The following is a 50,695-nucleotide window of genomic DNA, read 5'->3' as shown; positions in this document are numbered from 1 at the left end:
TGCCAGAGAGGCAGTCACAGGATATCGGGGTATGGAGGTGAGGTAAGGGTGAGTGTTTGGGTGGTAGCCTAATTATTGTCTGTCACGGTGTGCCAGTGCTAAAGGGATGAGGAGTGGTGAGGCGTAATATGGAGCAGTGATGCATAGAATAGGAATTGGCCAGTGGTGTCATTCTCAGTCTGTCTGAGTAACAGCAGAGGAGACAAGGACAAGGTGAGGGAACACAACCTAAGTGTCAACATTCCAATAGCCAAGCTGACGTTTATGGAAGGAGACTCCTGAAAGATGTGTATGACTGAAAAACAAATTTCCAGAGACTAAGGCTTTGCACAGCTGAGGCTAAGGCTTTGCACAGCACAACACAGAAACCAAATGTCTTGAAAAGACAAGGAAGTGCCCTGAATGGTGTAGATAAAGTGACAAGAATAGTGCAGAAAAGGGTACAAAGGACAATATGTGACAAATAAGGAACAGTTCATTATGAATGATCAAACCTTCATGAAAGTGTGCCTGTTATCTCTGTGGTGCAGCACAGTGAGGTTCTGGACTGCAGTCAAGCGCAGTGTGGTGGACCACAGTTGACGTATAGCAGAGTAGTAATTGCCCACGGGATGTTCCTTGTTCATATGTATTCAGTATTTATTAAATCCACCCACCCACTGCAGAAAAAATATGCCTTTTTTCTGTTCTGCAATTTTTGTCCGAGTCAATGTAAGTACAGGTCTTACAACGTAAGGTAGCTCCAAGCAGAGCCCACATATTTCTACAGTTAAAAGAGCTGGTGTGCGGGTGTGTAAGAGAGAGGGAGAAAGTGAGAAAGAGAGAGAGTGAGAAAAATAGAGTGAGAATGGGAGAGAAGGCAGAGAGAGAGAGGAGAGAAAGAGAAGTAACGGGGGAGATGGTGAGAAGGAAGAAAGCTGTTGTGTTGGAAGCCATTCCATTTCTGGAAACAACACCCTCTTACAGTCCGCTAGCGAGAGGTGAGAGACAGAGGGAATTCGAAAGACAACGATTGTTTGGATGGTCGTTGCGAGATGTGAATGGTCATTACAACAGAATGAATGAGGGAAATTGACTCAATTGTGATGTGACATCCTGCATTGTCTACCTGTGTGCCACTTTCTTGATGGGCTTCACAAGACTACACACAGACAACAGCACATGTAGAAATATAGAAACAAGTTTCTAGCTGTGCCTATAGAGACCCAAATATACGGGACATCTTATTTACAGTAGAGAAACATTTTGATATATAGGCTAATATGACCTAATCCACAAATAATCTTTTCCATGTCTATTACCATAACTTACTTGCTGTTAGAAGACACAACCATTGAAATAACTGAATGATTATTGATTGTATCAGCATCAGTAATAAAATATGTTTATATGGTGCATTCTTGTTAGAAGTCCACCCTCATAGTGAGTATATTTTAAATCTAAAGCTAACAGACCTTTATTGAATTGCAAATGTGATTAAGTCACTTGCCTGGTTAAACAATATAATGTATTGATGAGGATCTCTAAAAGGGATTGATAGATCAATGCTCTACACACACTGAGCTATTTGTGAAATGAATGTAACCATGTGAGTTCTTATAGATCTGTCTGTAACCAAGCACACTGAAGATGAATATTCTACTCAATACTCTCTCCTAAACAATGGAGAACACCCATTGACCTCAGGCAGCCAACTGACACATGAAGACGTCAGCTTGGTTAAGACGTGTCACAGACCACTGTCAACCACAAAACCTTTATGTCTTCCAACAACCTTTCTTTCACAGATTGCTCGAGGTGGAGCTCCTGATCATCTGCATGAACACCACTTAACTGGGATGGTTATGGTCTGGACCAGAATCTCCGGGTCATTTTGCGGAAGATCTGCCATGTGCAGCCCAATTAGTGATTCAGTGACACAGCCAATCTGGAGATCATGCCCCATGGCAAGCACTGTGCTAGCACGTAGCCCCTGCTCAGGAGAGAGGGACAGAGAGAGAAGGAGAGAGGCCGAGAGAGAGGGAAAGAGGAAAGAGACAGACCCAGCGCTGATCTGCTGCTGAAAAAAAGCTCTCGAGCAGAGGAGCGCACGTTTTATCCCCCCTCCGCGATAGATACACGCTCCCCCAAGGAGGTGTTTAAGGCGCATCAGAGCACCGAAAACCCCGAGCACGAGCTTGCTCCCGTGACTGGAGGCTACCGCACCACCTGTCAAAGCCCTGGGGAGAATCGAAGGGCACAGAAGAGGGTTCCTGTGTATTTTTTGTTGTACTTTGAGCAACACAGATTCCCTACTTCTTGGGGAGGGGGATAGAAGAACGTCTGATGATAAAAAAACGTGTATTCATTTGATCGATCACCGGGTCTACAGTAAACCACGCGTCAGTAGTAATGGAAAGGAATGAATTAGAGATTTGAATTGGATCGTCGTTGGATTTTGCATTGCATTCGTCTCATATCAAGCTCTGCTGGTGATTGGGAGATTGAACAGAAAAACTGCAGATATAATTTTAAAAGAGAGAGCAGAATAGACCAGACTCTTAGTGATATTGCCTTTCTGATTTTGGTCATGTTTTTAGGTGAAAGCTAACCACAACGTCTCCCTTCACCACACAGTTATCACTATCCATGCTGCACTGCACCCTTCCTGGTGTAATGCTCCTTTGGCCTGGGGCCATCACTGAAGAACAATCAGGGGTAGACAAAGATTTCCATATAAAAGAAACCAAGCTTACGGAAAGCCTTGAGCTGGTTCACTTTAATTTGATGAGCGGAAAACAAGGGTTTGACTGTAATCAGGGGGTGACTGACAGTGCAGGTGCCTAATAACCATTCAGTGACGCACTCACAGCCCCGTTTTAGAAGTCATGGCCTCCTCCTCAGCTCTGATTGGTGGTTAGGCACACACAGGCTGTGACAGTAATTCATGACTTGCTAACCTGCGTCCTAATCATTGTAATTAATTTAATTAGTTTGGACACAGGCCACAAGGTCCTGTGAGCAACGATGAAGAAAATATTTATCTTTGGTTGTTGTTGAACACAAAAAATGAGAGTGAGTCTTTAAATTACAGTTTGGCTTCTTCTGTGGTGGTTTTTGGTTGCCATGGTATTAGGAGGCTAAACTAGTCAGCATCTCAGAGAAATTCGAATTTAAGTCGTAAACAAAAAAAGAAAACTACTGCAACTAAAAGGTCACACACAAATTTACCAACAGTAACTCAGAGGAAAACCTATTTCCACTTTTTTTTGTAGATGTATTTTAGATATAGATTTTCTGTGGCAGCAAAACCTTGTGTAATGTGATTGGTAGTCAAGTCACACATACATAGGAATTGGTGTACACATTCAGCACAGTCAGCTACACATTGGTGTAGCTGACTGAGAAGGGGCAGAATATCAATGGCTCTCATAATGCATTCTTTTCTACCCACATAAAACCACTTATTTTCTTTCTGTTTTAGTCATTGTTTCTGAAATTGTGGGCTGTGTTATTTTTCGACAGACTACAGTTATGCAACAACCCACAAATGGCAATAAGGGTATTTCTTTGATTGTGTCTGCATGAGTAGTCATGTTAGGACATGTGTAAGACCACCAGCATGCTAATTGGGGAGACAGTGGACATCTTGCACTACTAGATGGTACTGTACTCTTGGTAGTTACCAGAAGCACAGCAGAGGACTAAACTCTACAATACATATAAGTAGAGCATTAGGGCCTCTGTGCATCCATATCAATCTTTGTCTAATGCGAAACTCCTAAAAGAGAGATAGATTGTAAGGGAAATTGTATCTTCCTTACATAGAAAATACTTCCTCTTGGCTCACATAATCTACATTGATCTCCGAACATTCCTCTCGAACAGCATGACAGTGTTTAGAAATGACACACAAATGAAGGTGTTACAAGTTCAACTGTACAGCTGTATACTAAAAACAAAGCAAAAAAGACTAAGGAAGTATACAAGAACACTGAAACAAGATATTCTATATACTTAAAAAGCATTTCAGTTTAGAGATAGAGGCTGACAGCTGCAGTTTATGTCAGCTGAATGCCTCAAGACAACTGTTGTGTTGGCCTACAGTTACAAGGGAATGTTAGTCAGCTCTTCTTACATTTACAATTATTCATTAAGCAGATGCTTTCATCCAAAGTGCTGCACATGTGGTTTCTATGGTAAGTGCAACCAAGGACAATCAAGGACCAAACATGCACATTTCTAACAGTACTGCGAAATGTTCATCTGTTAGCCTCCAACATGGTGGAAGTAGATGTTTTGTCTTTCCATAGATTAGAGCAATATAACACACTCCTCTGGGCCCCAGACAGCAGCCCCCCACATGAGCCTTGTCTCTATCTTCCCCTTGCATTTGCAGCTCCAGTGTCTTTTTCTGTTTGTCCAGGGTCCCAGTATTGTTATCTTGTGATTTACAATCTGTCTCTCACCCCAAAGTAGCCCCCCACAATGCTGAGATATGATAAAGCCATTTGAAGACAGAAAATGTGTCCAATATTTATCCTTCACAATATTATCGTAAAGCATGAGGTGAAGGGTTGATTTCAGTGTGAGTCTGATGACCATATTGATTTTGTTATTGTCCAGAGTGATACTGATATAGTAACTTTATCCACTGGAGTGCATGTTACACTGAAATCAAGCATTGCCTGAAGCCTGTGTCTGAATAATTGATGAACCAAACCAAGCTATTTTGTATCCATTAGATTAGAAAACGGTTTTAGTAAATTACTGGGAAAATAAGCCACAAGTAGTTAAAGATGCATCTGACATCGACCACTGGACAGAATGTATGTATATATTAAAAGGCTTTGTCTCTCCTGTGACTGTAAACTCCATTAGAGGCATAATGGTAAAAAACAGGAAATACCAAAAAGATCTTTTTTTATTCCACGTGATCCAATTAAATGATAGGAGAAGCTTTTTAATCCAATCAGTGAATGAACAACGCCACAGATTCAGTTACCGTACTGTTGTCTCTCCCAAGAAACACACAGAAGTAAAATGATGTATTCAAATTATCTCTATTTGTCTCTCTTCATGAGAGTGTGTCCAATTGAATTTGAGACACGTTGTGTTAGGTTTGTAGTCTTAAAATGAGGAATTAACTTGATGTTTCAGATCATTCCATACAGGCTGAATGAACAGTTTTGTTCTTCTATCAAGTTTATGCCAATGTGTGTTTGTTCTCTGCTGTGCTTCAGAAGGTGAAGGAGGAAGGCCTGGCGACAGACCTACACTAGAGATGTGAGGTCAGGCTGGAGCAGACCAGGTAGGAAGGGCTGTAAAGATGACCCTGCTAGCAGGAGATGGCTCGGACTACGACTACAGCGCTCTGAGCTGCACGTCCGACACCTCCTTCAACCCACCTCCTCTCTACGAGAAGGAAGCCCTCAAGGGGGCCTTCTACAAGCGGGCGCAGCTCGCTCCCGAGGGCCCAACCAATGGCGAGACCTCCTTGTCTGGCGCCCGTAGGCACCACGCCATCATCAACGTGGGGGGGCTGCGCTACCAGCTCCCCTGGACCACCCTGGAGGACTTCCCCCTCTCCCGGCTGGGCCAGCTGCGCCTGTGCAGCAGCTTCGACGAGATCATGCGCGTCTGCGACGATTACGACGTGGCCCACAACGAGTTCTTCTTCGACCGCAGCCCCTGCGCCTTCCGCACCATCCTGACCTTCCTGCGGGCCGGGAAGCTGCGCTCGCTCAAGGAAATGTGCGCCCTCTCCTTCCGGGAGGAAATGCTGTACTGGGGCGTGCCAGAGGAGAGCCTGGAGTGGTGCTGCCACCGGCGTCTGCTCCAGAGGGTGGAGGAGTGCGAGGAGATGGAGAGGGCGGACGAGGAGGACGAGGAGGACCTGCTGGACACGGAGAGCGGGCGGCGGGACGCGGCCCTGGCCACCGAGTCCAGGGTGGGCCGCTGCATGGGCAGGCTAAGGGACATGGTGGAGAGGCCCCACTCAGGCCTGCCGGGGAAGATCTTCGCCTGCCTGTCCGTGCTGTTTGTCACCATCACAGCCATCAACCTCTCCATCAGCACCATGCCAGCCATGAGGGAAGAGGAGGAGGCGGTGAGTAGACACCTGTACTGAAGGAGACCTCAGCACTCTGCCTGTCTGGTTAGCATTCTCTCCAGAACTCCCTGAAATAGGTGGGAGGAATTTCACTTGTATATTCCAATTATTTTGTTGGTTCTGGAGTATTTTGGTTGTGTTTCTTTTGAATGTGTTTTATTTGAATGTGTTTTCACTTCTGTATGTGTTCAGGGTGTGTGTGTTTCGGAGTAAGCCTTGGTATCGTAAGTTCTCCTCTGCATTAGGATGAATGATACATAAGTCAAGGTGAGGAAAAGGATACGAGAAGCAGAAGTCACTGCAATTTAAATGTGCATTCTAAATTATTCAACATCTTCTACTAACCATTCACAACCACAGAGGGCGTCGACCCGAAAGACATGCAAAATTGCATAATACAGAATTGGAGATGAGCATTTATCAAGTAAAGAAATGTACTCAGCTGGTAATGAGAACTGGTACCAATTGGGCAGTTTAATTAGAAAAATAACTCCGCCAGAACATTGGGTGAAGTCTCCTTCTAATCTAATTTACTTTCTCATTATTGTGGCTAACTTCAATCCCTGCAGTATTTAACTTTCAGTGGCCAGATAAAAAGAGGATAGTTTCAGTTATAAAACATTTTAGTCCTGGAGCTGCACATGCTACATTTCACTGTTATCTTCTTAGATCTCTGCATGCAGGTTTATCAAAGTAATGAATGTATTCCAATTCATTATTTTGTGTTAGTATTATGAAGAGTAACAGTAATAGAATTTGTGACTCAAAACGTCACAAATAATCAGAGATGATTGTTTCACAAATTGTGGTTATTGCCTGAGTAATGCATTTCAATTATACATACGTCCTAATCCTAATCGTGTTGTTCTGATATGTGGGGGCAGTAGTGTGTTGGTCATTCCATCACAGTAGATTTCCAGACAGAATTCTCATGTTGTGTTTGTTGACTCAATCAGTACATTTGAGTTGGATGTTTTAATCTAATTGCTCTAAGTTGATTTCATTTAAACACTAAACTTTTGTGGGGTGTAACTGACTCTGTCAGACAACCTAGTCTATTTCAATAGACTCTTAAGTGCTTCTCTGTCTTAGAGCAAATGTAATGTACTTTCTTCATTCAGACATTATGAAGTCTGTTAGATCTACTCTGTGGGAGTGTGTTTCACAACTACACTTTCCTGGAATAGAGTTGGTTCAAAGACATCCCACAGTCTGCACTTGGACCGGTTAATGCTCCTCTTAGAAAATATAATCTTTCCTTGAAGGTTTTCATCATCTTTTACCCTTCATAAAAAAAAAAAGAACATGCTCATAACACTTTGTACAATCACTACATGTCTGAGATGCTTACAGAGGGTGATCTTCAAACACTCGATGAGATCAAGCTATTATTCAAAAATAATTGGGCCGTTGTAAATAGTAAAATTAGGTTCATGTGGAGCATTGCTACATTTCTCTCGCTCAACACAAAGCACCTCACGGCCTGATGGCTCCCTCTAGTGGTTTGAAGCCAGACGACAGAAGAGGAAATGTTGAGGAACTTGAACAGTGTTTGAGGTCTGTTTAACCAGAACCAGATTAAACATGATATACAACTAAAAGGCTTTTCATCCTTTCTGGACATGAAAACCAACAATACTTTGATATTTCCAATAGTGCCAAGATGAACTCCTTTATATCTTGAACACTAACAAGTTTGGTAGAGTTTTCAGGGTCTATGTATTTAATTGAAGTTCAGTGTCAAGTGGGTATGTTGACAACCCCAGCATTTTAACACACACTGCAACTCAACTCTCTCTTATTGTAGTGAAAGCGCACGCATGGTTAACCCGGTGTTTCCTGTATTTCAGGGTAAGTGCTCCCAGATGTGCTACAACATCTTCATTGTGGAGACAGTGTGTGTGGCCTGGTTCTCCCTCGAGTTCACCCTGCGCTTCATCCAGGACCGCAGCAAGCTGGCCTTCCTCCGCCGCCCCCTCAACCTGATCGACGTGGTGGCCATCCTGCCCTACTACATCACCCTGGTGGTGGACAGCACTTCCACGGGGGAGAAGCGCCTAGGCTCCGGCAGCAGCTACCTGGACAAGGTGGGTCTGGTGCTGAGGGTGTTGCGGGCCCTGCGGATCCTCTACGTGATGCGTCTGGCCCGACACTCGCTGGGGCTGCAGACTCTGGGCCTGACGGCCCGCCGGTGCACCCGGGAGTTTGGCCTGCTCCTGCTGTTCCTGTGCGTGGCCATCGCCCTGTTCTCCCCGCTGCTCTACCTGATCGAGAACGAGATGGCCGCCACCCACGAGTTCAGCAGCATCCCAGCCACGTACTGGTGGGCCGTCATCACCATGACTACGGTGGGCTACGGGGACATGGTGCCGAGGAGCATTCCCGGCCAGGTGGTGGCGCTGTCCAGCATCCTGAGTGGCATCCTGCTCATGGCGTTCCCCGTCACCTCCATCTTCCACACCTTCTCCCGCTCCTACGTGGAGCTGAAGCAGGAGCAGCAGAGGCTGCTGCAGAGGCGGACACACTTCCTGCTGCGCAGCAGGATGGCAGGACTGGGCAGCAACCTCTCCCTGGACAGTGATGGGCTCTTTCCCATGAGGTCTTCAGATCACAGGGACCTGCAGGACTAGGGAGGAGAGAGAGAGGGAGAGAAAGAGAGAGGAGAGAGAGAGAGAGAGAGAGAGAGAGAGAGAGAGAGAGAGAGAGAGAGAGAGAGAGAGAGAGAGAGAGAGAGAGAGAGAGAGAGAGAGAGAGATAGGGAGACTGTATTATTGCTTCCATTTTTTGGCCGTGTGTGTGTCTACTCTTGATTACTTCATCAGTGTTTGTTATTATGATTCATAAAATATTTTTATAAACTGTGTATTTATTCATTTTTGCTGAAGAATACAGGATATTTAACAAAGCCATACACGTCTTATGTCTCAGTATTCACTATCAATATTCTCTCCATTAAAAGCACAAATAAACATGGCAACAAAGGAAATGCAAGGATGTCTCTGTCTATAAAACATATTGAATGTATAATTGAAATTAATGCTGTTTTGTGCTCATATAGTCATTGGACCAATACATTTTATTATGTGATGCTCTCATGGAGTTTAACAAGTTATCTTTCAAAAAAGTCAGTGTGCTGTCTATCAGAGCCAATGCAGTGTTACCTCACTGTGACCAGTCTCACAAAATAATGCCAACAATTCAGTCTCTGTTGTGTTGATGTACTGTATACTAACCCAGCAATTTATTTTCTTCATACCTTTTTGCCTCAAAAGTCATTTTCTAATTTGCTAAACATTGATTGTGCTGTGTGACTTATTGTACCCTGCAGGCTGCATATGCAATTTAAATGGAAAATTGTAAGTAGTTGTGCCTGTTATGGTGAATTATGTCTAAAACAGCTATTATTTAAACAAATATATTTCCCTGTACATAATTATTGCATATGAAATGTATTATTAGCGTAATTATTTTTTTGCTGCTGTTTGGTTGCTGTTTACAACTATTTTCTTAATTTTAAGTAAATTTGAATTCACCTGTCTAGTGTTTGCTTGATAATTACTTGTGTCTGTATGTAAATTACATACCTAAGTGATCATTATTGCAACCACCCATGTCCATTCTCTCATCTTAAAATCTAGGTTTATATTTAAACAATAGATGGCAGCATTGGGCCACAGATAATGGTATTTCGACCATGGACGTACTATTCACTTTCTCCAATATTTAATAAAATTGTACATTGAATTGAAAGGTAGGAGACCTAAATAATCACAAATATTAATCCAAATAGTAGGCCTATGTCACTTTTACGCTTCCCTTAGAATTAGGCTATACCACGCAATCATATACCAACCAAAATGTAATGTATTGTGTATTATTGTATAACTAGAGCTGTATAAATATTTTATTTAACTATGTTAAGTGTAACTATTTCCCTAATTAAATTAATTGGGAAATACAGCCTATGAAACTATAGGATCACACAGTCTCCTCCCCTTTAGCCTACGACTACCGCCTCCCCTCGGAACCCCCAATGTTTTGATTCTGATCTTCCTGCGCATAGCAGTGAACTGTACACAATGTAGAGGGTACGAAAACTACATGCGGCTATAATTTTTGACCATAGCCGTTTAACTAATAGATGGATTCTTCAAAAATAGGCTTGTTGTTTATTTGATGACCGCGATTGCCGCAATCAGATTTCTTACTGCCGCTGCGCTTCGGAGGCAATCCCTGTGATGACTTTACTAGACCGCCCCTCCGGTTAAATGGGATCCCATCAGTACTGGGATTGATTGTCTGCTGTGAGCATAGACATCGTTTGAGCATCGTTATCATTCGTTTTTACTTCGATGTCGAAGTCCTTGATAATTTGCTAACCTCGTGGTCGACAAAAAATTTACGCAAAATCATTGGAAGCCTGCGCGTCAGGGTAAGTAACCAAACTTGTTATTTTGAAGCAAAGCTGTGTTCCAAAAGACATTGAAGAATGAACGGATGCCTTGGTGTATGTAGTCAATAGCCGGGTAGCCTAGTGAGAATGTTACATGAAGCAGATACTTCAACAATATGCCGCAAAGATCAGTTTGACAAAGTTGAGATGATTTCTAAGTAAGGTTATATATTGCCCGCGGTTGGCTGCTGAAGCAAATGTGTATTTCAGCATTGTAATGTATGAGTCCAACGCTTCCCTTACCAACACCTTAAATGTGATTGTGGCACAGTTTTTCGTGATGTTAGGCTACTTTGAAATGTGGGTATCTATACTATATCACTAGTTAGTCATTATTTTGTCATTGTTTGTTCAAACCATTAGTTCATTAGCTGTTATGTTGTTGTTTGAGGAGTCATGAGTTTCCTAACTCCTCAAGGAGTTTGTGTTTTGTCACAATCACCAGAATGTTTGTCTTGCATCGATTCCAAAAACACTTAAAACATCTCATTCATTTACATTTACATTTAGTCATTTAGCATACGCTTTTATCCAGAGCGACTTACAGTAAGTACAGGGACATTCCCCCGAGGCAAGTAGGGTGAAGTGCCTTGCCCAAGGACACAACGTCAGTTGGCATGACCGGGAATCGAACTGGCAACCTTCGGATTACTAGCCCGACTCCCCCACCGCTCAGCCAACTGACTCCAATTGACTCCCATTCAGTTCCATGGACTTGAAGTACACCTCTTTGTATGTATTTGTGTGTGTAGTGTGTGTTCACGCAAGAGTGTGGGTCAGTGTGTGCTGTCATGTTAGTGAGTTGAGAGAGAGAAAGATATATTGGAACCAGGATTGATGTGTTCTCTGTACATTTTTTTCAGTGCATTCTTCTCCCCACCCACTCACTCCCCAGCTGTGACCTAAGCTCAGGTTTAGTACTCACCCACTCCAGATGACTCAAGGAGGCAAACACTCCTGGGGAGGCGTTAGACTAGCATGACCATTTCCTTCTTTGACCATATGAGTTTTTGTAAATAGGAGTTCTCTTTCCTCTCGCTCGCTCTCTCTCTCTCGCCCTCTCTCTCTCGCCCTCTCTCTCTCGCCCTCTCTCTCTCTCGCCCTCTCTCTCGCCCTCTCTCTCTTTCTCGCCCTATCTCTCTTTCTCGCCCTCTCTCTCTTTCTCGCCCTATCTCTCTCTCTCTCTCAGACACACAAACACATACTGTTTTGTAAAACCCTGCCGTCCTGGCACTGTTATTGTACTTTTTTATCTGCCTAAAGGCAAGATATTGTTGTATTAGACAAAGGCAGTCAGGTTTCAGTCACCTTGAGTCAAAAAGTCAAGGTTTATTTGTCCAGGATTGCAATTTTTGGATTGTAATATTCTACTCAGAAATACAGTTGCTTGGTATTTGCCTTTAGTGATCATGGATTAGGATTATATATCAGCATACATCAACTAATGATCTATGTACAAATGTGTATTCTTGTTATTGAATGGGATAGTTTCATTGGTCTTCTTGTGACAGTCATTTGACCCATGTTTTTTTTGTGTACTATAATCTGTACTATTGAGATAGTTTGCCAACCAATACAATCATATTATCTTTTCAGTATGCCAAAAAACATGTTTTTAAGGCCTCTGGGCAGTGACATGCAAACTGCAGATTTTGTTTTATGTAATACCAAAATGCATGCAATAGAAACTTCATAAAGGTCAAATATTTTTCACTAATTCCAGTCCAGTTCAAATGTTATCTACTCAACCATCCCTTTCAGTTCATTCTCAGATTATTTAAACAATTATTTTTATCAAACAAGTGGATATCTTAATTGATTGCGTCAGTGTTTTATCGCCCCTGTATTTCTTGCAGTCTGTCAGAAGGGTTTCTCTATGCCTAACTGGACCCCCATTGTACTCTCTAGCTGGCACATTTCAGGCCCCACAGAGGGTACCCTAATGCTCCTTGGAATCCTGTGAATGCCTCACAGTGAAAGCTGTAGAAGTTTATGTCGGCTCCAATGAGATCACTGGAAAGGGGCTCTTGAGGCAGGAATTCCTTTTAATTGGTAATGTGTCTATGGACTGGGTCTTTTGTTGACCATGGACTGAAGTGGGCTCTATCTGGCTGATACTCTGATCCTGGCATCAATGAGAAGCTTGTTTCCTCTGTCACCCAGGCCTTGACAACCAGCCTCTGAAACAAGTTGTTTCTTCTTTGTCTGAAATATCTTCATGTGCTTAAAAAAAAGCTAGATGTAAAGTCAGTTAAAGGCTCTCTTTAGAGCTGCTCGAAGGGTCTCCAAGTATTTCAGTCAAGCAATGCAAGATAATGTGTGTTTTAATCCGGTAATGTTATCTCTTGTTGAGAGAGTGGTGTTTTCTATGGTGAACCATTAGAATAAAGCCTGGATGACTGGGACACAAGTTAGAAAAGACCATTACAATAGTGTCCTAGTTTCCTTCAGGTGAGGATTAATTGACATACGTAGTTCTGAGCAGGTAATTGCTTAAACTATTATGAACAGGACCTAGTAAAATATGGCATGAGGAATGGGTTCACTGACAAACTGCAAGATGAAACAATAATGAAGGTGTGTGGAGCTAGACTGCCTTGTTGGAACAACACAGTGTTCCCCAATGGCTTGATGAGCACTTTATGAAACAAAACTTTTGTCTGGTGCCAGTATACTTCCACTCCTCAGTTTGATTCTGGCCGTGACATGTACGACCATCAGTCTGGTTGTATAGGTTTGGGCGGCTGGCGTGAGATTTGTGACAGCCTCCCGCTGAAGAACTCATTGAATTTTTCATGTGGCAGACACCAAACTTCTGTTGCTCTGGCCCAGTTTTCCTGCTAATTAGTGCCCATCGATGTTCAAGGGCACCCATTTGTGAGGGATAGTGCCACCTGTTCTCCCTCTCTGTAAAGGCTCTTTATTAGATGGCTTACATTTATTACGAACATTGAAAGCAGACAAAGAGCTTGTCTGTGTTGAATAAAGCATTCTGTTCTTATCTACTTACCTTTTACTCAGGAGGAACTGTATATTAGACATTGAAACCGTGGCATAAAAGCGACGTTTCACTTCAATATAAATGTCTCCCATGTTATCAATTGTCTACCTTTGCTGTGCTGCAGGACAGTTTCCTCTCAGTCTCAGTCAAGTGGAATATGCAAAAACCACAAGGGATGTTTAAATCCCTCTTGTTAAAGGCCGGGACCCAGTAGAGGAATGGTAAAGACAGGAAATGGAGTAGAACACAGCAGATCTATCACCCAGGCCTGACTGCAGCTCTCTATCTATCTGCGGTCATGCCGCTGCCAGCACATTTGAATGGAGTATCTGATTGTGGCTGATTGAGAGGAACAGAGCAGGGACTGTATCCCTTTCGGGGTTCTCAAACCACTTCCTGTTGGTCTGCGCTGGGAACAGTCCAGGGTGACAGAGGCCACACATCCTCCCTCAATCCCTCCTCTGTTGGTCAGGAGGGCCATCAGTCTGGGAGTCGTCTCTCCTTCAGCTCACCTGGCTCTTCACTGGCAGGAAAAGACTCCTTGGCATGCATGGAGATGGTTCTCTGGATCTTTTGTGTAGCCACAGCTGTGCTGCTAGGCCTGGGTGAGATGCTGGGATCTGCATACTCTCCTCGGAGACCCTGGACCAGCCTGCTGTCTGTTATGTCCAAAGCCCCTTACCCCCACCCCAGCCCCCAGATAAATCTGTATATTGACATGAGCTTTATGCAAATGTGTTACTGACCGAATTACCCTGTGACATTGTGGCATCCACCCCTAGCTTGGCTGCTGGGATAATCTGACTACAGATGGAAAAGTATAGATTTTGGTGTATTCATTTTCTAAATGAAGCATCTTTGCTAATGTTAGCTAAGTCAAGAGGATGTGAGTAAACAATATAATCTTAGATCCTCTTTAGTGGGGGTATCTGAGGTATTGAAAATAATGTGTCAGAATTCACCTCATTGTTCAGGAACTGAGGAGAGTGAGATCACATTACAAATTTAAAATTAACCCTTTCATCCCTATTGCTTCTTCTTGTAAAACACAGTATTGAACATCTTTCTTAGACAATGCACATTTTCAAGCTAAATAGTGGGAGAGTTTCTCTCTATGTCTGCCCGGTTCTGGACCATTAGGAGAACAGAGAATAGACATTCACCCAGAGCTACTTGACAGAAAACAACAGGTGAAAGGGAATACCACGAGGGGAGACTGGGAATGTAATCAGTCACGCCTGAGGACTAGTCTGTCCTCCGTTCCCAGAGCCAGCTCCTCCCCCATGAGAACCAGCTCCTCCCCCATGAGAACAAGCCGGACTAGGCACGGAGACAGGAACAAGCCCCCAGGGGCCGTGGCCTCTGGTCTTCCCTCCGTGTCCTGCTGCCCTAACACGGATGATCAGGCCACCATGGTGATGGATCAGCTGGAGCCAGCCTTCCAGTCCCAGGGGTGTGGTCAGAGAGTTGTGCAGCCACACCTACAAGGCCACAGCTGCCTGCTACCAAGGAGACTGCAGCCATCCTGCTCCTTGTCCAGTGGCAAGCAACTATACCCATTTGAATATTCAAATCATGGCATGGGGGAACAAAGGGCTGCTATAAAACCCATGGAGGAAATTGCTCCAAAGTCAGAGAGTCTAGCCCCAGCCCTGGGATGTGTGCTACGAAAATCCCCAAGCGGACAGAGGGTTATGTTTGATGATCATGCGTGAAGAGGGCATGTTTAAATTTTAATGGAGAGCACTGTCTGTTGTTTTATGTGCTTCTTATTTATCAGGCTCCGCTGGAGAGAGAGAGGCCCCTCTCTCTACTGTCTGGGACCAGGTGCTGATTAATGCACGCTGTGAATTACCGGAAGCAACGCCGTGTAAGCTGTCACGTTGTTATTTGTTCCCAGAGGCCCTAGATTTGCACTCGCCTACCAGATGACACGAATGCAGTTATCTTACGTAGCGATATATGCTAACATGCGTCGGCCTGGATGCATGAACCAGGCTGCTCCATAGCCAGTGGTTTTTCGCTTGAACCGTTGTATGGGCCGGTCAGTTTGGTTTGCTTCTTCATACTTCTGCTTTATGCGGGCCGTCTGCTCTCTGGGGAAGTGTTCCTCCAGGTCCTGACCCCCACGCAGGCCCAGGAGGCTGCTTGAGTCAAGGACTAAGCCGCATGTTGAAGCATCAGATGATCTGATCACATGATCACACCAATATAAATGAAGTAATCCGTTTTTTGAGGAAGCATGTTTATTGACCAAACTAAATGTTGTTTTGCCCTTCCTCTTGGTCAAGCACAGGTCCTGAGGAGAATCTGTAAGGTAACTAAGTTTTTACCTTACAAGAGGGGCTTGTGTAGACCGTGTGGCCTGGTTGTGCCTTGTTCCTCTGACTGGGAGCGATGTGGGGAATGTTCCGGGACGGCATCTCCCGGGGCCGTGTTTGCCACTGTACATCTTGGGTGGATGGAAAGCTGTGTCTGTCTCTACCTGCTTCCAGAACATTCCTGCTGTGGGGTGTGGAAGAAGGAGCGCAGTCAGAACTCGCCTCAACCTCCAATCTACATTCCACAGTCATGACTGGGCACACTAACACTGCTCTAACAAACCGCTGTGTGTACCTAGAGCACACACACAAACACAAACAATCCTGGCCTCCACACACCTGGTTGTTTCATTTTTGCCTCAAACCTAACCAGCGCTAAAAAGCCCTCAGGTTTGAGCACGAATTATGTTAAGAGGCACAATGCTGCGAATTGACATTGTACATTTCATTAGCTTTCTTGAGTTCTGCCATGTATAATAGATGTGTCTCCACTGAGGCCTGAAGTTACCCGGCAACATGGATTTATCTTAACTGCTGCTGCCCGGCTGACTAGATCACAAGTTAAGCGGTCAAGGGCCTGGATTGATGAGGCGTGCTGCGCTCTGGGTCTCCCCGGATCTCAGATGGTTTCTCTTTTGAAATAAGATGCAAAGGAAATCACTTGGAACTTGACATTGCAGGGTGTCTGTTTCCTGGGGATGGACTGTTTATCCACATGGCTAGTTCGACCGAAATAGTCACCGGAGTGGTTATTTGTGATTTTTGGTCACGCTGAGGCCCCTGTTACTTTTCACCATGTGTATGTAGGATCTTCATTCAGTTTGGTCTGGTGTCAGTTCCATTTCACAGCAGGGTTGAGGGCTGGTGACAGGCTTCGCTGGTGGAGTAAGGGTTGCCCCTTCATGAGATGGACTAATTCATTTTGTTTTGGGAGCTGGGAGAGATGATGTTTTTTGCTGCTCATGTGATGTTTGTCTGACATAGCCTCGGCTGTGACAGGAATTGAATTCCTTTATTTTCCTAATTTCCCTCTGGAAATCTCCTGAAAGGATTGGAGAGAAAGAGTTACAGAGTGAGAGAGTGTCTATGTGTATTAGGGGGAGAGAGAGGGAGAGAGAGGGAGAGAGAGGGAGAGAGAGGGAGCGTAAGAATGAGAAAGCCCTTGAGGATTATCTTCTTTTTTTTTCTCCCTCTCTGCATCCTTCCATCTCTCTCCCTGTACTTTGAGCACATGACCACAGATCATTGGTCTCAGTGCACATAATGACCATATTTAGATGGAGGGAAGAAGGAGTGAAGGAAACAGAGAGAGGGAGAAATCCCCAGCAATAACCAAGCCTGTGAATGATGTCTCCACAAGGCACAGTTCAACAATACTGTAGTAAATAAGTCTTTCTATTGTTAGTGTTCCCTACTATACCCTACACTGAGGACCAATACATGCTCTATCCACACAATACAAGCAGCCCCCACAGCTCTGCAGTCACAGTGTTGTGAAAACACAGATGCTGCAGATCAGGAGAGAGTGGCCTGGAGGCGGGCATTGCTTCAGTCTCTTTCCTATATTTATCTTGAGATTCAAGGCCAAGACAGCAACTGAGAATTCTGAGGGGCATTGTAACAGCAAACACGTTTTTGTGTACATATGACTTGGGCCGTTGAATGTAGCCTACCTCCCTATTTGTTGATTGCTTTACTAACTGCTATTTTCACTGATGACCTTCCAGACTGGGTTTTTTTCTGTATGAACTGTACTGTAATAATAGCTTTTGGGTACAGTTTTGTAGCTATTATTTCAGCAGCTCATGGGTAGTACTTTTGTTAGCTTCCCCACAACTTTTTTTGATGAAATAATGAGCTCTTAAGGGTCTATTACAGGCCTGAGCTAGCACTGGCTAGCTGCTAGCAGGTTGAGTTGTGTGGAAACGTCCCTATCCATGATAGAGCTAGCCCCCAGAGACCTAGACTTAATAGAATGATGAACAGAGTGCTGTGTAAAGTAATGTTGTTGTGTTTGTTATCCTTGATAATCATTGTTCAATGTGAAATGTAGCCTGTTACCTTGTTTAAATATTGTATGGGGATGGGGGAAATACAGAAATTAAAACAGTGGGAGTTTTATTAAAAGATCCAAGATGGAAAAAAAAAAATACAGATAATATACTATTTTAAATATACAGTAAGGTACATTTTTCACCGGCTTAAAATTGCATTTCTTGACACTCGACTCCAGAGGCGGTTATGGAAAGATTTCTCTCCGGACATGTTTCCTGTCTCTGGCAGCACCTCACAGGGGGTTGATCCGAGAGGATCGCCTCATCCAAAATGGCCCAGATATTTTCTTGCTGAGCCTCAATTCCAAAATGATTTCATATGTGTCATTCTGAGATTAGGAGCTGGGGATAACAGGCCTTTAGAAAATCCATCAACCTGGGAACTCAGCCAGTGGCTTGTTTGTTATTTTGCTGTTGAAATGAACTGTGTGTGTGTGTTGCAGTGAAAGGGCGTGAACTTGTGTGTTTAAGTGGCCACTTACAGTAAAATACTGTTGTCACGAGCTCTCATGGTCACACTAGGTGTTTAAAAAAAAAAAAATGTAATAAAGACAAAGATTGAATTAAGTATAAATAACAAAGTTCAACCTTAGGCTTACACAGACACACAAGCAGTGAAATATATAAAGGATCACACCGTCTGATCTTCTAAAGTCCAGAAGGCTGGGAGAATGGGTAAACGGTTCTTTATGGGAATCTCCTGAGACTCCCAAAAGAGAGATGATTTTACAGGAGATGAATCCCTTTCAGTGGCTGTCAGGACATGAAAGACATCTCGCATAGCTCACCGACAGACAATCCTCTCGCCTTTCATTCTTGATATCTGATAAGCTTATCTTTTTCTCCGAATTTTTGAAAAGAACTTGTGCATCTGCTTTTGCTTGTGGAATGCTAGGAATTACTACCATGGCAACGGCAGGGCTGTGTGGCGGGGTAAATATTGACTCCAGAACCTCCTATGCCACTGTCTCACCCTGATTGGCCAGTAGGGGTTCAAACACCCACACACACACACACACAGAGCAGACAGTGTTGGACTGGTGTCAGCAGCAGCCATCATTGTGGGTGGATGTTTACTTTTAGTCCTCCAGACATGGAAGAGCTTGCTGGCTTTGACTGGCTCCTGGTTTGCCAGTGTATTGACTTGCTATGAGCTTCGCAGTAATGATTCCCCTCTTGGGTGACTCGATGGAAAGTATGCGTGAATTCTCGTTGCCCAGGTGGAGGGAGCTTGGAGCCTGCAGGACGAATGGATGTGTAAATCCCACGGGTCATTTCCGATTCTCTTGTTTGGGGACAAATATGAAACGATAAAGGACCTTGATAAAGTATCTCAAACTAAAGCAACCATGTAAATGACAAGGAGAAGCCTATTTTGAGTTGCTGCGTTCACACGTGGCTGTTAGAGATGGTCTGTTTGGTTCTACGGAGGGAGATTTTCTGCTTGTCTGGTATCTAGTCCCCTGTAGCAGAGGGATTTGTCAAGGCAGGATGAGCTAAAAGACTACACGCAGTGTTGCTATGGTTGGTCAGACCTGTATATCCTGTCTCTCAATCCACTCACTGCCTTGTTCACAGGCCCCAGAAGGAATGTCCCTCCAGGGTTAGCTGAACACGATTACGGAATTGATGTTGATAATCTGAGCAGAACAAGCAGCTGGATTAGGCAGCGACTGGTGGCCGGTGATGAAGGGCTGGGCCTGGAGTGATTACATAGAGGGCATTAAGATGAGGAGAGAAGCATGGAACACATATACAGATGTACACATCTTGCATGCACACACACGCCACTGCTATACTGGGAAACTTGTTTACATGTTTACATGCACACACACACCCTCTTCTTTCTTAAGCTGATCAGTAACTCTCTGGAAATTGTTGGAGTTTTAAGTCTTTCTGATAGTACACCAACTTTTTTGGTGTACTGAAATGAAATTGAAATGTGCTTGTTACACGTAGTAAATCAGTGAAAAATATGTTTCTCAGATACTCTGCACCTAAAGATGATTAGGACGTGGAGGTGGACTGGACTTGCTATGGGAGCCAGGTCATGTGAGGTAAAAGTTGTGATTCGAGACAGGACATTTTGACTGAACCTCCGGGCTTGTGCTGGCTACATGCTGTTAGTCACTAATGGAGGAAGAAGGACGTCTGTGGGGCTTGTTTGTCCTGGCCTGGGAAGCTGGGGACAGGCTGTCCAGCCAGCCTTGCAGAGCCCAGGTCACTTAGCATATGAAACGTTTGATGTCTGCTAATGCAAATGTCATAAAAAACATAGATGGTTATCTCCGAACAGTCAAACACCTGTTGTTCACTGGAGGACAGAACAAGGAGTTGATAGGAGGCAGAGTTAATGAGGCTTAAATGTCAAACATGGCAACCACCATTACAATGGCTTCTCTCAGGATCGTCTTTTCTGAGTGTTGTTCCTCGCTTCTCAGAGAGGCAGGTGTCCGTGCTCACGTGCGGGAACTGGAACGGAACTTCAACACAGCTCTGGGTTGGGTCACACAAGTCACAGGGGCGTTGCAAAAAGGCAGGGTTATCTAGTCAGCCAATAACATTCCAAGGACATTCAGCTTCCAGAGACAAGTCGTTTAGAATTTTTTCAACCTGGACTAGACCTAACTTGCCTTTTTCCGCCACTGCACACGGTATTCTGTTTTCGTTTTTGCTTTTCACTTTTGGTCTGAAAAAGGAGGATCACAATATCTGCTAGCTGATGGGTTTGTTTCCTTACTATCCATGTTAGTGAGCAAATGAGGACTGCTTGATCCTCCCTGAAGATGAAACAGAAACACTAAGCGAATACACCAGGGAGTGTCTTATTGAATGAATAGGACATGCTCAAACAGAGACCATTAATATGCTCCCACAGTAGATGAATGGTATCATAGCTTTCCCATTGTCTGAGTTTGAGGATACAATTCACAGATTATGCTTGTTATCCCTTTTATGGGAGGAATGGAAAAGAAAAACAACTAAAACAGGGAGAGAAAAAGAAAGAAAAAAACAGCAGCAGCAATATTAAAAGACGATGATTCCCTTTCAGCCAAAGCCCGTGAGACTTGAGGGATTTGGAATCCGTTGCCGGATCTTGTGCATAATTAAGCAAATCTCTCCGCCCACCCCCTGTGTGCCAGAGGGATTTTCATGGCGTTTCTCCCTCACAGAGAGCAGGTGCTCAGTGTCTATTCCACCTCAGGCCCTATTAGGCCCACGTGACTCGGTGGCTACCTCGAACTAGACCTCCCTGGATGGTCACGTCACCCAAGCCAGTTGCTAACCATCAGTTGCTAACCGTCGCGTGCTGAGCACTCAGCCTCACGGTCTCCCTCGTACTAAACAGGGTGACTGCGTGATTTGATTCATTTCCATATTTCCTGGTTGACTGTTGATGGGCGCTGGGGGACCTTTTGAACGCACGCGAGGTCTTGAGCTGAAAGTGGTGCCGGCTCACCACAGGCCACCAGCCACGGCACAGTGTCTACTTTACTTCAGTGGGCTGACAGCAGTACAAGCTTCGAGCCGACAATAGAGGCTTTGTTATGAGCCCAGTGTGGAGAGCCCCAGACTCCTCCTTCAGCTCCGTTTAATGCTTACCTCTTCGCCAGGTCTAGAAATACTCGCACATGCACTCTTTTCAATACTCATTTTTTTGTTCTTCCAAATACTAGATTTAATAGAGGGTTTATGTGAAAATAATTGTTCAAATTAATTTGTGGTTTAACATGTATTTGCAGGATATGGGGTTAGCTCGACGGCTCAGCAAATGTTGTAGAGCATTCAGCTTTGAATCCCATTCAGTGTGAGAAACGCTGTATAATTGATGTTAAATGTCTCAGTAGTGGTTCCCTGAATTTAAGGACTCTACAGCCTACTGAGGTGAAGCTAAGATATATCATTAGGATGACACGTCTGGAATGAAAGTGGTAATTGTGTGGAAGACGAAGAGGGAGGCTTGACAGGACCGAGGGATGGAGACGGGGAGAGGCAGGGTGTTGCTGGGATCCATCTGAAAGGATGTATTCACCACCATGCTACCAGTCTGCTGGAGGAGAGACACAAAGACACAAAGACCCACTCCCTGCATGTGCCACGAGCCCTTTGTGTCTGCCCCTGTGTGCGAACTCCTCTCTTCCACTGCGTGTGCGTACACGGGCATGGATATTGTACGTGTGTGTGTTTGTGTGTGTATCTGCCGCCTGGCCAGACTGTTAAGCTACTGTGGCGCACCCCTGTTGTGTAGACATACCCCAGAGGGAGATATCGACCGTCCCCGTTGACCCCCTCCCCGCTCCCCTCTCCACACCCCTCCTCCCCACACTCACGGCCTGACGCCGAGCGGGAAAGGAACTCTCTGTGGTTCTGTTATTGTATGTGGTCTCTCCTTTTCTCCTCCCTGTCTCTCTCTTCCTCAAACGGCCCATCTTGCTGAGAGGAGCTGGCAGACTTCTGTGAGCATCCGATCCACAGGAATCTCCTCAGCTGTTTGATAAGCACCAGAGGGGCCACCGTGCCCCCCTGGTCTTCCGCATCTCCAGCCTCCTGGCTGCCTGCCAGGTCTGGGGAGTGGACTGGAGGAAGGGGGGGGGGGGGGGGGGGGGCGTCTGACAGACATGAACCCCTGGCTGCCGGCTTCCACAGAGTTCCTCAGTGAAAGAACTCTGTTTTTCCTTTGTGCCTGACATTTTTTCCAGTATGTGTCATCGCCATCGCTCTAGGAAGCTGTCATCCAAGCCCCTGTGTTCTGGGGCTCTCCCCCGGCATGGCTCCTGTGTGAGGCGGCAGACACACAGCCTGGCTCCGATCCGCCTGACATAGATCCGCTGGATTCTGTGACTCCTAAATAAGAGCAGTGGATGAGTCTGGAAAGTGGAGCCCGCTGTCACCCTAACCTCAACTCTGACCTCTGATAGCAAAACAAAAACGACCCCTACCCCTCCCAACGACCTAATCACCACTAGAGCTTTTCAGCCCCAGGCTTCACCAGGACTCTGAAAAAGTAGCCTGTTATCAGTCTCTCCTCTCTAAATTAGGATAGCCTAGTGCACCCCCCACTGCTATATCCATCCAGGATAGCAGAGGGTTGAGTCCCTAAATCATCATGAGCTTACAGTAATGATTTCCCTCCTCTAAGCTGTGATTAGAGAGGGCGGGGATACTTCATGTGCTTAACTGGAGACTCAGACAAGGCAGGCAGCTGAGTAGGGAAGAGACAGAGGGATGGAGGGAGAGAGCGACAGTCAGAGAAAGAGACAGAGAGAGAGAGACAGAGAGAGAGACAGAGAGAGAGACGGAGAGAGAGACGGAGAGAGAGACGGAGAGACGGAGAGACGGAGAGACGGAGAGACAGAGAGAGACAGGGAGAGACAGAGGCCCACTTCTCTCTACTCAAGGGCTCCCACCAGCTCCTCAAATAACAGCGAATGAAAGTTGTTCCAATCTCCCCTCTAACGCAAGTGCCTGCCTGCCTGTTTCAAGCTACCATAACCACCCTCCCTTGTTCTGCCAATATCACATGTTGAACCAGCAAGATGTAAACATTTATGCTCAGTTGAGTGGTAGTCTATGAGATTACAGAACCCATGTGCAGCATATGGTTGGACGGAGTTGCCGTAGGCTGCATGATCACAGCAGTCATTTGGAGCTCTGCTATGCTGGCAGGAGCCCTGAACCAGTTCACACTCCATTCACTGGGTAACAGGAGGGTGTGAATTGGGATCGGTCAGCCACAAACAAGCCCTTTGATCAGATTCCTATTGACGCTCGGACTCATAGAAATGAGCGGAAGTCAACTGTGGACTGTTGTGGCTAATTTATCACCCAGGTCATTGTAGTGGCACTACAAACCCAGGATGACAGGGTGCAATGTGGGTCATGGCTCAGAAGTGTGTGTGTGTGCGTGCGTGCGTGTGTGTGTGTGGCAGGCAGAGGGTGTCTGGTTGCTGTGGTAGTAGTGGAGCAGCAGCTGCAAGCCCATCCTTGGGGATGTAGTGGCTGAACGTGATGCTGTCCCTCCCTGTGGCTGGGTTCTCCGGTCCCCAAGGTGGTCCCTGGGTCCCTCCCATGGTTCTCTGTCTCTTCTGTGGAACCGCCTTGCCTGAGGCACACATGGTGGGAGAATGTGGGAGTAGGTGCATGGTTGAAGCTATTCTGAGCCTTCGCCATGTGACACAAGGGAAGGATGGACAAGTTCTGTACTTACAACAAGTGACATTGATCCTGCTGTTTCAGTCTGCAGCGAGGTCCTACCCTTTCAAAGTCTTTGAATATGTCAAATCCTGTTTTTGTTGATGTAAGAATGCTGAGTGAGGCTGACCTGTCTGTCTCTGTGTGTGTGTGTGGTTGTGTTTCAGGCCTAGGCCATGGGGGGATCCAAGAGCAAGCCCAAGGACGTAGGCCAGCGAACCCGCAGTATCGATGGCAACCTCAGCTCTGGTGGAGGGTGCGGAGGGCACCACCTCAGCCCTGCCCAGCAGTCCCTCACACCCAGTCGAAGCCCCACAGTGGACGGGACTCTCCGCCCCAACCAAGCCATGACAAATCCCCCTGAGCTGGCACTGTTTGGGGGTGTGGACACCACCAACCCCATCACCTCCCCCAACAGGAGCACGCTGGCAGGTTAGCTTCTCTGCAGATATATGAAACTAGGAATAAAGCCACTAGACACTGTTAAACATGAAACATCATGGTAGAGGGTTTGTTTGATGATACGGTACTCCCTACAGGCGGAGTGACGACGTTTGTGGCGCTGTACGACTACGAGTCTCGCACAGCCTCTGACCTGTCTTTCAGGAAGGGCGAACGCCTCCAGATCGTCAATAACACGTAAGGCTAACACCGCCCCTCCCGCACACACGCACCGTATACAGATATATTCGGCATGTCTGCGTTGTGGCTGTGTCTCTCTAGCAGGCTGTTCTACCCCCTATAAACCGCATGGCACTTGTCCTCTGTCTGAATGCCTCGTAACCATAGGAACAGGCTCCCTTCAGAAAGCTCTGTTTTGTTACGAGCTGACAGATTTCTGTTGCTCATTCACAAAAGCCCCGCTGCAGTTCCATCTCAGCAGTAGCTTCAGGTGCAGGCTGATACAGTACCTTAGCTGCCACTCGGCCATTCCTGGAAAACAGCACTGCCTGAAAAGCAGAGGATTCTCTGAAACAGGTACCAGAAGGGGGGCGGTGGGGTGTGCAGTGTTGGCTTTAACATTAGGCTTGTTTAATCAATAGCAGTGCAGTGTACCGTAACCCTCTGAGCCCCCAATGCTGCAGCTAACAAAGTGATGACCTAGAAGGGCCTGGCTGAGGACAATGTTGGATTAGTGGTGCATCTGCTCCTCAAGCTCTAGAACCTGCGTGTTATTAGGTCACACACACACACACACACTCACTGGATGTATTATGTGACATTAAGACCTCTTGATCTGCAAAGACTCATGATTCTCCATAAACTGACTTGATACCGTGGGCTTTTGTCATGATGGCTTTAATCTTGAATATAATCCCCTTCATAAAAAGTCTTCTCCACGAATCGAATGTACTTCACTTAAAGGGATACTTGTTGTGGAGTCAACTTGCTCTCACCTCTGCTGTTGGTGCAGTAGTCTGTCCAATGGGACTGCTGCTCCTGCTTGACTTAGGCAGCGAGGGGGGGGGCTACTCTTGTTCTGTGATGGTCCTCCTCTGTGGAACTCTGTAAAACGTGCTGTTGTATCTGTTCATTTCTAACCACCTTCCCCTGCGGATCTCCTCCCCTGCCCCCCCTCTCTTCCTCTGCTCCCCTCGCTCTCCTCCCTCCCTCTCTCTCCCCTCCACCTCGACAAACCCTCATAATGTTATTTAGGATAAAGGTCAACTGCAGGTTAGTGATGCTTCTCTGTATGTTTCCGTTTCATCATCTTGTCAGTATGCTTCACTGTTCACCTGTCTGTATCTGTGTTCCCATCACTGAATCACCCAGTTGGAGTTTTTTACCACTTAACTTCACTAAATGACTCCATTTGTTAATTGTCTTTTTAACGGCTCAATCCACTATATGCCATGTTTCAGTCAAGACTTCAAGAAAGACTATGCGTCAAAGGAATCAGTCAAAAAGACAAATGCTTTTCTCTGTTGAGAAATGTCCAAGCATATGGAAATCCCAAATCTGATTCTGGCAACATGGATTGAGCCTTATAGACGATGATAATGTTGCGACTCCTTCAGGTATGAGAAGTGAGCTTTCCGTCATCTCGATAGCAATGGAGTCATCTGTTTGGCCTGTTATTTAGCCGAAGATTGTGTGCCATATAAGTACCATCTCATTGAGTCAGTTAACCCACATCACAAATGCATGCGAGTCAATCACAGCCCTCTCCTGTAACAGCGGTTTTCAGCTCAAGTCCCGAGACTGTACAAAAGCTTCTAGTTGGCTTGTAATTGATGCCTTGTAATTGAGGCATCTGAATTGGGTTTGGAATTGCATGAAGCTATAAAAGAAGGTCCGGAAATAAAAAAACGGATTTCCGTTTGACTAGACCTTGACGAGAGCATAAGCCAATCAGCTTAGTCAGAGCCCTCGGGACTGGAGTTGACAGAGACCGTGTCAGGACCTCTCTCTGGCTGGGAGATGAACAGATGTTTGTGTGTGTGTGTGTGGTGTGAGGCTGATGTAAGGTCCCTGCTTGTGTGTGTGTGTGTGCAGGGAAGGTGACTGGTGGTTGGCACGCTCCCTAACCACCGGAGAGAGCGGCTACATCCCCAGCAACTACGTAGCTCCGTCAGACTCCATCCAGGCTGAAGAGTAAGTCCCTCTTTCCTCCACCCTTCCCCTATCTCGGTCTCTCTCTCTCGCTCTCTCTGTTCTTTTCATCTCTCCTTTCATCAAAGCCATGAAATATATATCTTTGGTCCTTTTGAAGATGTTTTTAATCCAAGACGCATGCAGTGAAGGACATGTAGTGCGCTCAGGGATGGGGAACGAAAGCGAGTGATTTCAAACGCGTCCTCGGCTCTGTGTACACCTTGAAGGCGCACACGTGAACACTGAACAAGTCGCTACATGCACTGAGGCATGCAAGCGAGCAGGCAAACTAACCATAGTACTGACACCGTTTCTCACCCTTGTCTTACCAGTCATCTCAGATTGACTATGGAGTCCAGGTAAGGGACAGTGACTTGAATGCTGGGATGCATCTGGCATGGGGCATGCACAAAAGGGAGATTAAATCGCCTTCAGATTCCATAGCGGCACGGTCGACAGCTCCCTCACTCTCTCTCCCTCCCCCCTCTGTTACACGAACCTGCACCTCTGCCCCCTCGTCAAACTGGTCCCTGTGTCCCGTGTTTACCCGCCACCCCCTTCCTGTCCTGTCTCCCCCCCCCCCCCCCCCCCCCCCCCCCCCCCCCCCCTCAGGTGGTACTTTGGGAAGATCACGCGCCGCGACTCTGAGAGGCTGCTGCTGAGCCTGGAGAACAGGAGAGGGACCTTCCTCATCAGGGAGAGTGAGACCACCAAAGGTGAGTTAGTGAGGGCCTGAGGGCTCGCAGTACAACGCCCTCCGCTTTCCAACATGGATCCCTCACTGCCGACTGGTGGGCATGGGAGAATTCTGTGACAGAATATCTTTTTATATATCTTTTTAAAGATAAAGCACAGTTTACTTTTCCTACGAATGTACCTTTTTGTGAGGGGAAAAAACGTTGTAAGCCAGTCTCACGAGATTACGTAATTCCCAACATCTGTAATTAAGATTCACAAAACAAGTGTAGGATTTGTCGGGACACGTTGGGCTGGCCATGCCCGCTGAGGGGCCCGCTGTGCTGTGTGTCAACTGCACAGCATTCTGGGTAGCGAGGAGCAGTTGGGCAGATGGGGGGGGGGGGGGGGGGAGGCTGGATGTGACGCCTGTGGGACAGAGCATGGAGACGGCTCTGATAGGCAGCTGCTGCTGCGCTGACGCTAATGTCACGGTCCCCACAGGCTGTGTGTGTGTGTGGTGTGTGTGTGTGTTCGTCCACGTGTGGCAGGCAAAGCTCAGTGGGCGGGGGGGGGGGGGGGGGGTGAGGGCTTTGAGGAGAGGGGAGGTGGCAGGGGCTTGCTGCAGGGAGTAGATGGTAGCAGAGGGGAGGCCTCGGGTGAGCGAGCCAGACAGAAGTAGGTCAGTGTGGAGCCTGGACTGTACCACCACGGGCCATATCGCCCTGTTCAAACACAGAGGAGAGGAGGGATGGGGCCATTGCCCAGGGGGCTCTGAGTGCATCTCACAAACCGTCTTAAAACAACTCTGCTGCCTCCTGGTGGATGCATGAATGTGCCCTTTTTGTTTCAGGAACTTGAAATGAGTTCTGAAGACATAAAAAAAAAAAATTGGGGAAACAGTGAAAACCTGCATTTGTCATGTTATTTACCATTCTGATAATCATTTTCCTATTATTCTCACCAGGTGCCTACTGTCTATCAGTGTTGGATTACGACAACACCAAAGGGCTGAACGTCAAACACTACAAGATCAGAAAGCTGGACAGTGGAGGCTTCTACATCACCTCACGCACGCAGTTCAGCAACCTTCAGCAGCTGGTCAACCACTACCGGAGTGAGCACCTTAAACTTACACACACACACACACACAACTCTGTCTATGGATCTTTAGTCTACCCACATAGCCATATTTAACATTGTCCCCCTCTCTCTTTCAGAGCATGCTGACGGCCTCTGCCACTGCCTGACGGAGGTGTGTCCTGTCCTGAAGCCCCAGACCCAGGGTCTGGCCCGGGACGCCTGGGAGATCCCCCGGGAGTCCCTCCATCTGGACCTCAAACTGGGCCAGGGCTGCTTCGGAGAGGTCTGGATGGGTAAGGCTAACTCTCACTGTTTGGCTGTCTCTCTCTCACGCACACACACACCCACTGGGTTTGGGGTTAAATACCGTAGGGCAGGTGGTCATTCCTAATCAAGGAAGCTTATCTTGTCAATTCGTGGTTCCACTATGGGGGGGGGGGCAAATAGAGTAAGACCTGTTTGACGTGCCCTAGGAACATGGAACGGAACGACGCGTGTGGCGATCAAGACCCTGAAGACGGGGACCATGTCCCCCGAGGCCTTCCTGCAGGAGGCCCAGGTCATGAAGAAGCTGCGGCACGAGAAGCTGGTGCAGCTGTACGCCGTGGTGTCGGAGGAGCCCATCTACATCGTCACCGAGTACATGGGGCAAGGTCCGCACACACACACAAGCGTGCACACACACACACACACACACACAAGCGTGCACACGCGTAGTAACGTTTGGGAAGATTGTATATGAAGCTGTTTGAGAGGTGTTTGTTGTGATTCACTCCCTGGTTCTTGTGTTCCTGCCCCAACCCCCACCCCACCCCCCCTCCCCCCATCAGGCAGCTTACTGGACTTCCTAAAGGGAGACATGGGGAAGATGCTCCGACTACCCCAGCTGGTGGACATGTCCTCACAGGTCAATACACACGCAGACACACACACGTTGAGAAATATATAGCTACACCTACCCACACACAACTCAATCCAGTTCAAAAGCTTAATGATCCATCTGGACTGAGAGGAAGACATTAGCTTCCATGCGGCTCCGTTTCAAACAGATGCACTTCACATCAGACATCTAATACAAGGAATGTTTACACTGTAATGAACACTCACGGCCTGTTTCTATCTCTGGCCTTCTGCTCTTAGATTGCCTCAGGGATGGCCTACGTGGAGAGGATGAATTACGTCCACAGAGACCTGCGGGCAGCTAACATCCTGGTGGGAGACAATCTGGTCTGTAAGGTGGCCGACTTTGGTCTGGCTCGCCTCATAGAAGACAATGAATACACAGCAAGGCAGGGTAAGACCACAAGGGGGCGCTGGTGACCTTTCCATTATTTGTGATCTGATCTGCCCCCCACACTGATATTCCTCCGATAGCTTCTTATGGCTTCTGTGAGCATATTCCCGCCTCCCATACTTAATATTTGTACTCGTTCATATCTTCTACTCTATTTCTCGCTGATACACACCCTTAGGAACACACACGTTTTTTTGATCAAGTTTGCCCTCTGATGCAGGGGCCAAGTTTCCTATCAAGTGGACAGCACCTGAGGCTGCCCTGTATGGACGCTTCACCATCAAGTCTGACGTCTGGTCCTTCGGTGTGCTGCTCACTGAACTGGCCACCAAAGGCAGAGTGCCTTACCCAGGTAGGAGGGCTTCTCTCAAACAAGCTAGCCTCAAGGATGTACTTCTCCCACCACAAGAACATGCAATAGACAGGTCCTATAGCTTTTCATCGGCAAGACTATGTTTGCTGCGTGATGACCGGTCCTTGTTTTCCCAGGCATGGTGAACCGGGAGGTGCTGGACCAGGTGGAGCGAGGCTACAGGATGCCCTGCCCGGCCGATTGCCCAGACTCCCTCCACGACCTCATGCTGACCTGCTGGAGGAAAGACGCGGAGGAGAGGCCCACTTTCGAGTACCTCCAGGGCTTCCTGGAAGATTACTTCACCTCCACGGAGCCCCAGTACCAGCCCGGGGAGAACCTGTAGGCCTGGGCCTGGGTGTGTGGAGGGGGAGGGGGGAGAGTTACTTGGGTACAACCAACCACACTGACCTCAGTGGCACCTGAACCTGCCAGTGGGATGACCAACCAACGTATCAACAACCACATACCTGATTCTAGCTCTTGCTGTCCTTTCAATTGATTTCATTGTCATGCAATTTTTTTTCTTCTAATCTATCGGACAGCACTAATCCACTTTATTATTTTGGATTGATATACAATACATTGTGTTGGGTCGTTTTTGGACAGAAAACAGCTCTTAAAACTCTGGGGCACTTACCCTAGAGACCGAAGAAGCTTTCCTGGGGCTTGACATTGTAAGAGGACAGATACTGAACATGAATAGGACCGACTGCTATATGTCGCTCATCAGGAGTGTCTCTTAAGGGACAACATGGTTTGTAGAGGGAAAAGGAACAGACTTCTCATATCTCCCTCTTTACTTGTATCGTCTTCGATGGGCATAACGTCTTCCAATTGATACCTGTGCACTCTTTCAGAAGCCTGTGAGGAACTTAGAGATGGCATCTTTACTAATGTTTTGGTTTAAGAATAATTTATCAAACCTGGATTAACTGGAATATTTTGGCATTGGGGCATTCAGGTAAACAATTGTCATTAACCACTTTTGTTATGCTTTTTGGCAGTTTTTCACTTTGCATGTTACGGTACTGACTGCTGTGTGGAGCATGCAATACAGAGAGAACTTCAGTAAGATATTTCTCTCAGGCATCTTTATGTGCAGAGAAAGGGGATAGAAAGAGGTGTCTGTTTATTCCCTTTGTATTTACATTTTTGTCCAGAAAAATGGCTGCTGATAAGTCTCCCCTCAGAACAGTGACCAGAATCAATCCTGCTGTAGCGTTTTGTGCCAATGACAACTCGTTTTATACTCTCTTCTATTGTGGGAAAGTGTATTTTTGTTACTCTGAACTTTTACATTACAAATAAAGTTCAAGGAGAACAAACCCTGGAATTCTTCTCCAAAGCAAATCCATCCTGTTTTCGCAAGTCATTTACCTATGCTTACATCGACCATGACATACAATCATGTCTATATTGTTCTCCAAGCATTCTGATTGAAATCCAGTGATTGTTCTGCCAGGGTCTCTGTGTCCACATCAGATAAGCTGAACGCTGAACTCTGTCTCACTCCTGAGATTGTGGTCTACTTCAGTGATGAGTGATGTTTGGAGAAAATACTGATGGAAAACTATTGAAATTTGCAATATTGGACACACTTTCTGTAAATATCCAAAATACTACAATTTTTTGTACAGTATCATGTTTGTAATTTATTCATTTTTGAAAGATCCTACTGGTTTACCCATTTTCAGCATCCTTTTGCTTTTTCCTCTCACCATGGAGGGTAGGGCCTGTCACAAGTATGTTTGTTTTGGATGAACACATCATTGTTGCTAGCTATTTAATTTAGCTCTACCATCATCTTTTAACCCAGTTGTACAACATGAGTCAAGGTTTAAGATAACTACCTGAATTTCCTACTTCGGTTTCTTTCATTGTTTCTTCGTATAGGATAAAGCCTACCTGCAGTGTATACAGTCTGTATTTGTATATCTGTCAGTAACCACATACTGTCAGTTCCACGTTTACATGTTGACATTTCCCACCCCACTTACTGAGAGCATTGCTGTGGTACGTGACTCATCTGATACCGACGTCTTTCTTTCATATCTGTAAAGCTGAAACATCACGGTACATATAACTACAAACATTAGATTAGTATCATGTATACGAGCCGTGTATTATGTACCTTCAAGTTCTCAAAGAGCACCTCTTTGATCATCCTCTAGAAATCAGATGTTGGCAGAGGAAGGAAATGGGCTGATTTCTCCTGGTGTGTTGTTCTGGACATGGGCTAGGCCAGGAAGAGAAAGGCGGCGACCTTCTTTTGCCCTTGTCCATTACCGTCATCACATTGATCAGCAAAGACATGTCATCATTCGGGTTTTTGGGGTCTTTTTCTTCAGCCTATGCAGTTTTTGATCTGTATGTATTCCAATGTACTCTTTTTTACTGCACTCAATGAAAGACTTTGAGACACAGTTTTTCTGTTGTCTAAATCCTACTGTAAATTGTTTAAATTTGAAATGAAAATGTTGGAATAAAGTTTGTATATTGCCAACTATAACCCTGCTGCAATTTTCTTAATGTGTCTTACAGTTTTTATATTGGGAGTACCTTTTGAAAAGGCAGCATCCAAAACATGTGTAAAACGTATCCAGTAGAGTGCATAGCATATCGGCCTAGTACTGTAGCAGTGCAGGAACCGTTTCAGTGCGACTTTTAAAGCATTTAACTTTAATTATTCAAGACAATGGATGTTAACGTTTCCTCATCTGATTAACAGCATTTCCGGGAAATAACTTACGTCTCACATGCAAATGAGTAGTCGGTTGTCTTTTTCTTACAGTCATAAATGTGTAGACCGACCTCTAAAGCCAATTTCCCATTCCCAGAACGACTGGCAAATATCAACATTAAGATTTGAAAATGCCGGAGATAAGCCAAGTAGGTTACATTATTTACAGCGTTTTCCATTTGGATTTCGACATTTACGGCAGGCTTTGGGTGTGGATGTGCCTCATGAACAATAATGAGGTGGAAATAACTGTATCCTTGGTGAAGTACCTCCACAAAACAATTATGAATTGGGCCGTGACTAATTGAGCATCACCACCATATATTTCTGAGAAGGAAACTTGACTTGACTTGAATTGTGGCGATTAAGTACCCGGAAAAGACAATACTTTGTGTTGAGTCCACATGACACATGAGTTGTCATGTGTGCTGGATGCAGGTGAGCGGTCGCGCGGTTTCGGGAATTCCCAAAGACTAAACAAGGAAGATGCGGTCTGGAGTTATCGCATAATATCAACACACTCTCTCCCAGGTAATGTATGACTTGTTGAAATTAATAATCATTATTTAGTTTTAACAATTTGTCATTGATAAGTCAAAGGCGCATCAGATACCGTGACATTGTGAATACAATCACTGCTACTCAGTTTCGTTCTCTTCATTTAGAAAGAGCTATGGATGAATCTCGTTTAGCTCTACATGTGCCGTTGACATTAGGAATATATTGATTGTGTCATAACTACAGGTTACATTTTAGGAGGTTAGGTGTAATCGATTATTGGAATGGGGTTTTATAAAATAAACGACCCTAACATGGTGGCTGGACTCGTTACACAGTTTATCTTTTATAACTCTCTTTATCTCTCTCTTTTTCTTTCTCTTTTTTGTTGACAGTTTTGTGCCCGCCCCTTTCCTGGTGCTAATATCAGGTTTCTATGTGGCTCCACAGAAAGATCCAGCAGGTTGAAATACGGCTTCTGTAAAGCCTTTGTCCTCATTCGGTTCATGTGACTAGGTAAGTCAAAGCATCTATAGGCTACTACCTACACTCTACAGTCTACTTTGACTTTTTTACTGCTTGCCAAACATAGAATCTTCTGCTCTAGTCAACCTGGCTTATGCATGTAGGAATGTATCTCACTCTAAAGATTCAAGATTCATGCTGAGACTTGACTCATTCCTAATGGTGGGTTTCAGCTTGTCGGATGATGCTCAGTATGTAGTTGTGAAGTAGTGGTCATGGTGTCAATTCACCAAGCCGCCCTCTTTCTTCCTGTGTCTCCCCCTTTTGCTCTTCTTGCCCTTTTGTGGGCATACGATACATGCACGTGTATCACACAGACCTGCTACTTAGGATGCTGCACAGTTTTGCAGTGTCAACCACACAAGACATCTCAACAGACATTTTGGAGGTGTCTGTTTGACTGCTGTTGCTTGCAGCCTTCACAAGATTAGATACTCAGAATGTAGAGTACTGAAGGCAACACAATTATCTGCATGCAAAATCTTGTCCTGTTGCAGAAGGCAAAAATATGTGAAACTTTATAAAGAAGTTGGTTGCAAGTTCAAAAGTTATTTCACATCATGTTTTGTGACATACATTAATTCTGAACATTGGAAAACGTTCGACATAGCATTTATTTTTAAATCTCCATTTCTATGTAATGCAATCGTAATCAACAGTATTAATATTTGAGCTGAGCAAGATGCATTTAGCACGTACATGTTTGGGTGTTGGCGTTTCTCACTTTGTTGTTGCTATATTTGCTCAATAGATAAGCAGTAACACACGTACAGTAGATGGCTTGTTGTTTGAAAATCACAGATGTACTTTAAGAAGTGACTTAGTCATAGTGGTCAGAGTTTCCCGCAGAAAATGTGTTAGTTAATGTGGTAGGGTGGGGTTTGCCGTCAGACCGGGGGAGAGTGGGGGGTCTACTTCGTGCCAAAGACTAATGCGTGGGGGGGGGGGGGGGGGGGGGGGGCGTTCTGCAGAGAAGAGAGACTGGCGTTTTGGAATGGAAGGGAGAAAACAGGACAGAGTACAACGGCGGATATTGCTATAAAAAAATACATTTAAACAACGTTGTTAAGGCGGCAGGTGTGTCTTGCTTAGGCGGCCGCCTTAACTGAAAAGTGCTGCGGGAAACCCTGGGTGTTCAACAGGCATCCAGTGGAGGAAGCTGTTAGTTATAAACTAAGTTGAATAAGACATGGCTCGGCGGCTGACCTATCACTGCAGTCTCCCAGTAGTTCCAGAATGGGGCTATTGCTGACTGTATCTGTACTTGGATTGCTGTCTGATGTGGTGAGCTTGTGTGCTGAATCCATAATTGCCATCGAGCCACCAGTGGGTTCCAGAGCACGCCCAGATGGGTGAACTGGGAGGGTAACCTGAACACTGTTGGATGTATTGTTCAATCAGCTGGGAGACAGAAACACTGATCTGAGCTGCAGGGGGAAGCAGGGATGTCATGGTGGATCCAGAGGAACAGAGAGGACGGGTTGCATGGGCGGTTTTAATGACCTTAATTAGATCTGTTGCAGCAGACTGAGTCTGGGGGGTCACAGATAGCTGCTTACGAGTGAACTCTTGAGGATAAGCAGACTTATTAATGTACCACGTACGCACGCCCATGCAGTTTTGTGGACCAACAGTGCGAGCTATAGAGCTGCTAGGTCGCAGCTAAATCCCAAATGGTTATTGTTTAGGTACATTTCGTCATTTACATTTAGTCATTTAGCAGACGCTCTTAGGTACAGTTGTGTTTAGCTATAGTAGAAGTTCAGATGAAAAAGAGGTTGTACTTTGTTATCATACTGAGACAGTTTTAATGCACTTTCAATAGACGTCCCTGAACAGCAGTTTTATTACAAACAAAAAAACACATCTTTTATATTAAAGCTCTGTAATATTATTATCAGTCTACTAGCAGGTTGTTTTCAGCCCCAGGTGAACAAAGTACACAGTGCCTGACAACCATGTGTTATTGCCAGAAGTGATGCGTGAAGATTGGTACCAGGAAATGACTTGCCAACCACAGGAGGCCGTTTAACCCTTTTTGTACACCATGGCACTGCTGAACAACAGAGGATATACTGTGCAGTAGTGGAACATGCTTTTTGTACACCATGGCACTGCTGAACGACAGAGGATATACTGTGCAGTAGTGGAACATGCTTTTTGTACACCATGGCACTGCTGAACGACAGAGGATATACTGTGCAGTAGTGGAACATGCTTTTTAGTTTTGTTTGGAAATTGCGGCACTTCCTGTCTCTGTATTGCAGATTGGTGTATTGAAACAATAAGCTAAGAATAACTCCTAAGGGTACATCTGACTAATGCACACTTGCAATGAAGTGTGCTTGTCAAATCATCTGTACACTAGTCTAACCAGTTCCTACTGTGTATCGCCTGAGGTGCCACTGTGTGTGCATGCATCATGTTTTCACATGGACAATAACCAAACCTTAACGGATGACTAGGCTAGTCCCAAATGCCAGTAAGATTAAGCATCTCTATTTAGTGTAATATGGTGAGCTTCTCTCTTTCATCTGGCCTGGACAGACAATGTTTAATAGATTTTTGAAGTGCTTCACATTGAGTTTATTGATTGTAGTGGGGGTGTGGCAATTACCACAGTATGAGAGATACTTAATTCTTAAAGTATTAATTGAACCACCTTGATATTACCTATAATTGATGAATGCTGATTTGGGAGTACATCACCTTTTCGAGGCCTGCTCTCAGGCTGATAGGGAGGCCTTTTGCATGATGTGTGGCACCCCCTCCCCCCTTTTATTTTTTCTGAATGGAATGGATGGGGGCCTTTGGAGGTGTGAACAGGACGAGCTGGCACCATGGATTCTGGTTGCGTGACTCTGCTTGGATTTCACCATACTGAATTTGTCTTTAAAGTTTCCATTGAATCATGGGCAGTAAACATCTACACAGACACAAGGCCTACGGCCCAGTGTGACACACATACCTCATGAGAAGAGATTATTAGGTTAAGTGGCCATAAACACAGCAGACGTGGAGCCTATGGGAATCACATGGGGAAGAGGGGGAAACTACCAGTGACTCAGATCCAGGAGACCAGGAGGAGTCAGAGACTGACTCTGAGGAAATCCCCTAAATGTCACTTAGCCACACACAAGAACCACCTATATATAAACTTCCAACTGCAAATACACGCCAGATGATGTGACAGTGTTGTCTCCTCATTCACAGGGAGCTTCTAAAGGTACGAGTAAGCCATAGTTTGCTATGGCGAACCAGGAAGCCCCCAACCCCTCCTACACCGTCTTCGACCACTTTGTCCTAGCCCAGAGCTGCAAGGATGTGCAGCGCTACTTTGCGGAGCTGTGTCACCACCTCGAGGTGGACCCCCAGGACTATCAGACCTTCTACTCCAAGCTGAAGGAGAAGCTCAACTACTGGAAGGCCAAGGCCCTGTGGGTGAAACTGGATAAGAGAGCTGCTCATCCAGATTACCAGAACGGGAACGTTTGTGCTAAAAACAAGGTTTGTGTTCAGCGCCTGAGGACGACGAGATGACCTGAGTATTCAGCTGTTGAACTGTCAACTCGTCCTCATTCCTCACTTCATTGACTGCGTCTTCTCTTGTTGATCTTCCTCTCCCTCTCCTCCTTCCTCTTCCAGTGCCTGGTTCTGGGCGCAGGGCCATGTGGGTTGAGGACAGCCATAGAGCTGGCTCTGCTGGGAGCTCAGGTGGTGGTTCTGGAGAAGAGGGAGTCGTTTGCCAGGAACAACGTGCTGCACCTGTGGCCCTACACCATCTACGACCTTCGGGGCCTCAGCGCCAAAAAGTTCTATGGCAAATTCTGTACCGGTGCCCTAGATCACATCAGTGAGTGTTCCGTTTCCCAATCTAAGCTATGCTATGCTTATACAGTACCACACTCTTAGAGAACTGTAGAATATACATTTACATTTAGTCATTTAGCAGACGCTCTTATCCAGAGCGACTTACAGTAAATACAGGGACATTCCCCCCGAGGCAAGTAGGGTGAAGTGCCTTGCCCAAGGACACAACGTCAATTTGCACGGCCGGGAATCGAACCAGCAACCTTCGGATTACTAGCCCAATTCCCTAACCGCTCAGCCACCTGACTCCCGATATACAGCGCCTGTCTTGATATTCCTCTCCTACACCACAACATATACATTCAAATAATGTGGCTCCACTATTTCCTTCCATGTGAATGTCCACATCCACAGCACATGTTCATGTGTCTGTCTCCCCAGGCATCCGTCAGCTGCAGCTGATCCTGCTGAAGGTGGCTCTGCTGCTGGGGGTGGAGGTTCACACTGGGGTGGAGTTCGGAGGCCTGCAGGAGCCCTCGGAGAACACAGGTACACGTTCAACCTTCCCACCTCTTTCCGTCCCTCTTTCTCATCGCTCTGCCGTTGGCCCCCTGTCCCCTCATAGTGTGGATTCACACACTGAACAGAGATGCTCAGCTAAGAGGAATCGTGTCGCCGCAGTGTGTGTGCCGGTCTAATGCTTTGTCCTGCGCCTGTCTCTTCGTCAGGCTGGATGGCCAAGCTGCACCCAGAGTCTCATCCTGCCGGAACCTTCCAGTTTGATGTCTTCATCTCTGCTGGAGGAGGACGCTACGTCCCTGATGGTTACTACACGCACACACACGACACACACACACAAACTCCCGCACATCATAAAACGGTATACTGCTGATGTCACACATACAAATGACCCTATGTTAATATGCAATCATATTTACCATTCACCAAAACAAACAGGGTGTTACTGTTGCGGTACAACCGTGAATCTCGACTCAATTTCAGACCACCTAGAAGTGAGCCCTTCTGTTTTCCCTCTCCCCCACCAGGCTTCAAGAGGAAGGAGTTGAGAGGGAAGCTGGCCATCGGCATCACAGCCAACTTCATCAACAGACGCACGGCGGCCGAGGCCCAGGTGGCAGAGATCAGTGGTGTGGCTCGGATCTACAATCAGAAGTTCTTCCAGGACCTACTCACAGAGACAGGTACCACTTCACTATCTGGCTCCACAATCTCGGTGGTCTGTTCCCTGTTGTACCTCACCAAGACAGAACTTGCAGCATGTCTTTTCATCGAAGTGGTTTATTCCTCTCTTTCTTCATTTCCTGTGTCGATATAAATCCTGAGGCAATCCATTTGACATGGTATGTTCTTTGAGTCTGTGCTTTAGGGATGTTTCACAATGTCTTGCTTTATTTCCCTCTTAATCTCTCTCTCTCTTCCCCACCCCCCAATTCTTCCAGGTATTGATCTAGAGAATATTGTCTACTATAAGGATGACACCCACTACTTTGTCATGACTGCCAAGAAGAAGAGCCTGCTGAAGAAGGGCGTCATTAAGCAGGTAAGACCAGCATCACGACCCACATACATCATCCAGGAGCTACTGGCCTGCTGTCTCAGCATCTGTTCCCTCCAGGATCCACAGGGGGACCAGGGTACTAAACAACCCTGGTTAGCAGAGACTCCATATAACCTTGACCCTGTTGTTTTTCGGATCTCTGCCCTTGTAGGCCAGGATAGCTGTCGGTCTTTCACACACCAAGGGACTTGCCACTAGTCAACTGTTCTAGTTGTTTTTGCTGGGAAATGCTGTTCTGCCACATTCCCCACCATGTTATAGTACACCATCCCCACTCACTACTGTCTGTGACACTAAGCTAAGGATCAGCTTAGTGTTACAGAGCAACATGCAACACAGGACCGAGCTCACAGTTTCGCTTTCCAATCTTGTTTTCTGTACAGGGAGAGGAGCGAGTGGCTTTGTTGCCAAAATAGACTTTAGTTCAATCTCAAGGTCACACCACACTTATTGACTTCAGTTCTTCTGTGAGACATCAGTGAAATAAGATCCAGTTGATCTTAGAAACAAAATGGCGGACTGCATTGTCTTCCATTGCATAGTCTTCCCCCTAGCTTGGGTGTAACTTGAGCGTACTGCTTGAAGGCTTTATTCAAGTAATTGTCTGATCAGGACAAAGAGAACGGGCTTTGTCGTCACTCACCCCATCCCCTCCTCCTTGTTCTCTGTTTGCCAGGACTACGGTGATGCAGAGCAGCTTCTGGCCGCGTCCAACGTGGACCGCGAGGCCATGCTGCGTTATGCCCACGATGCGGCCCGCTTCTCCACAGGCTACCAGCTGCCTGATATGCAGTTTGCCCAGAACCACGCGGGCCGGCCCGACGTGGCCATGTTCGACTTCACCTGCATGCACCGCGCTGAGAACGCCTCCATCGTCCGGGAGAGGAGGGGCAACAAACTGCTGATTGGCCTGGTTGGAGACTGCCTGGTGGAGGTAGGTACTCGTCTATTAGTGGGTACGCTGGCTGGCTTCCTGGCTGTCTGTGACTCAGAGTGGTGATTCGCTAACGTAATATCAACTGTTGACGTTTCTCCTCATGTACATTTGCATGCATGTTCACACCTGTGTGTGTGTGTGTGTGTGTGTGTGTGTGTGTGTCACCAGCCGTTCTGGCCCTTGGGGACAGGCATAGCCCGGGGCTTCCTGGCATCCTTCGACACAGCCTGGATGGTGAGGAGCTGGGGTCTGGGCAAAGCGCCTCTGGAGGTCCTCGCACAGCGGTCAGTCTCATACTCTATCCTCCTGTTGATCTCCTCCTCCTGCTGTCCTGTTGTGCTGATGACTGCGCTGGTGACTCTGACTGTGAAGGTTACCTTCCTTGTGAATCTACAGAGAGAGTGTCTATCAGCTCCTGTCCCAGACAACTCCAGAGAACACCTGTAAAAACTACAGTGCCTACAGCATCAACCCAACCACCCGCTACAATCAGATTAAGTTGACGTCCATACAGGTCAACCAGGTAAGCATATAGTACCTGGAGCCACCAGCCTGCAGCCTCCTCAACTGCCTTTCTGTTGAAACAATATCTGAAGAGAGGAGACCTATTTAGGGTCATTCGTTTAAACTGACAACACAATCACATCAGTGTTTTTAGTCAATAATACTTACTGACAGGCCATTTGTTTATTGGCAGGAATTTGCTGCGCATATCAAGCGCTGGGTGGTAAGCAGGGACATTGTTTTTTTGATGTCCTCCCCAGGAGATTATTGATTTAAATGCTTTGGAGAGTTTCCAGAAAATATTGGATCGATAAAAACTGCATCAGAACTAGCCTTCAGCCTTTGAGTGGTAACAGAGGAGAGCTCACTGTGTCTGATGTGTACAACATTCACACAAACCTGTTGGTCCATCTCTAAGGTGAAACATCTGTACGACGTGGAAGACCCCCGTGAATCCAACCGCCTCAGCCAAAAGCAAAACAACAAGCCTCGCATGCGCAGAGGTGTGTTTCTTCAGTTTCATCCATTACCCGTTTCCACCTTGACTCTCGCCTGACACACATATATATGTAATATACTGAAGGAATGCCGTGATATTCTAGATGATTTATGGACTATTCCTATAGTGATTCCCCTCTGCGACTAAAGGGCCCGCTAAACTTTGTTTCCCCCGGCTGCAGATTCAACAGGTTTTGATGAGCTGCTGAAATGGTGTCAACAACACACAGGCGGGTACAAGGGGGTGAATGTGAAGGACCTGACTCAGTCCTGGAGGTCTGGTCTGGCTCTGTGTGCCCTCATACACAACTTTAGACCACAGCTCATGTGAGTATCTGAGCTCTGGTGCCCTGGCCGTAGCTACACAGACCGTGAGGCAACAAAAGAGTTGATAAAATACGAGCACATTATCCTGGCTTTGGAGGCAGATTCACTAACAGTTGACATTGTAGAGACGTTGAATTTGACCTTATCGGTCACCTTTACCTCTTCCACAGCTCTCAAGCTGTTGAGGTAGTATGAGCAAGCATATGAACTGTCAGTGCTCCTGTGCCCCAGTGACATGGCCTTGCTGGAGGAGTCCAACACCGTCCACAACAACCAGCTGGCCTTCAGCGTCCTGGAGAGCGAACTTGGCATCCCCCCCGTCATGTCTGCCAGCGACATGGCCACGCGCGGACAGATAGACAAGTTGTCCATGGTGCTTTACCTCACCCAGGTCCGCAATGCCTTTTCCAAGAGAACGCCCCCTAAAGGTAAGACTTAAAGTCAACTAAAATACTAATATGCAGGGAATACTGTATGTCCTCACTTTATCTTATTTATGTATTCAAATGACAATGTCACATTGTGTAGTTTTTACTGTCCTATAACTCAGGCTCAAAAACATTAGAGATGTATGTTTTAGTCATTGTGGATAGGCTTATCTGTATTTCCTTGCGTATTGTCTGGATATAATTCTGCTGAAACATTGTTTTGATTGTTGCACATGAAAGCAATGCAGCTCAATCTAGCATAAGTCGGTCAGGGCACAGCATCAAATCACCTATTTCTAAAAAGGATCAGGTGTCTCTCCCCCTCTCTGAAACGTGTTTGCTGTTGATTAGGGAAAGTGTTGGCACTGTCTCTTTAAGAGCATTACCCAGCATGCCCCTGGTGTGAGTGGCTGGTGCTATGCTAATAGCCATCCCTGATTGGCTGTTGTGCTCCTGCTCACACCGAGCCAGGCAGCAGGCAGAGCAAACGGCTACGGCGAGGACATGGCTTGTCAGACTAGGGCGGGCTCGCCTCGGAACGATCTAGCATTGCTGCTGTGACATAGGATTTCCCCGGGCTGCGTTTTAGAAGGTATTCTCACCCAACGTGCACTCTGTGGGATGTGTTGGTGGTCGGGGGCTGCTGGGTTCAGTGTAGACGTGATGCGGCGGTGTTTGCAGCCGGCTGGAGCGAGGTGGGTGTGACACCCGCCGCCTGTGATGCTGCGCGGCTGCGCTCCGCTCTGCCGGGGGAGACGCTGACAGATGCGCTTCCAGCAGGAGGGAGCAGCCTGTCCCTCACAGGGGGGTATGACTGTCACCTTATCTGCGGGGGAGGGGGGGAGGGGGGTCAGAAGGATTGCTACCGCTGTTGCATGTTGGATGAAATTGCATCTGCTGAGGAGCTGTGCCCTTTCTCTGGAGGCTGTGTGGTAAAAGAGGAAGCTGTCAGTTGGGACTGAAGAGGACGAAAGAATTGATCGATCAGTAAATGGAAGGCCCTGACCGGCGCGGATACTTTGATATAAAAGAGGCTTATATCGCAAATGGGTTCGGTTGTAGTTGCCTTTGTGCAGGAAGCGATCTGTCCTTTGACTTTGCATCAATCAGACAGCGTCAAACGGATGAGAGGAGAGTTTGTTTGGTGTGGACTCTGTCGCGCACTTGGTGACAACGTTTTTTCTTGCGTGTGTTTCTGTGTTGCAGAGCCTCAGACCCCGCTGACACCGTACAAATCCAGTGCTTTCTCCCGGACCCAGTCTGCAGTGTTCTTCCTCAACAAGCTGAAGCACAACTCCCTGCAGAGGCGCAAGGTAAGCTCAGAAGCAGAAACGCCACAGAGCGTCACTAAGAGGACAGCGGTCCACTGTTGACACATCTCAGGCATCACTCCATAACATCGAGGTGTTCTGAGATAAAGGGTTGTTGACTGAGCAGCTTAGACAGTCACTGTAACCTCAAGTTCACATTTTATTAGCCAGCACCTGGAGGTTTTTTTAGATGAGTGCTTGTGTTTTTATATAAAGTAGTGTGGAAAAGGTATCATCGTTCTATGGTCTAGCTTTGGCTTCTTTTTTAATCTTCCTCTCACTACTGTGTTTGCTAAGATAACAACGACTTCATTGTTCATTCATAAGCCTTCTGTCATACTCTTTCATAATTGGATCCATGAACACGTCACATGACTGATTGTGTTCTTCTTCACAGGAGAAGCTGGCATCCAGGAGAGAAGCAAAGCAGAGAGAGATGGGAGATGAGGAGGATGTGAGTGTTGCGTTCATTCTCCTCTGTGGGCTCTTACGCTGCATTGACCTTTTTCTGTTGGGATTGATGTTTTTAGTTTTGTGTTAGTGGATGACACCACCGAGCAAAGGAGCACCCAGTCCAAACCATTTGTTTATGTTACTGAGTAGTTACAATACTAATTCTCCTTCCTTCCCTTTCCCCTCAGCAAATATCCTCCCTCTCAGCCCCTGAGGTGAGTCCCAGGCCAGACCCGGACCCTGAGCCTGACCTGAACTGCAGCTCCCCGACAGGCAACTGTGAGGAGTGCTACTTCTGCGGTCAGAGGGTGTATGTGCTTGAGAGGATCAGCACTGAGGGCAAGTTCTTCCACCGGAGCTGCTTCACCTGCCATCGGTGTGGCACCACCCTGCGACTGGGGGGCTACACCTTCAGCCAGGAGACGGGTGAGGAGCGCTGGCCCGACGGAGGCTCTTTTGTGGAGTTCTTCCTTCATTTCATCCCAACCCTCTTGTCCTCTGTGAAGTGGGGTCTCATTCCTAAAAATATCACAGACTTCCACGTGGCAATGACTTGCGTCATGTACACTGTAGGAAGGACATTTAGGGAAGTACATGCAGAGAATGTTCTGGCTCATATTTACTAAACAAGAGACTTTTTGTTGTTACAAAAGGTGGACAGCTAATGTTGGCTCTCTGAGGATATGTTGACTCATGGTCATTTCCCAGCATGAGCCACTAAAATAAGATGAACAGAGTGGAGGTCTGCTTTCTGAGATTTTAAGACCCATCATTATTTTGTTAGATCATGTTTTCCCATCTCTGAAAAGCATTCAACCTGCAGAATGTGTGAATTTCAACAGCTGTGCAACCTGTTGTGATGTAAAGGTACTGTAGGTACTCAACAACCACAACACCATTTTCATGGCAAAAATGGAGCACAGTTTAATTTATTTAGCAGAGACATGCATAATGTATGAGAGTACCCTTTTTAAGGGGGTGGGGTGTTGTAGTCAAGACAGGAAAGAGACAGAGTTGTCAGCCATGCAACCTCACGGGTAACGGTTCCAGACTGCAAGCTGTTGTTTTTCTGTGACGTTCCCTCAGGGAGGTTCTATTGTGAGCTGCACTCAGAGGATCTGGAGCTGGAAAGCATGAGAGAACCCAGATCTTTACAGGTTGGTCACCGCGGAAACGAGAACACAAGCTGCTGGTGCTTGAGCCCAGGTTGACCTCCAGTCTGGCGCTTGATGCATGGTAGTTCATACTGTAGCCCCTCCGCATGCCCTGGTGAGCTAAGTGATCCAGGGAATGTAGTACACTCCCAGTGTGCATTATTTAGGGCTGTTTGAATGTACAGTGTTTACAATTGACTGGCTTATGGTACATTATACTTCCAAAGCAATTATGGACAAGGAGTTGAAAAGCGTAATAGGTCACAGGGTCCTGCTTCATGGCAATGCATTCTGCTCTGACTATCTTTTCCACAAAGTATTTCATTCAGTTCCTTCCCCCCCCCCCCCCCCCTCTACAGGATGGAGAGGAGGAGACGGTAGAGTATGGTGTCTCCGGTGAGGACGACGCTCATTCTTCAGATGATAACACCCTGGACTGTGGCCTCGCGGAGCCGCAGCCCGCTGAGGGCCAGAGGCCGCCCAGCCCGGCTGAGCCTGAGGAGGGGCCCCAGGAGCCCCAGCCACCCCCAGACCCTCCAGCCTGTCAGAGTGGACTCCAGCCTGGCGACGAGGACCAGAGGGGCGCCGAGACGTCCCACCCCGTTCCAGCGCCTCGCCCCTCGCGCTACGCCTCCCCCAGCCCTCAGCCCTCCCCTCCGGTGCCTAAACCTCGATCCATCCACCTGACCACCCTCAGGGATCCCTCCTCCCCCCCTGAGCGGCTCACCCCCCCGGCCCCTTCCCAGGAGAACAGGACCCCCGGGCCAGCGGAGGCCGGCTCCAGACCCAAGCAGTCCCTACGGAAGCTCCAGCTGAGCGCCGAGGAGAAGGACCAGCTGCTGAACCTGACCTACAGCCACGACTCCGACTCAGAGACCCCCGGGGGCTCCTCCTCCTGCTCCTCTTCCTCCGCCACGGCGGGGGGGCCCAGCCCCCCCAAGCCCGGCCGGCACAGGGAGGATCACTGGAGCGGCAGCTGGGGACCGGGGGCGCAGGTCCGAGATCATAGGAACCGGCGCTGCTTCAGACGGAAAGAGGAGCCCGGAGGCCAGAACCAGCCCGCCAAGGTCCGATCCAAGTTCTCCCCCTGGAACCTCTCCTCCCCCAGGCTGGGCAGAGACCACAGACTCAGTGTCCTCAACATCCACCCAGGTAGGACGGGCAGACCAAACTCCTTTCGTGTACGTGGGACAGACTTGAACCTCTTAAATAGCCTTAAATAGTATGAGACATGCAGGACATCCAACTGGTGTTGTCGACGGTCTCGGCTGTCCTGTCGGTCATGATAATGCAATGCTAATGGCGTGAGATGGACTCCGGACGCAGCTCGAATATTAACCGTTATCCGTCCGTCTCCATAGAAACTGCGGATGAGTACGGCCACAAAGCGTCCGAGGAAGAGGGTGCTGATGGGGATGAGGACGAGGATGACGACGACATGTTTGAGAAAGATGACAGCGATTTGTTCGATGAGAAGGTATTGGTGTGCGACCGCTCAAACCCCGCATGCACACGTGCCAGCACACACACACACCAGCACACACACACACACGCCAGCACACACACACACACATCCCACACTCCTCTGTTTGCAGTTCCAGGCTATCCCCTCGGACCCAGTAGAGGCCGGAAAGATGGAACTGATGAAGATGAGAACCCTGGAAAGGCGGGCGAAGATATGCGAAATGCAGCGCTTCACCAAGGCCCAGGTCAGTGCACTGATCTCAGTCCAGTTACTAAAGCCCTCGGCCAGGTCACTTGGTCCACCACGCTGCCGCTCTCGGACCGACCTTGCTTTATGGTGTTGCCACACCCAAGGTAGGTTCGGGGTGCAAGTCTGACGGGCCTCTCCTCTCTGTCACCCCTGTAGTCTATCCAGAGGCGGCTGGAGGAGATCGAGGTGACGTTCAAGGAGCTGGAGGAGAAGGGGGTGGTGCTGGAGAGGGCTCTCAGAGGAGAAGCAGGTGAGGGGCCAGCGGTGTCATCCCCAGCTCGCCACGATCCCAGACCACGACCCCAGACGGAACGAACGGGAATGGGCCTTCTGATCTCCCTGTGACGGTTCTACGAGACCTGGATAGAAGCGTTTACAGTTTTTTAATGAGGGCATGGAACACAGACGAGCCTAAAAATGTGTCGCCCTTCCGCACCATACCCCCCCCCCCCCCTCCTCCCGCTCGTTATCACACGCGCTGCCTGTCGCCCTCACACCCTGGGGGCTGTCCTCCCTCTCGTTCTCACACTCTCTCTCCCTTCAGGCGGAGGTGGTTCTCCTGAGATGATCGAACAGTGGATCCAGCTGGTCCACGAGAAGAACGAGCTGGTCTCTGAGGAGTCGGACCTCATGGTGGCGTGAGTACAACCCCCTCTTCTGTCTGTGTGTGTGTGATAGAATACATCCTGATTGGCCAAGTACGCTCCCCGCGCTGAACAGTGTGGTCATTGTCTGCCCCAGCCAACAGTTGACTCTCTCTCTCTCACTGCATGAGCCGTCTCTTTGTTGGCTTGGTCCTCATGATGAGGCTGTGGTGTTCATCCCGCCGTCACATGACTGAGCGGGGTGTCTTTTCTGTGGGGCTTCAGTCGAGGGAGAGCAGGCTGTCCTCCCAGAGGCTGGACCTGTCTGCTCTTGTTCACCTGGTCTCTCTGTCTCTCTCTCTGGCCCTCAGGTCCAGACAGTTGGAGCTGGAGGACAAACAGAGCATGTTGGAAATGGAGCTGCGGAAACACATGGAGCTAAGTGGTATGTACTCGCCTGTATCGTTGTGTGTGTGTGTGTGTGTGTGTGAGTCGTGTGTGCTTGTGAGTGGCTCACTGGTATTAATCTTGTGTATGTGTGTGTGCCAGACTCTGAGAAGACGGCGGAGCAGCGGGCCGAGGAGGAGCGTGTCCTGCAGCAGATGATCGAGGTGGTGGACATGAGGGACTCTCTGGTGTCCTTCCTGGAGGAGAAGAGGCTGAAGGAACTGAGCGAGGAGCAGCACATCATCACCATCATGGAGGCCAAGAGACACTCCTCGCCTGGAGCCCAGGTGCACTGGGCGTGAGAGGCAGTCACTCGGACGCTTTCTCACACACACACACACACACACACACACACACACACACACAGAGACAAGTATGATGGAGATGGATTTGCTGCTTACAAACTCGGGTGCTGTCCTCCATTTGCAAAGCCAAAGATGTATTGACTGTACATTTGCAAAAGATGCATTGTCAAAGATGAGTTGTGCTCTCGGGGAACGAGGGCCAAGGTCCTGAGAGGCCAAGTGAATTCCAGGATAACCGCTCGAGGGCCGGAGATCTGAAGCCTGCTAAGTGGCTTCATCCAAACTGACAGCCTCACCTGCCAAACCTGGCCCAGCCAAGCGTCCAGCAGCCCGGAGACAGAGGGAGCCCGGCTGCTAGCTGCGCCCCCCCTCCCCTCGCTGCAGCACACACACTGAGGAGAGAGAGCTGGAACACAGGTCACAAAACTGGGACTTGAAGCCCAAAACGCAGCTTCTTTACACAGGTCGGACCGTGTTGTTAAAGTCTGTGTTTATTTGCTTGTCAGCTTGAACTAATTCAGATGCACAACAGCAATGTACATACCGCAGCTCCATGTTGAATATTTGTACACTGTATAAGATACTAGTGTCATAGTGTCTCGGAATAATAATAATGATATTTAGATGACCTCGTATGAAAAATGTTGATATTGAATAACAAAGTTGTTTTTTTATTATTTACTTTTTCTTTTCCTTTGTTGGCACTTTTAGTTGTTCACCATGTGCTGTGTGTTTGTGTGCATGTTACATAGATGGCTATTGTCTCAGGGTTGACAAGCACTCTTCTAGTATTTGTTACAAAATGGTCGTTCCTTCAACTGAAGGGTTTCAGCATATGGTGTGGTTTAGATGAGTTATGGCTTCGGGAAGATGTGGCACTGAAGAATAGAAAGGTAGTCTGAAGTGACAGGGTACTTTGAGTAGCGTGTTAGCCATCCATCATCCCACATTTGCAGATGTCTCATGTGTTGACAGTATAGCCCAGTACAAGATAGGCTGGGCCTTTGTTGTGAGTGAGACCCAACCTTATGTATCTGTTGTAAAATGCTGCCATCTTGTCCTGCCAGGACAGCACTTTCAAAGTATATAAAATAAAGAACACGCACTTTCACTTGTGTCTAATAAAGACCTACCCAGTTTGTCTCCTATCAAGTCCATCAAATGCCAATACTTTTATTAAAACGGTGCGTACTAATGCTGCTTTGTACACATCCGTCACCGTATTTATACTCGCTTAAAGTGTTGCATCCTTGTCATGGATCACTGCCCCTGCTATTCCCATTACTTACCACTAGGGTGCACACTTAAGCCTCTGAGTCTGCACAACCATGTTTACCAGAAGATAGCCCAGTGACTGAAGGAAAACCCCTCCTGAATGTCTCTTTGATGCAAGGCCTAGAGAGCAACATATCAATCTGCATCCAGGATTGCATGTTTAAAAAGCAAATGGCTAAACTCCTGGTGACATGGAAGATTTAGGCATAAATCCGCAAAACATTGTCAGTCCTTTGATAAGTGGTCGATATGATGTCACACTGGTATTACTCGTTCATGTGTTCAGTGTTTCATCTGATTCCCACCTGACAGGAATATCCATGACAGTGTTCTGCTGATTCAGTCAGTACCGTCCACCTCTGCAGAGCTGAACCTTGGTTTGCCCCAGTCAGCAGATGCTACAGGAAGGGTGTGTATGCTGGTGGGGATTTGACCTCACAGCAGAGAACATCTATCCAGTCAGTTGGTGTAACTGTGAAACCTGCCTGCCCTCATTAAGCCTGTTATCACAGCAGAGGCTTGACCTAAGCTGTTCCCTCGTCCAAGATAGGAGCTCAAGTGGACCCTCTCTTCTTCACACACATGCAAAAGACCGGCAGTGAAGGTATCAGCTACTGCCGCAGAAGGTTCTAAAACTGTCTGCTTGATTCTGATATGAACAAACCATTACTATCAGAATGATAGTAAGTGAGATAAATGAGAGTGGGTTGTGCTACTTTGTGTTACATTATGTGCTAGTACTACTGTCTATGAGTAAGATTGCGTTCATGTACATTTTTGTGTTCTACAAAGACGATGGCCAAAACACAAGTCCTAGATGGTTTCAATCTCTCTCAGTAACTGTTATTTTTGAAAATGTATGTAGATTCATTAGTAGTGAATATGTATGTCACTTATCTGACTGAGGATAATGGGATCTTAGTAGTAGAATCATGAACTCTCTCTCTGCTTCATATACAAACCACTTTACAAGAGAAAGAGCAGTAAGAACAGAAATTGGAAGAAACAACATGCTTGTAAATATTAGTTTGTTGATGGCAGTTGTCATGTGTGGAAACATGTTTTACCTGAGGGAAGGAGCTCTTAGACGACGCCTGTTATTGTTTGCTGTGTATTTATATAATCTCACACAGGCAGAAGAGTGTTTACATGCAAGCGTAGATTGCAGTTAAGTTTTGAGCCTCCTCAGGCTTAATTCATTTACACCCAAACTGTCATTACACCTGGAGCGCATAACTTTGATCATCTAAATTAATGATCTTGATGCGTTCAATTCACATGGGATTAATTTGTGTTTTTCAGCTACAGTACAGTGCTGCATGCAGCACTGTTTTACCTCTATTCTTTCCGCCTCATCTTTTTCCGCCTCTCTGTGGAGCGTGTTAGAGCTGAAGAGTTAGACGGCGACGGTAACCAGGGTGTGATCTCATGTCAATCAAACACATTTTCCATTTGTTGCTGTTTTAATTCAAAATGTACAAGGTCAAAGCTGC

General features: G+C 46.8%; 3 protein-coding genes across 7 annotated transcripts; all 3 read left to right on the top strand.

The window, feature by feature from the left end:
* Positions 1-5,308: 5,308 nt before the first annotated feature.
* On the top strand, positions 5,309-8,721 carry kcng1 (potassium voltage-gated channel, subfamily G, member 1). Its single transcript, XM_067239129.1, has 2 exons — positions 5,309-6,088; positions 7,942-8,721. The coding sequence occupies exons 1-2, from the start codon at positions 5,309-5,311 to the stop codon at positions 8,719-8,721; spliced, it is 1,560 nt and encodes a 519-aa protein (XP_067095230.1).
* Positions 8,722-10,164: 1,443 nt separating this feature from the next.
* On the top strand, positions 10,165-31,468 carry src (v-src avian sarcoma (Schmidt-Ruppin A-2) viral oncogene homolog). Of its 4 annotated transcripts, XM_067239124.1 has the most exons (14): positions 10,165-10,523; positions 24,280-24,544; positions 24,652-24,751; positions 25,769-25,786; positions 26,609-26,707; positions 27,040-27,066; positions 27,320-27,423; positions 28,350-28,499; positions 28,603-28,758; positions 28,939-29,118; positions 29,296-29,372; positions 29,606-29,759; positions 29,980-30,111; positions 30,249-31,468. In XM_067239124.1, exons 2-14 carry the CDS (start codon positions 24,289-24,291, stop codon positions 30,455-30,457), a joined length of 1,662 nt encoding a protein of 553 aa, XP_067095225.1. In that variant the 5' UTR covers positions 10,165-10,523; positions 24,280-24,288; the 3' UTR covers positions 30,458-31,468. The 4 variants fall into 4 exon arrangements, with proteins under 4 accessions (XP_067095225.1, XP_067095226.1, XP_067095227.1 ...); XM_067239125.1 differs by lacking the exon at positions 25,769-25,786; XM_067239126.1 differs by lacking the exon at positions 27,040-27,066.
* Positions 31,469-33,295: 1,827 nt separating this feature from the next.
* mical1 (microtubule associated monooxygenase, calponin and LIM domain containing 1) lies at positions 33,296-49,065 on the top strand. 2 transcript variants are annotated; one of them, XM_067240146.1, is made up of 25 exons: positions 33,296-33,385; positions 33,803-33,868; positions 37,091-37,384; positions 37,523-37,730; positions 38,129-38,236; positions 38,416-38,511; positions 38,734-38,889; positions 39,148-39,248; positions 39,943-40,200; positions 40,372-40,487; positions 40,600-40,726; positions 41,126-41,210; positions 41,388-41,532; positions 41,764-41,960; positions 43,167-43,273; positions 43,668-43,724; positions 43,912-44,149; positions 44,810-44,880; positions 45,237-46,029; positions 46,239-46,354; positions 46,473-46,586; positions 46,748-46,841; positions 47,136-47,229; positions 47,547-47,620; positions 47,725-49,065. In XM_067240146.1, exons 3-25 carry the CDS (start codon positions 37,127-37,129, stop codon positions 47,922-47,924), a joined length of 3,813 nt encoding a protein of 1,270 aa, XP_067096247.1. In that variant the 5' UTR covers positions 33,296-33,385; positions 33,803-33,868; positions 37,091-37,126; the 3' UTR covers positions 47,925-49,065. The 2 variants fall into 2 exon arrangements, with proteins under 2 accessions (XP_067096247.1, XP_067096246.1); XM_067240145.1 differs by having other exon boundaries at positions 33,343-33,385; positions 33,748-33,868.
* Positions 49,066-50,695: the final 1,630 nt, after the last annotated feature.

This window comes from Osmerus mordax, chromosome 7, assembly GCF_038355195.1.
Source record: "Osmerus mordax isolate fOsmMor3 chromosome 7, fOsmMor3.pri, whole genome shotgun sequence".
In the NCBI taxonomy this organism is placed as follows: Eukaryota; Metazoa; Chordata; class Actinopteri; order Osmeriformes; family Osmeridae; genus Osmerus; species Osmerus mordax.
The sequence above is the reverse complement of the archived record's forward strand: the minus strand, read 5'-3'. Positions and strand labels throughout refer to the sequence as shown.

Excerpts from the sequence above, each read along its gene's own strand:
- kcng1 (XM_067239129.1), top strand. The coding sequence starts at position 5,309 with ATGACCCTGCTAGCAGGAGATGGCTCGGACTACGACTACAGCGCTCTG. Across the intron at positions 6,089-7,941 it reads TGAGGGAAGAGGAGGAGGCG|GGTAAGTGCTCCCAGATGTG; the intron begins GTGAGTAGACAC and ends CCTGTATTTCAG.
- src (XM_067239124.1), top strand. The coding sequence starts at position 24,289 with ATGGGGGGATCCAAGAGCAAGCCCAAGGACGTAGGCCAGCGAACCCGC. Across the intron at positions 27,424-28,349 it reads GGAGAGTGAGACCACCAAAG|GTGCCTACTGTCTATCAGTG; the intron begins GTGAGTTAGTGA and ends TATTCTCACCAG. Across the intron at positions 29,119-29,295 it reads CACCGAGTACATGGGGCAAG|GCAGCTTACTGGACTTCCTA; the intron begins GTCCGCACACAC and ends TCCCCCCATCAG.
- mical1 (XM_067240146.1), top strand. The coding sequence starts at position 37,127 with ATGGCGAACCAGGAAGCCCCCAACCCCTCCTACACCGTCTTCGACCAC. Across the intron at positions 41,211-41,387 it reads CAAGCCTCGCATGCGCAGAG|ATTCAACAGGTTTTGATGAG; the intron begins GTGTGTTTCTTC and ends CCCCGGCTGCAG. Across the intron at positions 46,842-47,135 it reads GGCTCTCAGAGGAGAAGCAG|GCGGAGGTGGTTCTCCTGAG; the intron begins GTGAGGGGCCAG and ends CTCTCCCTTCAG.